The sequence below is a fragment of the Carcharodon carcharias genome, chromosome 14 (assembly GCF_017639515.1).
Source record: "Carcharodon carcharias isolate sCarCar2 chromosome 14, sCarCar2.pri, whole genome shotgun sequence".
NCBI classification, from domain to species: Eukaryota; Metazoa; Chordata; class Chondrichthyes; order Lamniformes; family Lamnidae; genus Carcharodon; species Carcharodon carcharias.
Window position 1 is genome coordinate 42,710,401 of NC_054480.1, and position 72,089 is coordinate 42,782,489.

Here is a 72,089-nt window from a genome sequence, read left to right on the forward strand (position 1 = left end):
GGTTTGAGCAAAAATGCGAATGCCGCCTGGGAGAATGACCTGTCCACCAACAATTGCTGTTGATTGCATCGTTAATGGGCTTAATTGCCCAATTAATTGTTGGCGGGCGCGCTGCTGACTGCTGACTTCAGGACGCTTGTCCAACATCATCTCGCGCTATTTCATGTCAGTTCGGGTCAGGCGTGCACCCACCTGCAGGACGTAAAATCCTGGCCATAATTCTTTTAGGGATGATTATGACGCCGACAGAAGTAAAAACTGGAGTACTTAGTGAATTTCCTGATGTGTTTTGAATTGTTTCTGCTGATAAAGGGATCATTAATAAACGTATTTATAGCTGTGCAGAGAGCTATCTTGCAAATGATGGGAGTACTTAGACGCTGATGAATTGGGTTTCTCCCTCTCTGGCTGTACAGCTGCCAGAAGCATGAGGGAGCAGGATTTCCAGCTCCTGAAGTGAGCTGGCACTGGCTCCATTTAATTCCCCAGGCTCAGCCTCATTTAAAATGTCTAGGTGAGCTCCTGGTGCTGTATTATCTGTGGCACAGTGTTCAGCAAGGGGGAAGGGAGAGGGGGTGGAATAGATGTTGCTGAAACAGTTGGGTGCCTGCAACAACTTCTAATAACTGAACTTTCAACAACCAACTTAAGATGTGTTGGAGTGGATGACTCATTGGCTGCACTCATGGTATGGGCATTTAAATTTGCCAAAGTGGTATACTTTGCCTACTATTGCTGGATATCTGTTTAGGTATTGGCCTTCTTAATGGCTCATGTTGCTAGGATGGTGATGATAGAAGCTTGACGCTGCTCTGTCATTTGAATGTGTCTGTTTGCTGCCTCTGATGCAAATGACATTACACTGAAAAATGTGCAATGTCTCTCCCAGTCCATTTCCTTCACCCACCTATCCCAGTAATTGTGAATGAACATGCATATTTGGAAAACCCAAATAATTCAATGGGCAGGATTTTACGCGTCGGCGAGCGGGGGTGGGGCCCACTCGCCGACACATAAAATGACGTGGGGTGACATGGTTGGAGGGGGAGCTCCCGATGTCACCACAGCCCATTTAAATTGTCAGGAAGTTGGGGGCGCATAGAAATCAGCTGCACGCCCACCGACCTGTCAATGGTCCATTGAGGTCAATTAAGTAATTAAAGGACCTACCCGTCCAACGTTAAGGTTGGCGGGCAGGCCAGGAGCCTCAGCGGGAATTAGAAGAAGCATCCCACGGGCGGGATGAGGTTTCTTGTAGGTGTTAAAAAATTTTAATAAAGTTTTTGTGAAAATTATGGACATGTCCCAACGCATGTGACTTTGTCACATGAGGGGACATGTTAGGGAAATTTTATTTTTCTATTTTTAGGTTTTTTACATTTAAAGCTGATCTCCCTGAGGCTGCACTTAGCCTCAGGGAGGTGAGTGCGCTCTTTTGTGTGCGTGCGCGAAAGAGCGCACTCTCGATTTTGGTGTTCCCCCCCACCCACACAGGAAGCGCATAGCACTTCTGTTATGCAGACGTGATGCTGGGCGGGCCTTAATTGGTCCGCTCACATAAAACGACGCCTCGACCCCAATCGGGGGCGCCAACTGGAAGTGCGCCTGTGCGCACCCGCCATTCAACTTCACCCCCAAATGGGGGAAAATTCAGCCCAATATATTTTGCTCTACTTTTCAAAAAGTTAAATAAACAGCGCATTTGAACGTTGAATATGAATGTATGCAATTGAAAAACTCATTTAGAGGCTCACTGTCTTCATGCAAATCTCTTTCACAATGGCAAAAACTGCCTCCATTGCCTCATCACATCTTTTGTTGAAGATATCATTGTTGCACTAAAATCATGCATATGAGTGCTAAGCACATTTTCATGGCTTCAATGCTGCTGCACATGAGTGGTGATGAAATACTTAGTGAAGTATTATGCATGGTTCATTACAAAAGCTCATAAATAATTACAAAAATGTCTAGATTTTCCATGAATCATCTGTAGTTAATTCAATTGGTAAATGTGACAATGTTCAATATCCTCTTGAATTTCAAAAGTTCCTTCTAGTTCCTCTGTGATACTAATTAACCAACCAAACAACTAAAAAATAATACAAAACAGATTTGTTCATTCTGATTATTTTATTGAAAACCATTTGCACCATTACTATTAGATTTCTTGCATGCACAATGGAGATAGTTATAAGCTCCAAAAGTATGTGGGAGAGGAGGATAAGGATTCAAAATAATAAAAGAGAAACTGGGAATCTGAATCCAACTAGTCCACTTTTGGTTTAGCAGGGTCACGTCACCATTATATCCAATTCCCTCACCCCCTGTGGGGGAGCGGGGGGGGAAGAGGGAGGGGATGGCTGAGTTTTGGAGGTAATCAATCCACTCTCAGGACCTGGATTGCTCACTAAAATCTTTTAAGCAGGTTGCATGAGCCCATTTTAACTCATTATATTTTTTAACACCTGCAGATGCGGATTCTCAGGTCTAGTGAAGACGGCAGTTGAAAGGAGATGAAAAAGTAAGTGCATTTATTAAGCTGTCAGTGGACCTGCAGGAACAATGAACTCCCACTTAAACACACCACAATGCGATCCCAAAAATTGGTCAATATCAGCCCCCCTCCCACACCACATTCCAAAGGAGTGTTCAACCTCTCTAACCCTCCCATGATGTCAAGCTTCCCTCCTGTGATGTCCCATTCACCCCGTGCTGCATCATTCCCCCTGCGACATCTCATTTGTCCCCAGTGATCTCCCATCCACCTTCCATGATGTCCCATTAACCCCTGCAAGGTGTCCTATTCATCCCTGTGACTTGACATTTACCCCTCCGAGACGCCATATTCACCCCTGCAATGCTCCATTCACCCTCTACAAAGTCTCATTCAAACTGCCATAATATGCCATTTAACCCCCTCTTCGCCCCCACATGTTCCCCTCGGTGTCCATTATCTCCTCACGTCACCACTATATCCAATTCCCTCACCCCCTGTGATGTCCAATTCCTGTCATCTCACCGCACCCAGAACTGTACACAATAGTCCATCTGAGGTTGAACTAGTGCTCTATACAAGCACATCATAACCTCCCTGCTCTTGTACTCTATGCCCTTATTAATGAAGCCTAGAATACTGTGTGCTTTAGAAACAGCTTTTTCTATCTGTCCTGCCACCTTTAATGACTTAGGTATAGGTACACCCAGGTCTCTCTGCTCCTGCAAACCCTTTGAAATGGTGTCCTTTATTTTATACTGTCTCTCCATGATAAAATGGGGTTTTAGGGCAGGGAGGGATTCAAGAACCTGGGGGTTGGTGGGGGGGTGTGGGGGGGGCAGGTGGCATGCAAAGAAGGGGTGGTGACACCTCTGGGGGTATATTCCTTCTTTCCTGCCCTTTCTCCTCCAGACCTTTAAAAACAGCATGTTCACTCCTGTCCACCTGCCACACCAGCCATATTTTGGCATGGGCAGCATATTATTCGGCCCACTCAGCTTACTAACAAGCCTAATTAACCCTTAATTATTTATTTGCATATGGCAGGTGAGTTGCTGATTTCAGTGCCCACCTACATAGCATGTTATGGCGGGGGGTAAGCTTGGGGGTGGGTGGGAAGGTGGTGGACTAGCCACCCGACTTATTTTATGTGCCTGCCACTGAAAACATGCCCAGAGGGGACACACCATATCCAGCCCAAGTCTCCCTGTCCTTCTGAGAGTCTGCCTATGGCTGCGCCTCTTTTGTATCTCGATGTCCGGCCTCAACATGTTACAGGTAAAGATTTTGAAGAATCTAAAACATTTGTTGCACTGATTATAGACAGACTCCCCCAGGAGAATTTTGCTGCAACCCTTCTCATAGTGCTCAAGTCCGACCTGAGTTGAAATCAATTTGTTTTACTTACTTTCAAAAAGAAAGAAATATTTATATAAAATCATTAGCTGTAATTTTGTATACTTGGGGATGTGACTTACTCAAAATTAAATAAATATATATGTGAAAACTGGTACTTGATTTTCTATGCATTTTGTCCTGGGCCTCTCTCCCCATGAAAACCACATCACGTGGACCCATCTCCGGCCAGAGTTCAGTATTTTCGTCATCCTCCATTCTAAGACATTCTGTTTTATATTGAATTAAAAGAGACAGTTTAAAACATAACAACCTTATAAAGCTTTGCATTCATAACAATTGTCAAACAACTTCTCTGGCACTGTAAGTTAGCTTTTGCAATTGTGCAGTCTATTTCCTTCTGATTCTAATTATTAGTCAAGATATTTTTTATAAATATGTATTTTTTTAAAACTTTTTTGTGATTCTTATCTCTCTCTCAATCCTATCTTTCATTCCCACCGCCCCCCCCCACTCTGAATTTGATTTTTGTACTTGATTTGACATTAGACAATACTCTAACTGGCATGTTTTGGTTCAGGTTTTATGTCTTATTAATGATTTTTCAAACTGAGGGAGATATACAGTTACTTACCCTTTGCAAACACGTCCCAGATCTCCTGTACAGGGTGTTGTAGAAAACCGGCTTTCTAATTACAGTGAGCCCCAGTACAACAATCCCTTGGAAAGTTTGCAGGGAAGCACAATGAATGACTGGCTCTGTTCATTCACAGCTAAGAGCAAAATCTGTCCCAATAGTCCCATTGAATTCTGCTTTAAACTAGAATCTGTGATTGATACCTTCCCATCATTCTGAGTCTTAATCAGTTTTGTGTGCTCAGATGAAACCCGATTGAATAATGCATTGACATAAGTAAATTATGACAGTCATTATTATATATAATAAAAGACATTTGTCCTGTATTTTATTCATGATTCAGTTATATCAATAGAAGTTTAGTTGAGTTTGACCTTCTCTGGTTAAGTGATAAATTATTTGATCTGATTGACACTTGCACTCAAGGGAACATAGCAGGCACATAAGCTTTTGTAAAACACTTCTGTGCAAAGTGCAATAGACTGTTATGTTGCTTTTTGGATCCTCAAAGTGCTTGAAGTGAAGGTCACAGTAATATCTTAATGAATTCAATGAAACCAGCATTAATATAAAAAAAGCAAGGGATCTGTAGAATGTTCCTGTAAGGATTTTTTAAAAATATTTGCAAGATTTAAGAGCTTTAACCCAATAAAAAAGTGTGTTGAAAAAAGAATTTAGGGACTTAAATTCTTGTATTTTTGCCTGCACTTGATACAAATTTAAGCAGATTGTGGAACTGAACCTTTTGACATACCAAGAGATTGGCAAAGATGAGTTCATTTCTCTCTCTACTATTTGTCTTGTTAAACATTCATTCTTCAATAACTTGCATCCCAAAACTCTTGGAAATATTTGTATGCTACATGTAAATTATTTAAAATTTTAATATCGTGGCAGTTGTGAATGCAAGAGGATGACATGGAGATGGACCAGATAAAAAGAATCAAAAAAAGATTATATGGATTGTTCACGAATGTCAGCTTTGAAAGGCATCGTGTTTTAAAAAGAGTCTAGATTCAACAATAGTGGGTTACAGCATTCTCAGAATACAAACTATTATATATTTGTATAGAACCACATTGATTTTGAAAATGAATGAATATTTTAACAAATGGTGCATCCCATGAATTCTGCTCTCTCTGTAGACTCCAGGGCCAGTATATTAGGTGCCACTCAACGACAGGGTTGCATAGCCTGTACAACACAGAAACCAGCCATTCAGCCCAACCAGTATATGCCAGTGTTAAAAACAAAAACAGAATTACCTGCAAAAACTCAGCAGGTCTGGCAGCATCGGCGGAGAAGAAAAGAGTTGGCGTTTCGAGTCCTCATGACCCTTCGACAGAACTAGGTAAATCCCAGGAAGGGGTGAAATATAAGCTGGTTTAAGGTAGTGGGGGGGGGAGGGGGGGGGGGGTGTTGGGTGGGGGGAGAGAAGTGGAGGGGGTTGGTGTGGTTGTAGGCAAAAGCAGTGATAGAAGTAGATCATCAAAAGATGTCACAGACAGCAGAACAAAAGAACACATAGGTGTCGAAGTTGGTGATATTATCTAAACGAATGTGCTAATTAAGAATGGATGGTAGGGCATTCAAGGTATAGCTCTAGTGGGGGTGGGGGGAGCATAAAAGATTTAAAAATATTTAAAAATAATGGAAATAGGTGGGAAAAAGAAAAATCTATATAATTTATTGGAAAAAAAAACAAAAGGGAAGGGGAAGAAACAGAAAGGGGGTGGGGATGGAGGAGGGAGCTCAAGACCTAAAGTTGTTGAATTCAATATTCAGTCCGGAAGGCTGTAAAGTGCCTAGTCGGAAGATGAGGTGTTGTTCCTCCAGTTTGCGTTGGGCTTCACTGGAACAATGCAGCAAGCCAAGGACAGACATGTGGGCAAGAGAGCAGGGTGCAGTGTTGAAATGGCAAGCGACAGGGAGGTTTGGATCATTCTTACGGACAGACCGCAGGTGTTCTGCAAAGCGGTCGCCCAGTTTACGTTTGGTCTCTCCAGTGTAGAGGAGACCGCATTGGGAGCAACGAATGCAGTAGACTAAGTTGGGGGAAATGCAAGTGAAATGTTGCTTCACTTGAAAGGAGTGTTTGGGCCCTTGGACGGTGAGGAGAGAGGAAGTGAAGGGACAGGTGTTACATCTTTTGCGTGGGCATGGGGTGGTGCCATAGGTGGGGGTTGGGGAGTAGGGGGTGATGGAGGAGTGGACCAGGGTGTCCCGGAGGGAACGATCCCTACGGAATGCCGACAGTGGGGGTGAAGGGAAGATGTGTTTGGTAATGGCATCATGCTGGAGTTGGCGGAAATGGCGGAGGATGATCCTTTGAATGCGGAGGCTGGTGGGGTGATAAGTGAGGACAAGGGGGACCCTATCATGTTTCTGGGAGGGACGAGAAGGCGTGAGGGCGGATGCGTGGGAGATGGGCCGGACACGGTTGAGGGCCCTGTCAACGACCATGGGTGGAAAACCTCGGTTAAGGAAGAAGGAGGACATTTCAGAGGAACTGTTTTTGAAGGTAGCATCATCGGAACAGATGCAACGGAGGCGAAGGAACTGAGAGAATGGGATGGAGTCCTTATAGGAAGCGGTGCCAGTGTTTGTGCTCCACTTGAGCCTTCTCCTACCTTTCCTCATCTAAATCTACCATCCTAACCATTTATTCCCTTCTCCCTCATATGCTTGTCTAGCTTCCCCTTAAATGCATCTATACTATTGATTTCAACCATTCACTCCTTGTGGTAATGAATTCCACATTCTTACCATTCCTTGGATAAAGAAGTTTCTTCTGAATTTCCTATTGGATTTCTTGGTGACTACCTTAGAGAGGTGGCCTTTAGATATGCTCTTCCCCAAAAGAGGAAACACTGTCTCTGTATCCACCATATCAAAAACTTTCATAATTTAAAACATTTCTTTTTCTCTTACAAATTCTACAAATACCTGATTAGATTTCCTTCTTATGGTCCTAAACGTTAATTGATAAGCATCAGGGACAAGATCACAAAAATTGAGTATTGTATTTTTAACCACGACATAGTCTGCAGACTATTCTTCTGACAGACTAGTGCACACATTCATAGCTGTACCTATCAGGACACTTCCTAACATTAAGATCCAAGCATCTTTTGGCCATTTCAACTTTGCAGTTATCTTTTTAAATAAGGTGAAATACCTTTCAACTCAATCCTCTAAAATCTAGGCACGACATGAAGATTTTTGCTTAAATCAAATCCCTTAATGGAATCAGGATCATCCTCTGAATTACTATCTCCTCTTTCTTTCCTAATACTAAGTGTTTCTCTAGCCGGGGCATGCTGTCTGATTTTTTTTTCTCTCTCTTTGAAGCTCAAGCTCAAGCTTTTGCGTTTCCATTTCTTTTGCCTTTTCTTTTCCTTTCTCCCTTCTTTCTAAATCAAGTTTTTTCAGTTCTCTTTCTCTCTTCCTCCAATTCAAGTTTTTCATCTTTTTCTATCTCAAGCTGCTTCATATGCAACTGAAATTTTGCTAACTCTAGCTGTGACACATCAATTTCAGGTGTCTGCTCTTTTAATTCTGAACACTGGGTAACTACATTGATCATATCATCCATACAAAATCTTGCTTTCATTTCGACCTTTAATTTATCTGCCAATGCTCTTTGTTTGGCCTTAGTCAAGGATTCTAAATAATCCACTGTTACATCTTCTACTCCCAGAAAAGTCTTAGCAATGGTGAAAGCCATTTTTGAATTCCAACCAGTGTAATATACTTCACAGCAAATCCTGTTCCTATGCCCAGTACCTTTATGTACTCGTTTCTTTAAGGATCCACAGATCCCACTGAAATTCAAAGATTTTTAATCCCGCAAGAGCCCTCTTTGTTTATGATCCCAGCTGATGTTAATACCGGATGAGTCAGATTCCAGTGTGAAACTTGACTTGGTAGATCTTAACTTTGTGAGGAATAGTTTAGTTCCGTTCCCGGCTAACCTCATGGTGGGCTTGAGCAGACAATATGGCAAGAGGGCCATAAATCAGGTTCACGCCATTGTGAAACCAGTTTGTGATCGTCCGTTCCACCCATCAATGGTGGGTCGCGTTTCACACCGCCACACGTCAGGAACCAAACTTCAATACTTTAGCATCTCATTATAAGCCCTGCTCACCAGAATCATCTCCCCACATCAAATTTACCACCTACATGGGCGTGACTTCAGAATGGCATGCTTCACGGCTGCCTTTAAAAGGCGTGCACATGGCGAGCTGAACTTCGAGGGCAACTCAGAGGTAAGTGCACACAGCCTTGCGCAACACTCGCAAGCGTCACCCATAGGACATCAAGGAAGAGGTGCCGTGCATTCAGGGACGGTGGGGATGCAAGGGCAAGTTGCTTTTTCCCGGCTGGTTTTTTAGTGCAGTGCTGGGGCAAGTGCTCCAGTGTGGGTGAGGCTGAGGGGGTGGGGCAAGGCAGCACAGACTGAAGGAAGTACACAAGCACATGCCGGGGGTAAGAGGGGGTTGTTGGGGAGATGGGATGAGGGGAGCTGCCACGCACTTGGAAAAGCTTGTCAAAAGTGAGTATTCTTCCACGGCTGAGGCCGTTCACTGCAGCTCTATTGACGTGCATGGAGTCGGGCCTCTGAAGCTTTTCTGCCCACTCAATCAACACAAAAGCATGAATGTGCCACCAAATGGTTTGGAACTTTTCACCCATTGCTCCTCGGGGACAAGGGCTACCACGGAGGATGTGGCTGATGACACCCATGCAGTGACCTCAGAGTACCAGCGCGACGGTATAACGAGGCTCATGCTGTGACCTGGACTTGGGTGGGGCAAATGATAAGACATTTTGAAATTGAGGTTCCAGTGCCTTGACAGGTCCGGTACAGACCCCAGAGGGTGTTGTGCATCATCCTAGTTTGCTGTGCGCTACACAACCTGGCGCTACAATGGGGGAAGGAACTGGCTGAGGAGTGACATGAACACTCATAACAAGGGGCTAAAAGCAAGGAGACATTCTTGGAAGTTTATTTACAATACTGAACATATGTACAAGTGATTAACATCCGTGCCCAGGCTGTGCAACTACATCTTCTTAACCTTTCTATCCCTGCTGCTACATCTTGGTGCTCCCCCAACATCTATAGCAGAGGTAGAGGCAGCCTGCTAACTGCTACACCCTGTCTGTGATGACCTTGGCAGATGTCCTCTGGAGGGCTGAGACCTGGAGGGCCCCAGCCTGCCTTTGGTATTTTGCTGTGGGCCAGCTATAAACCCCTCGTCCTGTAGAACTGAAGCTGCAAAGTTACAGGAAGATTGGATTTGGATCGGCCAACATTCCCAGAGTCACCTCGGTGGATGGTCTCAGGGTATGGAGCTGCTAGCTGTCTTCCCTATGGGTGCCCAATGACCCTTGGCTGACTCTTTGAGGAGAAGGGGAAACTAGAGTGAGATCGAGCTACCTCACACTCCTCTTGCATTGACACTGTTGGAGGCCAACTATGGCATCAGTGAAGGAGTTCAGCCCATGCAGCAGTGCAGGACCAATGTCCCGGACTGAGGGCTCCATGGCTGCTACCATCCTGCCAGTGGTGATGTCAATGCATTGGCTTGCCAGTGTTACCACCCCGGACTGAAGGCAGACAGACCCCTGCATCATCCCTTGCAATCTGAGGAGCGCATCAGACATCCCTTCCTCATTCCTGATCCCTTCCTGTTCCCCTGATTGCCTTTGCAGCTCCAACAATTGATTGAGAACTGAGTCCAGAGGTTCGTCATCTGAATCGGACTCAGCAGAATCCTTGCCTCCAGCAATCCTCCGAGTGCCAGTGACCAAGGATGTTCCTGCCTCCTGCCTCTGCCTGCTGTGGAACAAATTGTGTGCTGTGCTCATGAGATTGTGATCCCAAGGCTGCTCTACATCTAGGTCCCAAGAAGGTGTGTATCGCTGCGCTGGTGGAGAGTGTGGGTGAGCACTACAATGGATTTTCAAAGGTGCTGCCTTCAGGGCCCTCATCCGAGGTGCTCTCGGCCTGGGGTCAAACTCAAGGTTGCCTGAGGGCCACGTGACAGATGTGCCTAGGAGAGAAAGTGGAGATTATTAGTGCTTGGCAGCTACATTAGACACAGAACAGTGGACTCAGATTCGATTTGAAAGAGGGATCATGTGATGCAGGATCCTCAAGTGGGTGTTCGTCAGTGACCGCAGGAACGGTCGACCTCCTGTCCAGCCAGCTTCAATGCCCGATTCTCGAATGGAGTGAGGACCTTGATGTCCGGCACTCTACCCCCCAGTCTGGGGCCTCTCTCATCGATCACACACCATCTTGTCCTGTACAAAACCAGATGGAGAGAGTGTGAGCAATGTGCATGCCAGGCCAAATGAGAAGGATGGCAAGAGTGCGTGTGTGTTGAGTAGAGCCATTGATGGGATGAGGAGGCAGTCTGCAGAGGGGATGAGGCTAGGTGGAAATGCCAAGATGTGTGTGAGAGAATGACTGGTGATGTCCCTTGAGCTGGCAGTGAGTGAGATGTGAGATGTGAGTGGGTGAGTTGAGATTGATGTGATAGTTGACGTATCCTGGGCAGCACAGATGAGATCATTCATCCAATTTCTGTATTGGATGGCCGACCATTTGTGTGCAGCATTTGCACTGACCACCTCTGCCATTGCCTTCCAAGCCAGAATGGTGAGACTGATGGGCCTCCTGCTGCCAGAGTAGGGGTAGAGGATTTCGCAGTGGACTTCCACGGTGTCCAGAAAGTGTCCCGGGGATGCGTCACTGAATTGGGGGGCTGCAATCTTCCTGGCTTTTGGGGACATGTCTTTGGCGGTGTGGTCCTGGGCTGTAAGGATTGAGAAGTGTGCGCAAGGCTGCATTCCAATTTTGGTTCCTGACATGAGGAAGCAGTGAGGTAACAGTGTGGCAGGCCAATCAGAGGCCACCCTCCAGCGATCCAGCATGTTTCCTATAACTGCCTAATTTATGAGGCAGGAAGGCGATGATAAGGCACAAAACCCTGTCATCGCGGCCACCAGGTAAGACATCTTTTTTCACTCGCGCTACTACACTTAGTACAAATCTGGGACGATTCTGCCCTTTGTTTTGTGTAGAAACCATGGAGGTCAGTTACTGAACATGTTCACAAGAGTCTGCCAGTGTACTTTTAACACAAAGAATGAAACTTTTATTAAACAGGAAGAAATGAACTATATTACACTAGACAAAAAGTTTGGAAAGATTTCAATACAGATATCAGAAAATGATTCAAACTCACACTATTCCTTTTATCCCAGAAAACCTTACAGACATGAAACCAGCGAAGATTTACCACCTTTTCAATACCAAGGTTTCTTGTTTAAGTTGGCTCAGTTTCAAACAGTTTTCTTCCAGCGGACTTCTGATCATTCACTAGATGTTTTTCTTCAGCTGGAATCTTCCGTGAGACACCCAAAAACCAGATTCTAAATTCACTATTACTTCAATTTTGAAGTAAACACATAGTTCCCTAAACTCAATTCCCCAGCAGGCTTGGAAGATTTCTTATTAAAGAGATTAGACCACCTTCCTGCACTTCCTGGTATACAAACACTAACTGACTGCCCTTCTGTGTTTCCCTGTCGCTCTCTGTACCTCTGGACCCCTGTCACTAGGCAATAGCACAGTTTTTTTCTACTTTTTTTACTTCACTAAACTACTAACCCCTTCGTAACCCATCTCTTCACTTCAAGAGTTGTAATACCTCATTAAAAATGCTTGTGTACAAACAGGGCCCCAGATTTTCCAGCACCCATCTCACAAAAACCTCTAAATGAAACTAAAATCAGGTTTTACCTTTCTTAACATCCAAACACAAAACATAAATGAAACTTAAAGCTATACATTGTTCCTAACACTCGCACCTTCCAAGTAATTGGTGACCGCTCTATTCTTCATAACAAAATGAAGAACTACCTCGCACTTATTTGTGTTGAACTTCATTTGCCAATCATTTGCCTATCTGTAAGTTTAAGAAATGTCCTCTTATAATCTGTTCCAGTCCTCCTCAGTATTGGCTATCTGCCCCTATTTGGTGTCATTCGCTAATTTAGCAATTGTGTTTTTTGATTCCAAAATCCAAATTGTTAATGTAAATTCTGAACAGCAATGGTCCCAGCACTGATCCTTGTGGAACACCAATCCCCATCTTCTGCTACTCTGGGGGGAGTTTTATAGTCCCCTTTGGCATATTTGTAGCTGGGGGCAGCATGTAAAATAAAATAGGTGGCTAGCCCACATCTCCTTCCTGCCCACCTCTGAGCTGTCTCCCATATTAGAGTGGGTGGGTGAGGTGTCAGCCAGCTCACCAAACCTTAGGTCTCTTGAGGCCCTTAAGTTGCCAATTGAAGATCATTTAAAGGCTTGTTTCCAATTCCACCGCCATAATATGTTGGGCAGGAGATGGCAGAAGGAAAGTGGCCACCCATTTCTTTCCCAACTTGGATAAAAGGCGAGAATAAAGTGGGGTACCTCCTTTTGGGCGGGGGGGGGGGGTTCACCTGTGCCCCTTCCAAGATTGCATCCCCCCACTTTGTGCCTCACCTCCTGGCCTCTGACCAGGAATCTGACACCTGCACGCTCCCCCTCCCCAGCCTCCCGCCCCACCTCCATGCTAGGGATCCTGATCCTTCCATGACCAAAAGCTCCAGACTTACCTTTCAGTCCAGTACTCATGGATCTTCTCTCGCGACTCCCCTGTAACACCACTGAAGTTCCAATCAGATTGGCTGTTAGCTCTCGGGGATTGGTCTTGCTGTCTCTGAGGAGTGGAAGTCCCACTCTCACCTTGTTAAGGCCACCCCCAACTTATTAACACTGTGAGGCTGCCTTTACAATGCTGGCGAGCTGCCAACTGGCTTTTCTACTGGTGGGGCGTGCAATATGTCCCCACATAAAATTCATCCCCTGAACACTTACCCTTTACCAGTCTCTGCTTTCTGTCTTGAAACCAGCTGGCAATCTATTCTGCTACTTGTCCTCTAACTCCACATTCTCGAGTGTATTCATTAGCCTACCGTGGGGAATCTTAATGCCTTTTGAAAATTCAGATAAATTAATCTACTGCATCACCATTTTCTACTCTCTATGCTATATCCTCAAAAATTTCAGTATGGCTGGTCAAGCAAGATTTTGCCTTTTGAAATTCATACTGACTATTCATTATTATATTTCTCATTTCATGATGTTTTTTTATTCTTGTCTTCTGTAAGGATTCCATTAATTATTTTTCCTACTGCTGATATTAAGCTGATTGGTCACAATTCCCTGGACATGTCCTGTTACCCTTCTTAAAAAAGGAATTACATTCGCTATCTGCCAGTCCTCTGTCACTATACCCTTTTCTAAAGAATTACTAAATATGAATAAAAATGCCTTTGCAAACTCCTTCGCCGATTCTTTTCAAATACAAGGACGCCATTCATCCCGATCTGGGGCTTTATCCTATTTGTGTCTGTTTACTCTATTCAACGTATTCCCTTTTTCACTTCAAATACACTTACCTCATTACTCATCTCATCATTCAATGTCATGTCTACCTGTTCCATATCTCCATTAAATATCGAAGCAAAATAATTATTCAATATTTTTGCAATCTCTCTATCATTACCTGTGGTATTATCTTGTCTATTCCTTCCTGGTTCTATTCCCATCACAGCCTTCCTTTTTTGATTGACATGCCTGTAAAATATTTTAATATTTTGTTTTACTTTTCTTAATAATTTACTTTCATAGTTCCTTTTTGCCTTCTTAATTGTTTTTTACTTATCTCTTATCATGCACGTCTACGCTACCTATGCGCTTAATGTATGCTTGCAGTCAAATAATCCCTTTCTTTATTCACTCATGGAGCAGAATTTTACAGCCCCGTTTTGATGGGGACAGGGCTGTAAAATGCAGCGGGCTGTTATAAATCTCATTGACGACAGCGGGAACATAAAATCCCGCTAACGTAAAATTCTTCCCATGGAGTCCCTCTTGTATTTAGTTTGTTCTTTTAGCAAAATTTATATTTCTTGCATATGTTTAAACATTGTTTTGAATGTTTCCCATTGTTTTCCTATATCGTTGTTTGCTAATATAGCTGCCTATTTCATTTTCCTAAATTCTATTCTCGGCCCTTCAACATCTGCTTTTCTCCAATCTACCAACCTGCTGTTCGTCCTACTAATGTTCTTCTCTATCATTATCCTAAAGCATATTATGGACACTGTTGCCTAGATTTTCTCTCATCTGCCTTGGTTTATTCCCCATCATTAGATCCAATACTGAATCTTCCCTTGTTGGACTTTTACGTATTGGCTTAGAAGAGTGTACTGTAAACTCCATTCCCTTATCCCCCCACCTACCTCTTCTGATCAACTCAGGGTAGTTGAAATCCCCCATGATCATTATTTTATGTTTTGTACTCAATACCCTAATTGCCTGCTTATTTTTTCTTCCACCTCCTTGCCATTATCAGGTGGTCTGTAGACTACACCTTCAGCACATTAAGTGTCACAACCTCCCCGTCAGGAAAATAGGTGCAGAGGCTTAGGGTCAGATTTTTGTGCCTCTGTCCTTGTCAGAATGAAGGCAGGAGGGATCTAAAAAGGGTGGGTAGGGCTTGATTCCCAGATTTCCACCCCCATTCCCTGTGTGCAGGGATTTCATGGCCCCGGGGCACGAATGCGGGTAATGAGTCCACACACAGCAATCACAGTGTTACTTATTCCATTGTAGGGTGGACATTTTAGACCCGCTGCTATTTTCATGGAGTTCGAGCTGATTTATCAGGAGTTGTGATTCACAGCACCTCAGAGGAGCTATGAACCAAGGAGAAAGCATTGTCTGGAGTCAGAAAACTTTTGACAAGTAAGTTTAAAAGTTGTTGCCAACTTCACGTCATAATGTAACGGTGTCTTATAAGCGAAATATCTGTATATACTCGTGTAAAAGTCAATCTCACGTAAAAGTTGATCTCATGATTTTTCACTTTAAAATAACTGGTCTCAAAAACTTGACTATTACATGACTATAAACTGTATGTTCTTAATACAGTGATTAATGATTGGGCTTTGTTTTTAAAAGATAAGTGATGATTAAATTAACCAGCATTGTGGAAGTGTTCAGGTGGATTAGTGCACTTTATCCAGTGTGGATAAAGTGCACTTCTGTGTTCAACAGTATTGAGATTAAGCTTTTCCTTTGTCATCTGGACCCAACGCTTTGATTTTTACATTGATTTAAAGTCCAAACATCTGCTGAGCCTTTGAAAAAAATCACAGATGATCATCTGTTCATGCAACTTCAAAGACTATTGTATTGAGCTCTGGAGGATTTGTTTATTCAGTTGTGAAATGGAACCTTGTTATGAATGTTTGAGTGAGTTCCAAGCCCCTAAATGGGTTTAGCTCAGCAGGAGTTACAGACGTAGCTGTGAAAAGGACTGTGTGCTTTTTTGACTATTAATAGGAATAAAGCATTTTGAAGAGGCTTTTGAATGGCTGTTTGTTTATGTTGACAGTTTCATGAGCTTTTCAAAGACTCTCCAGTATTATTATAGGGCTCATGAGTTCTGTTCCTAGAGGATATTACATGAGTGGGTATGAAGGTATGCATAAGAGCCAAAGGAGGAGGCATGGGGTATAGATTGGAAATGGGAGATTCGAGGGGATATGGAGGGTGCAAGAGGTATATGGAGGGGGTGTGGGGGTTGGGCCAGGGTGGATTGTGGATTAAGGGGCGAAGGGTGAGGGCTATGGTACCTAACACTCATTTACATAACTGGGCCAATGTCCCAGTGAATGGAAGCAGGTCTTTTAACCTGACAGCCTTGACATCCACCCACCTCAGTTCCAGTCTCAGGCTTGCTTCCAGAGATGGTCATGAAAATAGCATGCATGGGGACTACCATGTAGCAAGTGGGATTGTGAGATTGGGAAATAGCCTGACTTGTGATTCCCTCCTTGAGGATGAAATATCCAGGCTTTAAAGTCTTCATTGTGCTGAAAATGTTCAGTTATATCTCAATACTGACGCAACCTCTCTGCTAGGCTCTTTACACCATAATTTCTTTTTCAATGAGCCCCATGATGTGGCTAGATTTTCTAAACAGCACTCTAATGACAACAACTTGCATCAATGTTATTTAACATAGGAAAATAACCTATTGTGTAATATGTCAAAAATGGATACCAAGCCATTAGGAGATGTGAAGGGTATGCTAAAGCTTGGCCAAAAAGGTGGGTTTTAAGGAGGCTCTTAGGAGGAGAGGAAAGCGGGGATACAGAGGGGTTTAGGGAGGTAATTTCAGAGAACTGGGTAAAGGTTATTAAGACTATGAAAGTAATCATTCGTCCAAAGGTGATTTCTAATCAACAGAGATAACTCCTTTTTCACTTGACTCCTGGATTTTTTTTTCATATTAGCACACTTATGGTGACATAAACGTGTTCAGGGACTATATTTGAATCCTAATTAAAAATAATTAATGTCTCTATTCATAAGGTTGATTAACATTTGCGCCAGAATTATTTCATTATTCCATCAACCTCACCTGTGGAAATATTTATCACATTTCACTCTTGGTCAGGGCACATCATGTGAAGGTTAAAAAGGGCAGATCAGGTTTGTTTGCAGAATTAGAAAAGTCAATTTCTTAGAATATTATCCATTTTTGGAATGTTGAGTGGTAGTTTGCTATTTTCCCTTTTACTGTTAAGTAAAATTGTGTTCTAGCACCACTTTCAAAACTGATTGGTTTTACTGGGTAAATTATAAAAATTACTATCTTGAAAAGTAGGCATGATTGTAAAGAAGGCATATGGAATGCTCTCCTTCATTGGCAGAGGTATATAATATAAAAGTAAGGATATAATGTTGGAATTGTATAAAACACTGGAGAGGCCACAACTGGTGTATTGTGTGCAGTTCTGGTCACCACATTACAGGAAGGACGTAATAGCTCTGGAGAAAGTGCAGAGGAGGTTTAAAAGAATGTTGCCAGGGTTAGAAAAGTGTTGCTACGAGGAGAGATTGGATAGGTTGGGGCTATTTTCCTTAGAACAAAGAAGGCTGAGAAGTGACTTGATTGAGATGTACAAAATTATGAGAGGAATAAATAGAGTGGACAGGATAAAACTGTTTCCCCTGGTGGAGAATTCTAGAACCAGGGGACATAGATTCAAGATAAATGGCAGAAGGTGTGGGGGGGACATAAGGAAGAACTTTTTTATGCAGAGGGTGGTGGGTGTCTGGAATTCGCTGCCCAAGTTGGTGGTAGAGGCAGAAACTCTAAACTCTTTTAAAAAGTACCTGGATATGCACCTTAAGTGCTGTAAGCTGCAGGGCTATGGGCCAGGTAAAGGAAGGTGGATTAGAAAGGGCACCTGGGTGTCCTCAGGCTGGCATGGACAAGATGAGCAAAATGGCCTCCTTCTGTGCTGTAACTTCTCTATAGTTCTAAAGAAAATTTATTCTTTTGGCTTAAATGCCTTTTATTTTGGGGCAGTACTGACCCAGTGACAAAATCTATGCTAGGTTTTGTGTAACTTCTAAATTTAAATTTATCTGTACTTTTGATATCACATAAATTGGAACAGTTTAACAGTTCATAAATGAGTACAGAATATAAATTATAATACTGGGGACCATTTAAGAGGTTGCATGATGTGAATAATAGTGACACTGAACATCAGTTTGATTTAAAGAGAAATTGCAAAATCAAACCAGAAAAATATTTATATTTTTGAAAAATAGAAATCTTTTATCAACATTGGGCGGAATTGTCCATGCCTGCCAGCATCGGGCATGCTTGGTGGTGTGAGTGGACAATATGGCGAGAAGGTCAAAAATTGGTTTCATGACGTTCTGCCATCCAATGTTGGGAACCTCATTGTAAAACATCAACATATTATAAGGCCAGCCCGCTGGAATCACCTCCCCCCACCCCACCCCCGCCCACTGGATCATCTGCCAACATCGGCATGATTGCACACCGACGTGTTTCACAACAGCATATATAAGGCATGCAACTGGTGGGCTGCATTTTGAGGGGAAGTCGGATGTGAATGCACAGCAACATTGCGCAGCACTCACCTGGATCGCCTATTGGACTTCAAAGTTGAGGCGCGTTGGAGGCGTGCGGGCAAGAGCTGCCCTGCAGTTGAAGGTAGAGCACAAGGACATGCGGGGTAGGGGGAGGGAAGTGGCCACGCTTTAGGGAAATTTTATATAAAGTGACCATTCCTCTGCAGTTGAGACAGTTCAGGAGCAGCCAAATTGATATCCATGGAGTCAAGCCTCTAGCTTATCTGCCCACTAAAGCAACGCAGAGACATGCTGTTATGTATTGAATGCCTTGTTTAGCTTGCTGTACTTTGCAAGCCAGTGCATTATGGGATTGCAGAATCCATGTTGTTTTGTTAGTTCAGTTACTGCAGCCAGTCACCGAAGCACTTTGTTTAACCACCTCTGCGCCTATGTAAGTATTTATCAATCTCTAAAAGCTTGTCGTACTACGGATATGTAAACATAATACATCCAGAAGGAAAAAACAGTTCGGACCAGTACTCTTATTTCCCAATTTTTACTGGTGCTCCAGTTAATGTATACAAGACCAGTTCGGACCAGAACTCTTATTTCCCAGTTGATACTGTTTTTCCTTCTGGGCATGCAAGTGCCACCAAGCGCTCCAGAGCCTTCCACCACTTGGGCACAAACTGCAAACTAATGTGCATTTTAGTAGACTGAAGAACAGTTAGATGACTGGGCACATTGTACAATCTCCTCACTAAAGCTGGCTGTGGAGCAGTCACGGCTGGAGGCGCTCACAGCCCCTTGCAATGTCACCATCCCGGTTTGGAACAGTCTCCCACATGATTCAAGCTAACAGTGTAGCCTTACAGTGCGGGTTAGGAGAATTCCTGTGCCTGAGCTTAGAGCACAGCCTGCAGTCCAATGGGCAAAGCTGTCACCAATCGATCAGGTGGAATGGGACAGAGGTGGGTGGGCTTTCAGACAGCCATGCAGTACACTAAACTCTGGCCATCCAAGCGGGATGAGCTAAGAGGCCTTCAGACTTAACCAAGAGACGTTTTAAGTATATCCAAGATAACCCACGTGTCTGTCGCTTTCATCCTACAGGAAAAGTACATCAGGATCATGCAGCCTGGTGAACTAGCTGTATGCCTCATGGTGTACAGAGAGTGGAGACGATGGAGAAGAGAGTGATGGAAGTGCCTGGCTGTGCAGAGTGAGGAGCAGCACCCTCTGGAATAAGAGGCAACTGCATCTCCCGCATGAAGAGCCACAGCGAACCATCACTGGTCGGCGCCTAGCTAGACCCAGGGCCTATAGTTGCCACCTTTCATTCCTTCAGATGACTGACAACCAGTTTCGTCAAAGACTGCACTTGTCCGGGGATTTAGTCACTCACATCTGCCAGCTACTGCAGGATTTGGCACCACGTGGACATGGAGGGCATCCACTGCCTGTGGCTGTGAAAATGACTGCGGTGACCAATTTTTACATCAGTGGCTCCTTTCAGGGCTCCAAAGTGACCTCTGTGGGATCTCACAAGCCTCCACCCACAAATGCATCCATGAGGTCATGGATGCCATCCTCAGGAGGGCACACAACATTGTACAATTCACCTGATTCTGTGGGGGGGAGGTGAGACAGCCAGGATGCAAGAGCGATTGGATTTGCTCAGATCACGGGTTTCCCACAAGTGCAGGGTGCAACCTGGGCTCACATGGTGCTCAGATCTCTGCCACAACAAGGGGCCAACTATGTCAACTACAAAGGCTTCCATTCACTTAATGTGCAGCTGGTGTGTGACCACCATAAACGCATCCTGCAGATCTGTGCATGATTTCCAGGGAGTGTCCATGACTTCTACATTCTCAGTCAGCCACAGATCTCTGACGTCTTCCAGGGTCCACAGAGGCTGCAGGGATGGCTCCTTGGGGACAAGGGCTATCCACAGAGGATGTGGCTGATGACATCCATGTGGTGGCCTCAGACTGCAGCAGAGTGACAGTATAACGAGGCTCATGCTGCAACTTGCAACTTGGTGGAGCAGACCATCGAGATGCTGCAAATGAGGTTCTGGTGCCTGGACCAGTCTGGTGGAGCCCTGCAATATAGTCTGCAGGGGGTATCACACATCGTTGGCATCTGCTGCGCCCTTTACAACCTGGTGCTGCAACAGGGAGAGGAGCTGGCTGAGGAGGAGTTGTAGGAGCTGGGGGTCTCCTCCAATGAGTAGGACGCTGATTGGGATGAGGGTGAGGGGGTCCTCAAAGGTGACAATAATGTGGATGAGGCCCTCACACTGGCTCAATGAGGCAGATGCACTCAGGAGGCCCTCATAGCTGCTAAGTTTGTGGAGGATGATGATATGCAGTGAGGAGACACCATAGATTCTCACATTGCAGCTACGAAAATTTGACTCCTGTCTGGCTGACGGCAGCGTATATACCCTCTGTGACAATTCTCCTGTCATGGGGACGCAGCGGAGGCCCTAATAGTCACTTGATTACAGGAGGATGATAACGACATGCAGTGAGGACACTCTATAGATCTTTACGTAGCCTCTGAGAATGTCTGACTCCTGGCCGAGGGCAGCTCGCTTGCACTCTGTGATCAGGGTCATATCATATCATAGAGACATAGCCATGAAACTTTAAAAGTATCTGATCCTTTGTCCGTCTTCAGCACCTTCAGAAACATGGCATCACTGGTCACAGGTGCTGCAGAAATGGAGTTCAGCTCCACCTTAAAGATGCTAAAAGCATACAGTGTGAATCACGGAACTCTGTGATCCTTGCCTATGACATTCTGGCAGCAATGACAAGCACCAGTGAGGTGCAGGCATCACTAAAATGTCCAGGGAGTGTGAGGCCACATCATCACTTTGGTCTGAAGGCTGCGTGAAGCACAGGGAACAGACCCTGGATTGAGACACCTGCCTTTATCTTGTGCAGAAAGGTTTCACATCTGAGTGACGCAAACATTGCTCATCAGAACAAGGCACCATAGGCAGGGAGACATTCTTGGGAGTTTATTGACAACAGTAAACAGTATGTACAAGTGATCAACACTCATGCCCAGGCTGTGCAACTGCTTTTACTTAACTTCCTAACCCTGTTGCTACGTCTTGGTGCTCCCCAGACATCCACAGCGGAGGTAAAGGCAGCCTGCTTGGTTGGAGACCTCTGGACGGCCAAGACCTGGAGGGCTCCAGCCTGCTTTCAGGGTCCTGCTGGTTGGTAGTTAAATCCCACACAAGGCTGTATACAATATTCAGTGGGATTTGTAGAAATTGATTTCTGTGAATTTGAATGGATAATAAAAGAGATGCAAATCATATTGAAAGTAACTGCAAGTAACTAATTTAGATTTTTCATATTGATAGCTTTAATGGCAACTCAAACCAAAACAATTTGCACATATAAAAGAATGCAAAATGTATTTTAAATCACAAAATAAAGGAGTGCTGAATGAGATAAGGTGTACAGCGCAATATTTTTAGTTCTAATATACACTGTAAACATATAATTGATAAATTTACTAGCCTATTTATTTATATAATATTAGAAACCATGAATTACTGCTCCACATTTTTCAATGAGGGACTAATTTGTGAATCTATAGAACCACTGACATATTGTTGACTATAAATCTACATACATGAAAAAACCTATAACACTCCTAATTTGCATGAACAATACCTTTCGTACTTTTAATAGAACAATGTAGTGTGTAAAAAAAATAGTTTTATGATATAAAACTTACACAATTTACACAGTGAGTTTTCAAAGTGATTTAAGTTACAAAGTTATATTAAAATGAGGATTGCAGAATTGCTCTGTAGCTCTGGCTCAAAATTTGTCATGTGGAAGCTGAAGGGGTGACATTTAAAAGGTTTAGACGTATAATTAGTTGACTCATATTAATGATGAGAAACACAGGCCAAGAAATTCTCTTGAGTGTTTTAATAAGTTTGGTATGACAGTTTACTTGGCATAATGGGAGGAATCATCTCAAATGTGCACTAAGTACGGTAGCGGGCAGGTGGAACAATGTTTTACCTGCTGGCCGCAATGGCGGCCTCTCACATAGTATAGTCCCGAACCTGCCACATTAATTATGCATTCCCTGGAAACATGCCGTTTCCATGGTGGGTGGGCTCTTATTTGCTGCCATGCCATCACCTCGATGCTTCATCGCGCTGGACACCATATTTAAAGTGTAGCCGCGTGCATGCCTCTTGGTGCTTCCAGCCCAGGACTGCTGCACAGCAGACATGGCCCCGAAAGGCAAGAAGACTGCAGCCCCCATCGAGCACCTCATACTGACAATGCAGAACCTCTTTCCTCATCCTGACTATGTTGTTGGTACCTACATGGACCATGACAATTGGATGCTCCCCCTCTCACTGTAAGTTCCTCTCCAGCCCTGAACAAATGCCCTGAACCCTGGGACTGGGTAGGTAACACAGCTGTCTGGATTGTCGTTCTTTGCTACAGAGAACATTGTCAATCCCCTTCATTATACTGTCCCCTAATACCACATTCCTCTTAATTCCCCTCAGTTGAATTGCTTCTTGCACTACAAAACCACAGTCAGTCATTTTATCCACCCTGCAGCCCCACTCTCATCCAAACTTGCTGAAAGAACCTTGGACCCGTTGGACAATTGCAGAGGCTGACACTTCTACCCTCTGGGTCCCCTTACCTGCCTCGGCTGCAGTCACAATTCCTGCCCCGACCAGAAGACCCTATCCTAAGGGGTGTGACCTAGTACTAAGCTTCCAGGTAACTTTCACCCTCCCTGAGGCATCGCAGTGTCCACTGTTCAGCCTCCAGCTCAATGACTCTGAGCTGAAGCTCCTCAAGCTAGACACTTACTGCAAATGTGTTAGCCCTGGATCACACTGCTTTCCAGGAGCTCCCACATGCTGCAGCCATGAAACATCACCTGCCCTGCCATCCTTATATGTTTTAATTAATTATTTTATTCAATTATTTATTTTCTTTCATGTATTTTATTAATCCTACCACAAATTCCTATTCCATTTTAAACCTTAGGAAGAGAATGGACCTTAACCACTCACCAGATACTCAACAAACAGCTAGCTTCTTCTCCTGTAGTTGAGCCAGAACCAACTCCTATAGGGTAGAAATTTAGAAAAAGTTAATGAGTACCTCCCTCCCCTATCAGCTCCTTCAACTCACCAAACCTTCAACACTCCACTGAGATTACGCTCAGCGCTAGGTCGCACTGAGAATGTCTTAATTTATATGTTGTGAAAAAAAGGGGTTAGCTGAGCCCAGGTACAGAAAAAGCAGTTCAAGCTAGTTTCCTTAATTAACTATCTACAACACTGGTAGTTAAATGTTAATTACAAACAACATTATACTTTTAGAAAGAGATTAAAGATTCCCTCAACTCACCAAACTCTCAGCACTCTGTTGAGGCCATACTCAGTGCTCAATGTCCAGACAACTCTTGCCTGTTCATATGGAAGGGAGCGCCCAGATTAGTCAAGGCTCCGGAACCTCACTTTGAGCTAATTACTTGCTCTATTGTGGCCTTGGTCCTGAAAAGGCTCCAGTTGTATCTCTTGCATGCCTCTGTAGTGGGATTGTGCACTGTTGTTAACAGCCAGGTCTTAAATGGATACCCTACATCACCCACAATCCATCCACTGAAGTTGTGACAGGGTGAGAAGTGCTGAGGCATCTGAGACTGCTAAAGAATAAAGACATTAAGGCAGCTCTTTGGAAACCTCACAGACACCTGCAGGATTCCCTTGCTGTGGTCTAAGACCAGGTGCACATTGAAGGAGTGGATCTCCTTCCAATTCACAAATGCACATGGCTATTCCAATGTAACCACATGGGTGCAGCCTATTATACCCTGAGAAAATCCCACCAGAGAGGCAAAGGCACCACCCCTCTTGGCCTCTCTGGGCAACATCCTTCTTGGAATTGATGTGCTATGAGGCCCACCCAAACAAAGCATATGTCTCCTAGCTGGAGCAGTTGTGGCCTACGGATTGTGAAATCCTGCACATGTCAAAGGCTGAGCCCTAGAATGAACCAACCAAAAAGAATTGCAAGCTAAGGTCACCTTTACAGCCACAGTAATGAACACCTGCTCCTACTGATGTTAGGTCTTCCTCCAAGACAGTGCATTGTTTTGCAACCACCTGACATGAGAGCCATAGCCTTCAGATGCACCATTGCTCAGAGTTTCAGGAAGATGCCACTAGGTACATAGACACTGTGCAGAGGGTAGAGCCTCCTTCTCTGTGCTGCCCTGCAGCAACCCAGCTATTGTGTGCAGAAGCCTGTGGCTGTGTGGCATGTTGCAACTGTTGCTCTTCTTGCTGTTGCTGCACTGCTGTTGAGGCTGCTGAGCTGAAGGGCACTGCAGCTGCTTCTCAGTGGCCCACTCTCCTTTAGAATATGTGGACTCCATGTGCCTGTATAAAATCATAGGCACAAAGGCCAAGAGCCCTAGCTAGGTATCCTAATATCCTCAATGAAATGGCATCAAGTTGCTTTTCCCAAACCACAATCTGTGCCTTAAGGAGCTGCTCCTGTCAGCAATAAGCTTTGACCATGACTACCATAATTCTTGCCACATTGCCCCTTTATACTCGTGATTTCATGTCAGCTTCAGCCCTCAATAAATTCCCATTGGGAGAGAGGCATTGAAAATGTAAAATGTCTCTTGAATGCCGTTTTGCTTGCCTTAATGGGCAGCCACATGGGTTTCTAACTTTACTCCCAACCCACCACTGAAAAGGCTGAAGGATGGGGGAAGACTTCAGGATAGTTGACCAAACAGCAACCTCTGCTATTTTCCCATCCCCAATCCCACCTCCACCGGGCTGGGAAATTTCCACCCGAGGTGTAAGTTAATTGAGTGACTAATCAAATCAGGAACTGGGTAAGTTTGTAGACCTTTGAATGTTCAGAAAGATTGTTTGAAACATTAGCTTTGACTGAAGTAATTAGAGCATTTTATCTACACTGTGAAACTTAGAAAGGATTCTGCATTCTGTCTTTCAGCAGTTTGAGGCAGAGAAATTTTACTTCCCATCTTTCTGTCACCGAGCCTGTACCATCACTATGACCTTTCCCATATATTCTTCTGTTAGATTGTCAGTCAAGCATATACATCAAGGGCTAGAATTTAAGGCCTGCCCACCGAGCCTGTTTTCATCAGGGGGACACATAAAAATGACTGGTGGCTAGCCAATGCCTTCCTACTCACCCCTGACTTGGTCCCCATATTATGGTAAGTGGGCGGGTGCCAAAATCGGCAGCCCACCAACCATCTTGAAAACAAATCATAAGGGCAATTGAGCTTGTTAACAAGCCAATTGACCCAAATATTATGCTGCTACGCCGTAATGCTGTTGGCATGGGCAGGCAGGCAATGATGGGGAGTCCGCTATTTCACCATCTGAGGTGAAAAAGTGGGAAGGGGTGGGGTGCATCCTTTGAGGAACACCTGGGCGCATCAGGGGCACCCCTGCCAGGTACCATCCCCTTCTTTGTGCCTCCCAGCCTGGCCTCCAAAACCTTTCTCTCTCCCCACCCAGCCCCCCAAGTTTGTCCAATTCCATCTCCCCTAAAAGCCTGGGACTTAGCTTGATCTGGGATCCATTGCTCTTCTTCCCAGGGCCTGCTTGCAGTCCCAGCAGCACACTACTGAGTTCTGGCAATGCTGGGACTGCTAGAGCTGTCAGCCTATCAGATTGGCAGGCAGGTCTCGCAGGCGGGACTTTGTCCCACTGAGGGATGTAGGTTGCACTCACTTCTCGTAAAGGCTGCTGGCTGCCGGTTATCGCTGCAGGGTGGCCTTTTTTTTTTAGCCTATTAATTCACGACCAACTTTAGTAAGCGAGCAATACACTTGCCCCCTGCCCTGTAAAATTCAGCCCCAAATAACTGAAGCTGTAGCTTCTTCTGTGCTGAGAAGGAATACAATTGCAGCAACACATCTCCAGCAGAGTAAGACTAACCTGTCTCATAATAGTCTAAGGTTAGGGAAGGATAAAATACAGGAGCAGGGATAGCATTCATCAGGAATAACATTATAGTTATTTGAGTTCTACAGAAAGATAATAAAAAGAAAGATAATAAAAGAAGATGATGAAGTTAATTTTTCAGTGTATAGCGAGTGGTGTGGGCAAATATATTGGATAAGGTAAAATTAGATTAAGCACTAAATATGTAGGCACGGCACCAGGCAGGTGTGATATATCTGAGCAGGCCAGGTAGCATTGGGAAAAGAGAAACAGAGTTAACATAACGGATGAAAGATCACTGATCTGAAATGTTAACTCTGTTTCTCTCTGCATAAATGCTGCCTGAATTTCTGAGCCTTTCCAGCATTTTCTGTTTTTATTTCAGATTTCCAGCATCGACGTATTTTGATTTAGGCTGGAATTTTCCGTGCCCGCTGGTGTCAGACGCGTAAGCTGACCATATGGCGGGAAGGCCAAAAGTCGGTTTCACAACGTCGTGAAGCCAGTTTGTGATCATCCGCTCCACTTGCTGATGGCAAGCTGCGTTCCCTGTTATCGGATGTCAGGAACCTCATTGTAATACCATCAGCGTATCATTGTAAGGCCAGCCCACCGGAATCATCCCCCCACCAAGCTGGATCATACACCCATGTCGGCAGGAAAACACGCCAACGTGATTCACGACGGCATCTATAAGGCGTGCACCTGGTGAGCTGCACTTCACTCGGGGCTTCATGCTTTGTTTGCCGACCTTGCTTCGGTCAGCAGTCGCAGTCATCAGCACCAGGCTTCACAGGAGCACCACATCACTTTTAGAGGGCCTCACAGGTAGGTCTCTACCTACCAGATCAGTCATATGTGGGTGGCTTTTCAACAGCTGCAGTGCTAGGGCTCGGTTTGCAAAGGGGGAGAAGTGGCCTCAGGCAAGGGAAGAGGCTGCGGGACAAGGGCTGTACTGGGGAAGGAGGGTAACCCAGGGTGTGTGTGGGGGCACATTTGATCTGTATAAGCGGCCTCAAGATGGTGAGGGCTGAGGAGGCAGTCTCCAGAGGAGATGAGGCCAGATGGACATGTGACAGTATGTCTGTGAGAATGGGTGGTGATGTCCCTTGAGCTGGCAGTGAGTGAGATGCCAGTGAATGTGTGATGGGCTTGAGTGTGTGAGTTTAGAGTGATGAGGTGGTTGCCATACCCTAGCAGCATGGATAAGATTATTCATCCCCTATCTGCATTGAATGGCCAACCTTTTCTGTGTAACATTGGCACTGGTCACCACTGCCATCGCCTACCAAGTCGGAGTGGAGGTAGAGGACATCACAGCAGGCCTCCACAGCGTCTTAAAGGTGCTTGAGGGCTGCAGTCTTCTTGCTTTTCGGGACCATGTCTCCTTTGCTGCAGTCCTGGGGTGAAAGCAGAGTGCAGCTGTACTTTAACTGCGGTGCCTGGCGTGATGAAGTGACGAGGTGACAGTGTGGCAGGCGAATCGGAGCCTGTCCGCCACAGAAATATGTGTTTCCTGGGAATGCATAAATAATGAGGTGGGTTTAGGATGACAAGGTGTGAAAACCTGCCATCGTAGCCAGCGGGTAAAACGACATTTTACCCACCCGCTACTGCACTTAGTGCAAATCTGGGACGATTCTGCCCTTACTTGTTGGGATGCATCCTAGGTTTGTGAAGGAAGCCAGGGTGGAGATAAAAGAAACTCTGACCACAACCTTGCAATCCTCATTCAGTTTGGATGTGGTGCCAGAGAACCGGAGGATTGCAAATGTTCAAAAAATGGAAAGGAAAAAAATCGTATCTGCAGGCCAATCATTCTAACATCAGTGGTGAGAAAACTACAAGAGACCACAGACAAAAACAAACTTAATTTTTACTTGGAAAGCATAGTTTAATAAAAGATAGACAGCACTGATATGTTAAAAACAAATCATGTCTGACTAACCTGAGTGATTTCTTTGATGAAGCAATAGAACAGGTGTGCATATGAACTTTCAAAAGGCATTTGATAAAGTGTCACATAACAGATTTATTTGGAAAATAAAAGGACATGGTATTAAATAGTAACTTGTGTATGCAATTGGCTGAGGGATAGGAGTCATGGAATAGCGGTGAATGGATGTCTTTCTAACTGAAGGGAAGTTTGCAAGGAGCCCATGGGAGTGGTATAAAGACCATTACTTTTTTTGTCATATAATCCAACCTGGAATTGGGTACAGGAAGTATAATTTTGAAGTTTGCTGATGGTATCAAATTTGGTAACATGGTAAATAGTGAACAGGGTAGCAGCAGACTTCAGGAAGACCTAAGAAGACTGGTGAAATGGGCAAAAACACATGTCAATACAATTTGATCTGTGGGTAAGTAATGTACTTTTTTTATTCATTCACAGGATGTGGGCTTTGCTGGCTGGGCTAGCATTTTTTGCCCACCCCTAGTTGCTCTTGAAAAGGTGGTGGTGAGCGGCCTTCTTGAACTGCTGCTGTCAATGTGGTGTAGGTACACCTACAGTGCTGGTAGGAAGGGAGTTCCAGGATTTTGACCCAGCAACAGTGAAGGAATGGCGATATATTTCCAAGTCTGGATGGTGAGTGACTTGCAGGGGAACTTCCAGGTGGTGGTGTTCCCATCTATCTGCTGCCCTTGTCCTTCTAGATGGTAGTGGTTGTGGGTTTGAAAGATGCTGTCGAAGGAGCCTTGGTGAATTTCTTGGTGAACTTGAGGGAAACAACCTGGAAAGGCAAGATAATGAACTATTTTGAGCAGGTGCAAGAACAAAGGGTTCAAAGAAGGGGGAATATTCACAAATCCTTGAAGATGGCGGAGGAACTGATAAGGCATTTAAGAATGCATAAGGGATACTTGGCTTTGTAAATAGGGACATTGAATGCAAAAACAAGAAAATCATGCTGGTTAGGCCACAGCTGGGGATTATGTACAATTGTAGGCACCATATTTTAGGAATGATGTCAAGTCCTTGGAGAAAGTACAGAGGAAGTATACTGGGTGATACCGGGTATGAGGGAATTCAGTTGTATGGCACTATTGGAAAAGCAGGGATCATTTCCCTTAGAGCAGAGAAGGCTTAAGGGAGATCTAATAGAGGAATTGAAAATTATGAGGTATTTTGAATGAGCAAGTAGGGAGAAAGTCTTTCCTCTAGCAAGTGGATCAGTAGCCAGAGGTCACAGGTTTAAAACAATTCTATTGACACACAGTGATAACAATCCAATGGACTTTAAATGATATCCTGTGAATCTGAATTTGCAGCAACCCCACCTTGACCCTAATCGTTTTGCTATTGGAAGAAAGAGATGCAGAAATGGAATACAAGGGACAGGATTTTCCAGTCCCACCCGCCACAGGAATCGTTCGGTCCTGTGAAAAGCCAATGGACTTTTGTCTGGCCTGCAGAATCTCCCGTGACGGGTCCTGCCATGATGGGGCTGGAAAATCATGTCCAAGGTTTCAACAGCTTCAGCGTTTGAATCAACCAATTATTGGGGACATGACTTTTTTCCTCTAGACTATTATAACACAATCCTGGCTGTTCTCCCACATTCTGCCTTATGTAAACTTGAGGTGATCCAAAACTCTGCTGCCCATGTCTGAAGTAAGACCAAGTTTTATTTACCCATCACCCCTGTACTTATTGATCTACATTGACTCCCAGTCAAGCAATGTATTGATTATAATTATTGATTATTTTCATATCCCTCCATGCCCTTGTCCTTCCCTACCCATGTAATCCAACTCCAGTCCCACAACCCTCTGAGGTACCTGCCTCTTCTAATTATGGCCCTTCAGCATCTCTGATTTTAATTGCTCCACCATTGGTGGGCTGCCTTCAGTTGCCTGGAATAAAGTGTGGAATACCCGCCCTATTCCTCTCCACTCTCTACCTCTCTTTCCTCCATCAAGACGATCCTTAAAACTTCTGAGCAGGTTTTTGATCATCAGACCGAACATCTCCTTTTGTGGCTTGGTGTCATATTTTGCTTTATAATGCTCAAGTGAGGCACCTTGGGATATTTTAATATGTTAAAGGCACTATATAAATATAAGTTGTTATTATATTAACTCACACTGCTGAAATTGAGAATGTTCGCATAACTTTGGATTAGTATGAGCTGGTGGGAGTTGTTTAGAGTGAGGAATACAAAGATACATCAGTTTTTTATAATGGTGCTGTCTCAATGATCAGCCTTGATCTCATTAGAACAGGCTTGAGGGACTAAATACACCAACTTTTGTTTCTGTGTTCCTACCTGTGTAAATTCTTAATTATACTGTAAAAAATTATACTATATTTTTGATAAATTAACAAAAGTTAATGGATTCATATTTTGTTCCCTTTATTTTTTTTCTCTAGTTTGTGCACTGAATCAAAGAAGCATGTTAGGTGTGGAAGATTCCAGACTCAATAATGAGTTAGCATATCTTAGCTGAATTGGCTCTAGGAAGGGACCTCAGCAATCCTGCATTTGGGAGGGAAAAATGAGCAGAATTCAAGTTCCTAATCTTCATTCAATGACTCCTAGAAAAGTGTGAGTTTGGACATCAGGTGAGAAAAGAATCAAGTTTGCCTGTGAGCACTTCACTCACTGCAAAGGCTCTCCATTAATAACAACTATTTGGAAGGAGCTCAGAGATGTTGGGGAAGGGGGAGGCAATGGGATAGTGGTATTGTCACTGGACTAGTAATCTAGAAACCCAGGGTAATGCTCGGGGGACTTGGGTTTGAATCCCACCACAGCAGATGGTGGAATTTGAGTTAAAAAAAAATCAGGAATTAAAAGTCTAATGATGACCATGGAATGATTGTTGTAAAAACCCATCTGGTTCACTAATGTCCTTTAGGGAAAGAAATCTACTGTCCTTACCTGGTCTGGCCTACATGTGACTCCAGACCCACAGCAAAGTGGTTGACTCTGATATGCCCTCTGAACAAAGGCAATTCAAGATGGGCAATAAATGCTGGCCTGGCCAGCAATACCCACATCCCATGAATGAATTTAAAAAAGTACTTGAATTGTATATTCTCTATTGATTTACTGAAATAATCACTGATACAGGTGATACAACTTGCATCTATATATAGCCTTTCACGTATTAACACTTCCCAGGGTGTCCCTATCTAATTGATCCAAGTTCAATTCTTTAAGTTATTTAATAGAGTGTCAGTCTGTTAAACTGAGCTTCTGTGACTTTGTTTTTCCTACGGAGTCATAGTGGTCAACAATTAGGATTTGCTATAATTTTTTTTTTCTGCTGCTTGCCACTGGTAGCTTGAGGATTGCAGGCAAAGCTTCATTATTATTACCTATCCTTAGATACCTGAGAAGGTCTTCTCCTTGAATGGCAGTGGTCTTCCTGCCGAAGGTGCTGTCACATGGTGTTAGGTAGAGAATTCTCGGATTTTGATTCAATAACAATGGAAAATCAATGATGTACAACCATATACAGTATTGTTATTACAATTATTACAGTACATTCCATAGATGGTGCCTATTACAACCACAGTTCACCATTGATGGAGGGGGTGGATGTTGTAGTGGCAAGTTTGACAATCAATTAAACTGTTCTTTTTTGGGTGCCTCCTAGAATGCTGTGGCAGCCAAATCCATTTACGTGAGGTTTTCATTATGCTGCTGCTATCTTCATTATACATATACATTATACACCATAATAGTGCATAATGCTATACACTAAGGGTGGGATTTTCCACACCTGCGCGCCACCACGATCTTCCGATCCCACCGCAAGTCAATGGACTTCTGGCTGGGGCGCCGCCCACAGCGGGTCCCCCTCATGATGGGGAGAGAAAATCCCGACCTAAGTCTTTTTTTAGACTCATAAATCTAATGATGACCATGGAACCATTGTCGATTGTTGCAAAAACCCATCTGGTTTACGAATGTCTTTTAGTGAAGGAAATCTGTCATCCTTACCGGGTCTGGTATACACATGATCCTAGACCCACAGCAATGTGGTTGACTCCTAAATGCCCTCGCTACAAAGTTACTAAAAAGGAATTAAACCGGACAGACCACCAGGCATCAAGCTAGGCACAGGAAATGACAGCGGCAATCTCAGTCCTGTCGACCCTGCAAAGTCCTCCTTACTGACAGCTGGGGGCTAGTGCCAAAATTGGGAGAGCTGTCTCACAGACGAGACAAGCAACAGCCTGACATAGTCATCCTCACAGAATCATACCTTACAGATAATGCCCCGGACACTACCATCACCATCCCAGGATATGTCCTAGGCCCAGCAGATGTGGCGGCACAGTGATAGACAGTCGGGATGGAGTTGCCCTGGGAGTCCTCAACATCGACTCTGGACCCAATGAAGCCTCAAGGCATCAGGTCAAACATGGGCAAGGAAACCTCCTGTTGATTACCACGTACCACCACCTCCCCCACACCCCCCGTCAACCCATCCCCCCAAACCCCCCACCCAACCCACCCTCAGCTGATGAATCAGTACTCCTCCATGTTGAAAACCGCTTGGAGGAAGCACTGAGGATGGCAAGAGCACAGAATGTACTCTGGGTGATGCACCTCAATGTCCATTGCCAAGAGTGGCCGGTAGCACCTCTACTGACTGAGTTGGCTGAGTCCTAAATGACATAGCTGCTAGACTGGGTCTGCAGCAGGTGATGAGGGAACCAACAAGAGGAAAAAACATACTTTACCTCATCCTCACCAACCTGCCTGCTGCAGATGGATCTGTCCATGACTGTATTGGTAGGAATGGCCACTGCACAGCCATTGTGGAGATGAAGTCCTGCCTCCATATTGAGGATATCCTCCATCATATTGTATGGCACTCCCACCGTGCTAAATGGGATAGATTTCAAATAGATCTAGCAACTCAAGACTGGGCATCCATGAGGCGCTGTGGCCACCAGCAGCAGCAGAATTGTACTTGAATACAATCTGTAACCTCATGGCCCAGCATATCTCCCACTATACCATTACCACCAAGCCAAGGGATCAACCCTGGTTCAATGAAGAGTGCAGGAGAGCAAGCCAGGAGCAGCACCAAGTAAACCTAAAAATGAGATGTCAACCTGGTGAAGCTATGACACAGGACTACTTGCATGCAAGACAGCATAAGCAGCAAGTGATAGACAGGGCTAAGTGATCCCACACCCAATGGATCAGATCTAAGCTCTGCAGTCCTGCCACATCCAGTTGTGAATGATGGTGGATAATTAAATAACTCACTGGATTAGGAGGCTCCACAAATATCCCCATCCTCAATGATGGAGGAGCCCAACACATCAGTGCAAAAGATAAGGCTGAAGCATTTGCTACAATCTTCAGCCAGAAGTGCTGAGTGGATGATCCATCTCAGCCTCTTCTGAAGCTCCCCAGCATCACAGGTGCCAGTCTTCAGCCAATTCAATTCATTCCATGTGACATCAAGAAGTGACTGAAGTGCTGGACACTGCAAAGGCTGTGGGCCATAACAATATTAGAGCAATAGTACTGAAGACTTGTGCTCCAGAACTTGCCACGCCTCTAGCCAAGCTGTTCCTGTACATCTACCTGGCTTTGTGGAAAATTTCCCAGTTATGTCCTGTGCACAAAAAGCAAGACAAATCCAACCCAGCCAATTACCACCCCATCAGTCTACTCTTGGTCATCAGTAAAGTAATGGGAAGAGTTCATCAATAGTGCTATCAAGTGGCACTTGCTTAGCAATAACCTGCTCACTAACACTCAGTTTGTGTTCCGCCAGGGCCACGCAGCTCCTGACCTCATTACAGCCTTGGTTCAAACATGGACAAAAGAGCTGAACTCGCGAGGTGAGGTGAAAGTGACTGCCCTTGAAATCAAGGCAGCATTTGACTGAGTGTGGCATCAAGGAGCCCTAGCAAAACTGGAGTCAATGGGAATCAGAGGGAAAACTCTCCGCTGGCTGGAGTCATACCTAGCACAAAGGAAGATGGTTGTGGTTGTTAGAGGTCAATCAGCTTAGCTCCAGGACATCACTGCAGGAGTTCCTCAGGGTAGTGTCCTTGGCCCAACAATCTTCAGCTGCTTCATCAATGGCTTTTCTTTCATCATAAGGTCAGAAATGGGAATGTTCGCTGATGATTGCACAATGTTCAGCACCATTCGCGGTTCCTCAGATACTGAAGCAGTCCCTGTCCAAACGCAGCAAGACCTAGACAATATCCAAGCTTGGGCTGACAAATGGCAAGTAACATTTATGCCTCACAAGTGTCAGGCAATGACCATTTCCAACAAGAGAGAATCCAACCATCGCACATTGATGGTCGATGGCATTGCCGTTACTGAACCCCCAACATCTTGGGGGTTACCATTGACTGGAAACTGAACTGGACTAGCCATATAAATATTGTGGCTACAAGAGCAGGTCAGAGGCTAGGAATCATGCGACAATTAACTCACCTCCTGACTCTCCAAAGCCTCCACCATCTACAAGGCACAAGTCAGGAGTGTGATGGAATACTGCCCACTTGCCTGAATGAGTGCAGCTCCCACAACCCTCAAGAAGCTTGACACTATCCAGGCCAAAGCAGCCCACTTGACTGGCACCCCATCCACAAACATTCATTCCCTCCACCACTGATACACAGTAGCAGCAGTGTGTACCATCTACAAGATGCACTGCAGGAATTCACCAAGGCTCCTTCGACAGCACCTTCCAAACCCACGAACACTACCATCTAGAAGGACAAGAGCAGCAGACAGATGGGTACACACCACCTGGACATTCCCTTCCAAGTCACTCACCATCCTGATTTGGAAATTTTTCACCATTCCTGCACTGTCACTGGGTAAAAGTCCTGGGACTCCGTCCCCAACAGCACTGTGGGTGTACCTACACCACATGGACTGCAGCGGTTCAAAAAGACAGCTCATCACCAGTTTCTCAAGAACAACTAGCGATGGACAATAAATTCTGGCCCAGGCAGTGAAGCCCACATCGTGTGAATGAATTTTTAAAAATTATAGCAATACACCTTTTGATTCTCCAAAGCCTGTCCATTATCTACAAGGCTCAAGTCAGGAGTGTAATAAAAACTCTCCACTTGCCTGTATGACTGCAGCTCCATCAGTACACAAGAAGCTCACCACCATCCAGGACAAAGCAGCCAGCTTGATCAGCACCCTAACCGCCACCTTAAACATTCACAGTGGCAGCACCTACAAGGTGCACTGCAGCAACTCACCAAAGCTCCTTCAACAGCACCTTCCAAACCTGTGATCTCTTCCACCTAGAAGGACAAGGGCAGCAGATGCATGGGAACACCACCACCTGTACTTTCCCTTCCAAACCACACATCATCCTGACTTAGAACTATATCATGGTTCCTTCACTGTCAGTGGGTCAAAATCCTGGAGCTCCCTTCCTAATAGTACCATGGGTGTTCCTACAACATGTGGACTGCCACAGTTCAAGAAGGCAGCTCACCACCTTCTCAAGGGCAATTAGGGATGGGCAGTCAATGCTGGCCTAGCCAGCGAAGCGCACATCCCATGAACGAATAAATCTCGATGGCAGGAACTTATTGACAGTGGTGCCATTGAAGTCAAGAGCAAGTTGTTGGTGTTGTTTTCAAAAGTTATTAACTGTCAGTTATGTAGAAACAATGGCCTGTGCCAATAGTCAGCTAGACCATTGTCATTGTCCAAGGTTCTGCTGTTGATTTGGCAAGGGTTGCTTCAATATCAAAGAAATTGTGAATGAATCTGGCGCGTCAGGCTCAGTGGTACACTCTTACTCCTGATGGTTGGGCTCACGGTAGCCATTGCACAGCACATAATCCAAGGTACCAATTGGACTTACTGACCTCAGTTTTTCTAGAGCTCCTTGAAAGCTGTCTTGCTGTCACTGGTGGCTACCCTTCCCTATCTCTAGAGACCACCATTGTCACAAAGTTGACATAGAACCCTTTATCATAAACACTGCTCAGCCTTTGGTTACTTTCTGCTGAAAATTGCTCTACACGTGTGCATACATCACCATTATGACAAGAGCATGGCACTGACAGGGTATGATATGCATACTTGTGTGGGGGTTTCTATCTTTTATAAAACATCTCACTTAGAAGTCTTATAAGCCACGAATCACAAGAAAACAAACTGACCCACTTAAAAGGCTGTTAGGCTTAATGGTATTAGTTTATTTGTACCCATGATTGCAGATTTAAGATGGGCACAAATTTGAAATGGTTACAAGAAAATTAAATTGGTTACAGAAAATGATTACAGATTTAACAGGTTGAAAAAAGAGAAATTATTTAAAAGTTGCTTTGTTACTTTACTCCCAACAATTCAACTCTTCATTGATAACTAGCATCAGATCTCAAATCTGTTACTTTACTTTCACCAAATAATCACTTTGCCAATACCTAGCTCAAATATGTTATTAACCTTGGTCATTCAAACACCAGAAGTGGTTGGCTCAAGTGGTTGTATACTCTTCTCTCAATGATTATTTGGGGTCTCCCTTGAGATATATATTTCTATACATCTTATCTCTTTCTGCCAGCTAGTAGGGTCTTCTTCCTTGCACTGCAGTGCAGGTTTCCGATGTATTCAATCTTTTACACCTTTTATCAAAGGATTGGATTTGTTTCCTATACTGGCAAACCATACTATCCTATGAAGTTTCTTTTCAAACACAATACCCAATTATATTTTACTGCCTTGGTTTAAACTGTGACTTGCATCCACCCAGAAGGTTGTCCACTTTTCTTTTGTTTTCTCCAGTAACGTCAAGCTTAAAAAAATGCAACTTTTTTTTTTGCCTTATATTTGTATCACTGTTGCAATAGATATGCATCTCCAGACATATTCACATTTTTATCAAGAAAACATTGGGAACTTTTCTTTTTATCTTCAGAGAAGAATTTTGGAAATCAATTTTTATACATACACTACCCGAAAAAAAATTGATTGGTAGAAATTGATTTTAAGCAATATGCTTTTCCTTTGTAATTACAAACGGTGGAATTGTCCGTTGCCGTTTGCAGCTGGTGTCATAGCGGGTGGGAAGGGAAAATATCAGGAGATCACAAAAATCAATTTAAAGTCATCGTAAAACACTTTGTGATTATCCACTCCACCCGACAATAGCGAGCCGTGTTTCCTGCTGTCGCATGTCAGGAACCTGGTTTCAACACCTTAACATCTCCTATTATAAGCCCTGCTCGCCAGAATCATCCCCCCTCACACTGGATCATCCAGGCACAGGCCGACGTGTTTCACAACTGTACATAAGCAACGTGCACCTTGCGGGCTGCACGTCGCTTGGGGCTTTGAGGTTTGTTTGCCTACCTTGCTTCGGGCAGAACTCATGGTCATCAGTGCCAGGCTTTGCAGGCAGCACCACATCACTTTTAGGGGGGCTTATGGACAGGTCTCTAACTACCAAACCAGCCATAAGGTGGTGGATGGCTTTTCAATGGCTGCAGGGCTACAATTTGTTTCGGGAAGAGGGACAAGTGCCCTCAGGAAAGGGAAGAGGATTCAGGGTGAGGGCTGTACTGGGGAAGAGGGGGTATCCCAGGGTGTGTGTGAGGGCAAATGTTGATTCGTGCAAGTAGCCTCAAGATGGTGAGGGCTAAGAATGCAGTTTCCAGAGGGGATGAGGCCAGATGGAGATGTGAGGGTGTGTGTGAGAAAGTGAGTGGTGACGTTCTTTGAGCTGGCAGTGAGTGAGATGCCAGTGAATGTGTGCTGGGCATGTGAATGTGTGAGTTTAGAGTGATGAGATGGTTGCCTTACCCTGGCGGCACAGATGAGATCATCCATCCTCTTTCTGCACTGGATCACCGCTGCCACTGCCTCCCAAGCCGGAGTGTTGAGATTGCTGGACCTCCTGTGGCCAGAGCAGGGGTGGAGGACATTATGGCGGGCCTCCAAAAGGCATTCCAGTGATGGGTCACTGAACTCTCCTTGGCTTTCAGGGCCATGTCTTCACTGAAGCAGTCCTGGGCTGCAAGTGGTAAGAACTGTGTGTGCAGCTGCAATTTAGATATGGCACCTGGAGTGAGGAAACGGTGTGGTAACAGCATGGCTGGCGATTCAGAGGCTGCCCGCCAGCGAGCCAGTGTATTTTTTGTGGCTGCATAATTAATGAGGCAGGAAGCAGATGATAAGGTGCAAAAACCTGCCATTGTGGCCAGCCAGTAAAATGTAGATTTCATGCCTGCTACTGCACTTAGTGCAATTCTGGGACGATTCTGCCCAAAAGCCGACATGTCTAAACTTAGCAATCTTAGTCGCTCACTTTATTTCTTTTTGCTTTAGAACTATTAGTTATTGTAGCCTGAAAGCAGGCATTAATGTTCCCAATGCAATAATGGAAAATCGGAATTATGTATAATGGTTGATAGAATATAGCTGCAGGCTTTTGATTTTTATTATCAGATAAACATTCTTCAGCAGTGCTGTGCACAAGGTTAAATGAGTCTACTAACTGCTTAACAGAAACCTTGGGCTGGATTTACTGCATCCCACTGCAACCGGAACTCTGGTGGCTGGGACCATTTCATCATGGGAGAGGTCCCCGCATCAATATCCTGTTGGCAGCAAAGCTTCTCCGATCAAGTCAGAGGGCAGAAGGGGCCAACACGGGCTTCACAGCAGGCAGTGAGATGTCAATTAGGCTCATTCATGAACCAATTGGCACCCTTTATCCCTGAGTTTGCCGCAATTCAGTGGTGGCTCAGGCATGAAGGGAGCCGCACGGCTTTCCCGCGCCTCTCTAAGGCCACCCGGCAAACCCTGTTGGCTTGCCAACGGCTTCTCCCTTGTGGAGCGTGGGTTTGGAGGGGTTACCTCATTCTCAGGCACATTGTGCCAAATTGAAGGAATAGCATCAGGAAGTGGTTGGGGGGGGGGGGGGCGGAGTGGCGGAGGGGAGGGGGTGTTGTGAGTGGCTGAAAGCCACGCCATTTTCCTTTCCTCCAAATTCCGTGGCCATGACCCAATAATCCCCATCCCACTCTTACTCACCTTTGGCTTGGGGTCCCTGACGATCCTAAACCTCTGGTGGTGCTCCTGGTGGCATTGTCAAGTAATAGAGAGCAGGCAGCCTCTGATTGGTCCACAGTTCTCAGTGGGTGGGACTTCCATCACCAGGGTCCTGAATCTTGGCCACTTAAGTGCCTGAAAGTACCGTTGGGCCTCCAATTCTCTGATTGCTGGATGAGACCCCTGTCTGGTCGACAAAATCCAGTTCATTTTTTGTATACTGGAAACTAGCAGAAAACCCATCAATCCTACAGATAGTATCTATATAGATTTGATAAGTAAAGATGTGATAGATAACACCATCATGTTGCTCTTGTTGAATTTAATCAAGATGCACATTTTTCCCGGTATGAAATTAAATAAGTTAGAAGAATCAATGGAGAAATAAAATAAAGAATGTAGTTGTAAGTAATTATTAATAGAGATGCTTTCCTTTAGCATTTCCTTCTCATGTTCGTAAGCACTACTGACAGATTATATATGGCTTATCTGACATGATCAGTCCTGAGCAACTGTGACATTTCTGGAAATTAGAGAAATTGAATACATTTCTCTTTGTGATCTCACAATGTTCTTTAACAAAGGTCAAGTGAAGGTGATTAACTCTTAGAGCTATGGGTATAGATTAAAGATAGATGATAGATTAAAGATAGATGGTGCCCAAGATGGCCTTGAGTGTAACATTAACTTCTTTAACTACCTAAACAGAGCATCCATTTGCTTAAAATGTGACCAATGCACCATAGTCTGGATATCTCAGATGTCTGCTCTAATTCATTCAGTAAGGCAAATCTTTGAGTGCCTACTGGGTAACACTGTCTGCCTGTTATTTCCATGGCTCACCATATATGTGTGTGCATTTTACAGATCATTCAGAGTCTGATTTCCTGTGGCAGCATGCACTTTTACATGTGTGTTGTAATCTGGAGCTTTGGATAGTGATGGTCGAGGCTCCAACATTCTTTCCATTACTGACCATGGCTGACCAGAAATCTCTCCTGTTCTTGCCGCCAGCCATTGGCATGAGTGGATAGGATGTGCAAGTTGGTTTTCAATCTGTTTGGCCACATTATGAACTCACCCTCTTTGGCTATCAAATCCTAGGTGGGACCCGAACCCAGAGCTTCTGGCTCAGAAGCAGGGACGCTACCCACTGTGCCACAAGACTCCTCATCATACCTGTACAGATATCCATTATACCTGCTGAATATTATAATGAAGCCCATGATGCCATCTGTGTACTGATTAAACCTGATAGAGAGTGAGAAATGTATGGATTGATAGTGGTCAGAGAAGCAGCATCAAGATCTGATGTACTGAAAAAAATCATGGTTATAAATTGAGCAAGTTTTGTATGGGAAAACAGAGAGTTATGAGTTGCAGAAGAAAGGCTACCAAAAATTTTCTTGAAAAAAGTCTAGCTTTGCATCGACAGCAGAAAGTAAAACAATATATTGGCAAAACAATCTTACAGGTGCATGCAACTGCCTATTTATCTATCCCAAACAGCTTTAATTCTGTGTATCCTCCAGCAGTTCTATTGCCTCTTCCTCAACCAGGTCTCATAGGTCTAGTCAAGGGGGCCCAGGTCTTTTGGCTTGACTTTTTCAAGCATTATAAGCCATTTTTTTAGAAGGAACAACACAAACATTGGAAGATATTTCGGCCAAATTGCTCAACATCATGTTGCTATCACCATGTTGAGAAACAAAAAGGGGAATCCTTATGCTGAAAGAAACCAAAGATATAAGGCTTGACTTAGAAGGGTGAGACTGTAGGGAGGATCCAATTGCAAGTGGCATGTGGAATAACCAGGGAAAAGCAAATGCATGCAGCTCTCATCAAGGTGCAACTCTCATACACTGACAGTAAGGATTGAAGAACTCACAGACCTGGTAGCTCAAGACATCTTGTAATGGCAAGAAGGAGTTTTATTTTGATCGTCCTTGTCAGTAAAGTAAAATAAAGACCTGCATATAATATATATAGAGTCTTTCATGACCAACAAACATCTTAAATTAAAACAGAATTACCTGGAAAAACTCAGCAGGTCTGGCAGCATCGGCGGAGAAGAAAAGAGTTGACGTTTCGAGTCCTCATGGCCCTTCGACAGAACTTGAGTTCGAGTCCAAGAAAGAGTTGAAATATATTTCAACTCTTTCTTGGACTCGAACTCAAGTTCTGTCGAAGGGCCATGAGGACTCGAAACGTCAACTCTTTTCTTCTCCGCCGATGCTGCCAGACCTGCTGAGTTTTTCCAGGTAATTCTGTTTTTGTTTTGGATTTCCAGCATCCGCAGTTTTTTTGTTTTTAAACATCTTAAATTGCTTTACAACCAATGAAGTACTTTTGAAGTGTAGTCACTGTTGTTATGAAGGTAACACAGCAGCCAATTTTCACACAGCAAACTCCCACAAATAGCAACTTGATAACAACCAGGTAATCTGTGTTTTTGTGATATTGATTGAGGGATAAATATTGACCAGGGCACTGGGGATAATTCCCTTGCTCTTCTTCAAAACATAGCCATGAAACCTTTTACACTAATGCAAACAGGGCATGTGCCACTTTGTATCTTAACTCACCTGTTTTTTTTTTACTGTTACAAAGGTGCCATGAGTCAGGGCTGAAAAGGGTAGCAACTGGAGCCATCCTTCCAGCTTGCCTTCTACTTTAGATAATCCAGTCACAGCAAATTGTATTAAAATGAAGGAATCCTGACTGCTGCCTCGGAAGTGAACATTTACCTGCTCAATCACTGATCTGTTGTAAATCCATGAAGTAGACCCCCATACACAAAGACAATGGCACTGTCAGTTGGGGTATGATGGCTACGTCGACACCATCAATAATGTCCTACATTTATGAAAATCTTGAATAAAACTTATAAATCTGCAAATTTCAGTGCCTACTTATTCTGTTTCCACTTTTCAACAGAAGTTGTGAAGAGTTTTGGCCTGGTAAACAACTCTGGTTGTATTTGAGCACATTTGGTTTATTGATACTTGCTGTAGAAGTTTGCAACAATGCATAAAGTGTGGTGACTGACTGCCAATGGTAGTGCTTGTTCCTGGTGGAGGCTGTGTGCAGATCAGATTGTAGCAGGCAGCACAACTCCATTGCTGCTGGCTTAGCAGATCCTTCAAGCAGAGTTGTCCTCTGACATTCCCAGGTAGGTTTTGCTTGGGTTTGCACACACATCTGTACTGATAGGGCAGCTTCAGGCAGTCCACTTTTAATGAGACTTAACTTGCCTTAGATTTTTTTACTCGCATCCTGTCTTTCCTCATCCAAGTAAACACTTAAAGAGGAACTTGTCTTCAGAAAAAGCCTGAAAACAAAATTGCAGAGAAATAATTCCAATAATCCAAAATCCAGTAGTTCAAGCCTTAACAATTCACGTCCTCAATGGCCAGAATGGGCCTAGCCTTCATTGTTCATGTTATTTAATCCAGATGTGGGCACAGCACGTTTCCTCTCCCTTTCCCATCCACAAGAAAAATTGGATAATAATGGACAATTTAATTTCAATCGCATTTATATGGATATTAATACTAAAATAAAGTTTTATTTTTCACAGAACACACAAGAGCACTGGATGGAAGATTAAATGCTAGGTTATTTGACCAGGGGTTTGTTTATGTTGATCGCCAACTGCTTTCTCGGCTTCGCAAACTATGCAACTATGGTTTACTTTCTAGTTTCATCATCACACTAAAGAAATACAAAAACTATTTGAAAGTAGATAACAACATACTTTATCTGTAATGGTAGTATGAGTCAGTATTTTTAATTTGAAATATTTGAAATTTGACAGCATTGCTATTTCACAAGTGTTAATCTACAAATCACATCCAGTAGTCTCTGTTATATTAAATTCCAGTCTGTTGCTTTGATCTTGGTGCAAAGCATACTGTTGAAGTGTGGCCTTGTCACCTATCTTTAATAGACAACTTTCTAAGTGGAAACATTAGGTTTACTTACAAAACAGCCAGCAGCAACTACACATGTGTTTTCAACTTCATCTCTATCTCTACACTGACTGTGGAGGTAGCCTGCACTGCTAACATATTGGTTTACACAGATCATGTGATCATACATCATAGAACCATTCTTAAAGGCACAGTCCAAGATTTAACAAAACCATAATTACTACATTCCTCCCCCTTTAACTTTGTTGTATGTATTATATTTACAAGTATATTTATCTCATGACATTATAATATTTACACAGATCATGAAATTTACAAGTTCAGTCTTTCAGGTGGTTTCCTGATTCGTGTGGAACATCCTAGCTCCACGACTTCCGATTCTTTTTCAGGATCCACATTCTCTGGAACTGCATGAACATCAGGTACCTCAGTGGGCACTTGCAGTTCAGTGTATTCTACTCTGATAGAGACATCAGGCATGTCAGTCCTTGGTTGAGCATCTTCAACAGGAAACACTGGTTCAGTAATGGTTACAGCTAGATCCATAAATTGTGGTGGTATCTCTTTTTTTCTTTAATGCCCCACATGCTTATGGGTGATCCAGCCTTCCACTTCCACATGGTATGATAATGGTCCAGTCACTGAACTTATTTTATCCAGTAACCACTTCAGTCCTCCACCAAAATTCTTTACATATACTGCTTCTCCAACAGTAAATTGTCGCTCGCGACTATGCAAGTCATGCACAGCTTTTTAGTTTCCTTGACTCTTTTCCACCTTACCCTCCAAATTTGGAAATATTAGGCTCAATCTTTTCCTAAGACAGCATCTCAACAATTCTGCATGTCGTCGCGTGGGGGGTCATCCTGCAGTGAAAAAGTGTGCAAGCTTGGCCTCCCAACGAATCACCCATTGACTTCTTCATATTTATCTATAGCATCTAGAATTCTTTCCAGATAAGGCCTTGGAAGTAATGTGTACCTCTTTGATTTTATCTTCAGCATCATCACCCAGCAAACCATTGTGAGGGACTGGAATAATGTCAAAGTAGGCACGGTTTGATAATTTGTTTATTGCCTCCTTTGAGTGTTTATAGATGCTACCAGCCACGATTTTATTGTCTTTTCAGAACCTCCTTTTTTGTCTTCTTCCTTCTAGCACAGAGTTTAGTCTCACACTTCATTTTGAGTTCACTGTCAGCTAGACTTCACTCAGGCAAAATCTCAGTTTGTCTTAGTTCAGTACCTGAGTCTCCCAAAGCTTCATTATCTGCCCAACTCTTGGAAAGCTCTCTAATTATAGGTTCAAAGCCTCTTTGACTTCATTTAGCTGATTCATCAGCACTTCGGTTTCATTTTTGTATTTATTGGCTGCCTCCTGGAAACTTGAACATTGATGTGTCTTCACCGCCAACTGGTTCTTCAGTTTGTTCGGGGAGGTGCTGAATTCTTTCTGTTTCTCTTTGTGCTGTCCCAGAGGCACAAACTTTGACCTGAGGGAATCTTGTCATTTGTGAAGGTTTTTCAACAGGTTTTCATTTTTCTTGAAAAGGTTACTCACATCGGCTTGAACTCTGTCATTCGGCGGGGTCTCCTTTAGTTTCTTCTGCTGTTCTTCCATGTTTTTGTTCGAGATAGAGTGCATTTCTTCAGGTTGTTGAGTCCTTACACACTTCTTTTTCATCCTGTTGCAGTCCTTGAAGTCTCCAGGCTCCTTCTGCCATACTTTGCCTTGTTCCTTTTTCAATACATTAACTCTTCCAGCTTCCTTTTGAAATTTCACTAGCCAATCAAGGTTGATTTCCCTTAACCAGTTTCACCCTAGAAGGCTTGGTCCTCTGCCTCTCAATACCATCACTGGTAGATGTGCTGATTGGTTTCTATAATGGACAGTTACACTGCTGGTATCTTTAATTTGGATTTCTTCGCCTGTGTACGTTTTCAACTTGACAGATGTTGGTTCAAAATTTAATTGATGCTTACTATTATTTAAATATTTGAAAGTCTGTTCTCCAATTACAGTGGTGGAAGCTCCCATGTCTACTTCCATTTTTACTGGTTTGCCATTCACTTGTAACAAATATTGGCTCTGTCTTCCCAACCTTCATGCTAAACAATAAATAGATGTCAAAATTTGTTGTTCAGGCTCTTCTACACTGTAGGTTTCATTGGGCTTCTCCTGTTCTTTGCAAACCTGTTTAAATCTCTCTTTGCACTGTCTCATTATATGTCCACTTCTGTGACAAAAGTAACAGTCTACTTTTTTAAACTGTCAATCACTAAAAGACTGATTGTTTCCACATCAATTAAAGTTGCTCTTCGATTTAGCTGCTAAATTATTTCTTTGTATCTTTCATTTAGTGAGGGCTGTTTCCTGCTTTGCAGCAGAGTCTCACTTTTTTGTGCCACTTTCGGTTGACTGTTCCCGCCTGATTTAGAGTACGGCGCCATTTTGCACCCCTTGTATTGCTCATGAATCCCTTACAGCACTTTCCATTGCCGGCGCTCTTTTAGCACCTTCTTAAAACCCAGATTCACTTCAGCCAGCAATCTTCTCCGAATGGTCTCTTCTTTCACACCTTAAACTAAACAATCTCTGAGCATGTATTTCAGAGTCTCACCGAACTTGCAATGTTCCGTTAGTTGCTTCAAATTTGCCATGTAGCTAGCAATTGTCTCAACCGGGGGCTCTATTTCGTGAATTGAACAGGAAATGAGGGCATCATGACCGAGGGCTTGCGTTGAAAATGTCCCTTCACAAGGTCCACCAGTTCTCTGAAATTCTTCGAACCTGGGGCACTGGGTGCCATCAAACTTTGAATCAAACTGTATGTTTTGCTCCCAAACGTACTCAAGAGGATCGCTTGCCTTTTCTCTTTCCCCTTGGTTTTGTTCGCTTGAAAGAAGAACGCGAGGCATTCAAATACTAAGACCAATTATCTGTGGCTGGCTCAAAGGGATCTATTCTATCAAATTGTGGCATTTTGGGTGAGTATATCTTCTGTTATTTTAAATGGAAGTTGATAGTCACAATTGCTGGACGAGGTACAGTATTGATTCCGATTAACCTTGATTTACCCTGATTTATCCTTGTCGCCAGTTTGTTGTAGTATGGCCTTGTCACCTATTTGTAATAGAATTGATCTGCAGACAACTTTCTAAGTGGAAACATTAGGTGTATTCACAATACAGCCAGCAGCAACTACATGTGTGCTTTCAACTCCATCTCTCGCTCTGCACTGACTGTGGAGGTAGCCCATGCTGCTAACACATTGGTTTACACAGATCATGTGATCTTACATCACAGGACTATTCTTAAAGGTACAGTCCAACATTTAAGAAAACCATAATTTAGACATACACAACTAAATTGGTGAAATTATTCAAATTGTTATGGCTATACAGCTAAAATGCTTCATGATTTCCCATAAGATGAGTGAAGACTGAGTAGTGTAAATTGTGCTTTTACACCTTTTAACACAATCTAACTAGTATTCAAAATGAAGTATCAAGTTTTGCAATTGAAATTGATTGCAAGTTTACACAATTAAATTTTCTTCATTATCATTAGGTTTTGTTTATTGTTATTTACCATAACTATTGTACCTGCTGTTTTGTCATCGGCTTCTAGGGAAGGGGCATCACATGAGATTTGACCAACCTAGGATTGCATTATTTTTAGATGTTGGAAAGAGTGTGCTTAGCATTCTGTTCATCACTCTGTTTTACTACTTTCTCCTATTTTCTTTTTGTTTCTATCTTTTCCTGCAAATTTCTCGCCCTTCTTAGATAACACAAAATAGGAAATGTGGTTAAACTGCAGAGAACTATGAAGTGTCTTCCAGAGAATAGAGATAGGTTCTCAGAGATTGAACAGATAGATGTCGGGCCAGATTTAATGGGGAGAAATATGAAATGATTTTTGGGAATAAGAATAAAGAGAGGAAATATACAGTAAATAGTAAACTTTAAAAGGAGTAGAAAATCAAACGCTTGAAGTCTCGGATACTTCAAAATTATGAGAAAGCATATGGTATCCTTCACTTTATAAACCATGACATAAAGCGCAAAAGTCAATGCTAAACATATGCAAGGTAATCGATAGCCTCCAATAACAATGTTGGACGCCTCAATTTAGGGGTATGCCATGGCCAAGGAGAGGTGCAGAAGAGATTTATTAATATGGACTTGATGGGACAATTGGACTCATTCTGTAATAAAAGCAAAATACTGCTGATGCTGGAAATCTGAAACAAAACAGAAAATGCTGGAAAAACTCAGCAGGTCTAACAACATCTGCCCATATGACTCCTCTTCAGAGCTTCCAGCATTTTCTGTTTTTGTTGGACGCCTTCTGTGCTATAATGGCTCTATAAAAATGACTCGATGATACTAAACACACATTCATATAGCGCCTTTAACATTACAAGGCAATTCACAGAAATGTTAACAAACAAAATTTAACATCGAGCCAGGTAAGGAAATATTAAGACAGTTGATCAAAGAGATAGGTTTTAATGAGCATATTAGTGGAAGAAAACAAGTTTGAGAGTAGTATTAAAAAAAAGAGAGATAGAGAGGCAGGAGGGAAAGCTTAACATCTAAGCAGCTAAAGGCTCAGCCACCAATGGGCATGTGGGGATGCATTAGAGACAAGAATGGGAGGAGTGATTTCAGAGGATCTAGAGGAAGTTACAGATAGAGAAGTGTGAGGCCATGAAGGGATTTGAACACTAGAATGGGAATTTTAAAACTGGCGTTGACAAACTGGAAGTTAACATTGCAGAATTACCTGGAAAAACTCAGCAGGTCTGGCAGCATCGGCGGAGAAGAAAAGAGTTGACGTTTCGAGTCCTCATGACCCTTCGACAGAACTTGCGTTCGAGTCCAAGAAAGAGTTGAAATATAAGCTGGTTTAAGGTGTGTGTGTGGGGGTCGGAGAGATAGAGAGACAAAGAGGTGGGGGGGGGGGGGGGGGGGGGGGGCGGGGTTGGGGGGGTGTGGTTGTAGGGACAAACAAGCAGTGATAGAAGCAGATCATCAAAAGATGTCAACGACAATAGTACAATAGAACACATAGGTGTTAAAATTAAAGTTGGTGATATTATCTAAACGAATGTGCTAATTAAGAATGGATGGTAGGGCACTCAAGGTATAGCTCTAGTGGGTTTTTTTTTATATAATGGAAATAGGTGAAATAGGTGGGAAAAGGAAAATTTTTATACTTTATTGGAATAAAATAAAAAAAAAAGGGGAAGGGGGAAACAGAAAGGGGGTGGGGATGGGGGAGGGAGCTTACGACCTAAAGTTGTTGAATTCAATATTCAGTCCAGAAGGCAGTAAAGTCCCTGCTCTTCAAGAAATGCCTACCTCCTTGAAGAAGTTCTGTTCCTCTCTGCGACAAGATTTCCGTATCTCTCTGTTGTCTTGCTCACCTTCCTTGCTTTCCATTTCCCTCCTAGTGTTTGACAAGGTGTTTACTAAAACCCGCTTTCACAGCCATATCTCCTTTCTCAGTGACTGTCTCCGTCTCCGACTTACCCCACGTGGATTTCAACTGAAATTCCACCCCTCATGTTTCGAACCCACCCAGGATTACAGGTATCTCCGGGACATAAAACGTTTCTCGGACTGCTGTTCCCGTCACATTCTGAAATCCACACAGTGCCATGCGCTGCCATATGAACACACTCGACCTCTCCCTCCAGCAGCACTGCCGTACCCTTTTCCAAAGCTGCGCGTGCCCCCAGTTTCATTTTATCCTTCGGCTCATCCGACGCCTCAGCAAGAAACTTTTTCTCTTTCTCTCAAGTGCTAAGGAACGCAAGCTACAACAACTCATCGACACCAACACCCATCTAGGACCCCCCACCCCTGCCTGTTCCTCCGTCCCCACCCTTTCTTCCAATCCCAACCCCAGCCGTGTATTCACTATACCCCCTGACCTTCCCCTCTCCGATGCTGAACGTTCAGTGCTCAGCAAAGGACTTGGTTTCATACCCTTACGCCCTCACCTCAATGAATTTCGGGCTCGGCATGATACTGAACTCTTCTTCCGCCGTCTTCGTATCCGGGCTCAGTTCTTTGGGCAGGAGTCCTCTCCCAGTTCAACGGATCCTTTTACCCATCTCCAATATTCTCCCTCCACTTGGACCCCTCCCTCTGGATTCTTACCTTCTCTCGATCTTTTCATTGAGAACTGTCGGCGCGACATTAGTCGTCTCAATTTCTCTGCTCCTCTCACCCATTCTAACCTGTCTCTCTCTAAACTTACTGCACTCCATTCTCTCAGGTCCAACCCTGACATTGCCATCAAACCCGCTGACAAGGGTGGTGCTGTTGTTGTCTGGCGCACTGACCTCTACCTCGCAGAGGCTGAGCGTCAACTCGCAGACACTTCCTCCTACCTCTTCCTGGACCATGACCCCACCACTGAACATCAAGCCATTGTTTCCAGGACTGTCAGTGACCTCATCTCCTCTGGGGATCTCCCTCCCACAGCTTCCAACCTGATAGTCGCCCAACCTCGGACGGCCCGCTTCTATCTGCTACCCAAAATCCACAAACAGAACTGCCCCGGTAGACCGATCGTCTCAGCTTGCTCCTGCCCCACAGAACTCATTTCTCGTTATCTTGACTCCCTTCTCTCTCCCCTTGTCCAGTCCCTTCCCACCTACATCCGTGATTCCTCTGACACCTTACGTCACATCAAGAATTTCCAGTTCCCTGGCCCCAACCGCTTACTCTTCACCATGGACGTCCAATCCCTCTACACCTCCATCCCCCACCAGGATGGTCTGAGGGCCCTTAGCTTCTTCCTCGAACAGAGGCCCGAACAATCCCCTTCCATCACTACTCTCCTCCGTCTGGCTGAACTTGTTCTCACACTGAACAATTTCTCCTTCAACTCCTCTCACTTCCTCCAAATAAAAGGTGTGGCTATGGGTACCCGCATGGGCCCCAGCTATGCCTGTCTCTTTATGGGGTATGTGGAACATTCCTTGTTGCAGTCTTACTCCGGCCCCCTTCCACAACTCTTTCTCCGGTACATCGATGATTACTTCGGTGCCGCTTCATGCTCTCGTCAGGACTTGGAAAAATTTATTAATTTTGCTTCCAATCTCCACCCCTCCATCATTTTCACGTGGTCCATCTCTGACACTTCCCTTCCCTTCCTTGGCCTCTCTTTCTCAACCTCTGGTGATAGACTGTCCACCAATATCCATTACAAACCCACCGACTCCCACAGCTATCTCGACTACAGCTCCTCACACCCTGCTTGCTGTAAGGACTCCATCCCATTCTCTCAGTTCTTTCGCCTCCGTCGCATCTGTTCCGATGATGCTACATTCAAAAACAGTTCCTCTGACATGTCCTCCTTCTTCCTTAACCGAGGTTTTCCACCCACGGTCGTTGACAGGGCCCTCAACCGTGTCCGGCCCATCTCCCGTGCATCCGCCCTCACGCCTTCTCCTCCCTCCCAGAAACATGATAGGGTCCCCCTTGTCCTCACTTATCACCCCACCAGCCTCCGCATTCAAAGGATCATCCTCCGCCATTTCCGCCAACTCCAGCATGATGCCACCACCAAACACATCTTCCCTTCACCCCCCCTATCGGCATTCCGTAGGGATCGCTCCCTCCGGGACACCCTGGTCCACTCCTCCATCACCCCCTACTCCTCAACCCCCTCCTATGGCACCACCCCATGCCCATGCAAAAAATGCAATACCTGCCCCTTCACTTCCTCTCTCCTCACCGTCCAAGGACCCAAACACTCCTTTCAAGTGAAGCAGCATTTCACTTGCATTTCCCCCAACTTAGTCTACTGCATCCGTTGCTCCCAATGTGGTCTCCTCTACATTGGAGAGACCAAACGTAAACTGGGCGACCGCTTTGCAGAACACCTGCGGTCTGTCCGCAAGAATGACCCAAACCTCCCTGTCGCTTGCCATTTCAACACTCCACCCTGCTCTCTTGCCCACAAGTCTGTCCTTGGCTTGCTGCATTGTTCCAGTGAAGCCCAACGCAAACTGGAGGAACAACACCTCATCTTCCGACTAGGGACTTTACAGCCTTCTGGACTGAATATTGAATTCAACAACTTTAGGTCGTAAGCTCCCTCCCCCATCCCCACCCCCTTTCTGTTTCCCCCTTCCCCTTTTTTTTTTATTTTATTCCAATAAATTATAAAGATTTTCCTTTTCCCACCTATTTCACCTATTTCCATTACATAAGAAAAAACCCACTAGAGCTATACCTTGAGTGCCCTACCATCCATTCTTAATTAGCACATTCGTTTAGATAATATCACCAACTTTAATTTTAACACCTATGTGTTCTATTGTACTATTGTCGTTGACATCTTTTGATGATCTGCTTCTATCACTGCTTGTTTGTCCCTACAACCACACCCCCCCAATCCCCCCCACCCCCCCCACCTCTTTGTCTCTCTATCTCTCCGCCCCCCACACACATACCTTAAACCAGCTTATATTTCAACTCTTTCTTGGACTCGAACGCAAGTTCTGTTGAAGGGTCATGAGGACTCGAAACGTCAACTCTTTTCTTCTCCGCCGATGATGCCAGACCTGCTGAGTTTTTCCAGGTAATTCTGTTTTTGTTTTGGAAGTTAACATTGTTCAGTGAGCACCACATGATGGGTGAAAAGGATAATGTGGATTAGGACACAGGCAGCAGTTGGATGAGCTCAAGCTTACTTAGGGTAGACTAGTTGAGAGCGTATTAGAATATGAGGCTTTAGATATGAGGAGAGACTGGAGATCTTTTCATTAGAACATTCAAGGAGAAATCTATTCAAGGTCTTCAAAACAAAGAGATTTTGATAAACTTAATCAAAGAGAGAGGTTGGTGAATTTTTTTTTCCAAAGGGTCATCATGATACCAGAAGGTATAAATTCATCTCAGGTAGTGGCGCAAAACAGGTTATTTAATGGAATTAAATATCAGGTGCTGTATATAGTAAGTGACCAATCTGAAAACCTCTGCTTTGCAACACCACCGGCCACAAATTTCTGCCTCAAAATGTCCTACCAGAAGACTCAGAACCCATCATAATTTTTAAAAGGTTATATATTTAGGAGAAAATTGTTAATAGAGTATCAATCAATCTTCTGTGGTACTGTGCTTAATGATTCCATATCAGGTGCTACCTTTAGATGACATGAAATTAATGGGCAGAAATTAATTGCATTAATTTGTAATTCAGTCCCCCATATAAATGCCAAATTATATTTAAATAATATATGTACATTTATATTATTAATTGTAGTTAAGTAACAGCACCCATGGCAATTTGGGTGTCTGGGACATGATATCCCCCCAGTTCAAATCACAAGGGGTTAGGTTGTTACACTCCTTGGTTCATACTGCCGTATGGTTAGATATTGGGCAATATGAGCACTCACCTTTAGGTAAGCCACTCAGCCTGCTCACCAGCATGCATCTGGAAAATTTAAGACAGACCCCAAACCTGTATCAGAAACTCATTATTTATTGATACCCTCATTTTTTTTCAATATTTTTTGAATATATTAACTGTCATGCCATTTACTATTCTATAATATATGACATGAATAGACAAAGAATCCTTGAGTTCAGAACTGGAGGGGTTAATGTCTAATAAAATGATCTACCACTGGTGCACCATGGCTGCAGTGTGTATTATCTTCAGGATGACCAGCAGCAACTCACCCTTTGAATCTGAGAACTTCATCATCAAGAAAACTTAGGACAGCAGGTGCACGCCCATGATCAAAAGATTGATTGGAGTACATTTTGAGAACAATGAAGCATTCTGGTATCCATATTATAAAAATGATATCGAGGCAATGGAAAAGGCACAAAAGAATTTACTAGAATTGTACCAAAACCGAAAGATTTTACCCATTAGGAAAGTTTGAAAAGGCTGGGGCAGAGACAAGAGAGGGATGACCTAAGAAAGGTCAGCTAGAGTATGTAAGGTAGACATGGATGTTTCTACTTGTAGAGGAGAATAAAGCTAGGGGCCATAAAGACAAGATAGTCACTAATAAATTCAATAGGGAATTCAAGAGAAACATTTTATCCAGAGAATGGTTAAATCGTGGAACTCACTAATAAATGAAGTAGGTGAGAAGAATGGTATAGGTGTATTCAAGGAGAATCTAGGTAAACACATAAGGGAGTAATGAATAGCGAATATGTTGATGAGGTTAGATGTACAGGAGTGGGAAGAGGTTGGGTAGATCATAAACACCAACACAGACCTGCTGGGACAAATGGCACTTTCTGTACTCTAAGGCACTTTGTAATATTTGCAAGTTCCCCTCCAAGTCGTACATGATCCCAACTTGGATATGTATTGTTGTTCCTTCATCATCACTAGGTCAAAATCCTAGAACTACTAGCAGCACTATGGAAGAACCTTCACCATGTGGACTGCAGCATTTGAAGACAACTCGCCAGCACTTTCTCAAAGGCAACTAGGAATGGACATAACTTGGAGGGTTTTTTTCAAAGAATCATTATTTATGGAGCAGATTTGACCTAACCTTTTAACTACTGCATGGCAATGCATCCTAATTATGTGGAAATGGCAGTTTTGCCAAGACAATCTAAATGCTCTGACAAATACATAAATAAATGTTTTCTGAGAGTATGGGAGATAAGGCCTTAAATTGTAATGACTAACCGTATGACATTTTATGGTTTGAAATGATTACTTGTCAATTTAGTTTTAAACTTAAATCTAATTGGGTGTTTTAAATGTGATTTCTTTTTATTTGGTTTAGATAAATTATACATCTCTGTACTTACATTTAGTCAGATTTTAGTTTGATAAAACTGAACAATTTTTAAGATTTTACAATGCTAAATCTCGTCTAGACAGAAAGTTTAATTTATCTTGTGACCAGCTTGTAGCAAAATTTGACAATCCATTAACTCAGTCCAATCACTTAGTATCTTGTAATGTAAATACAATCTGATACACAGAGAAGCTGGTCATTAAGCAGTTTGATTTCCTTCAATGTTTAAGTTGGGATTTCCGGTCCTGACACTACGGGTGGGATGGGAAAATTTGGAGTGCCATTAAAAGTCAAGGGCTCTCCAAATCTTCCCATCCCACCTGCGATGATGCCCACCGGTGTCAGGGCTGAAATTTCCCACCTGTTTTGATTATTTTAAACAGCCGTTATTATCAGCTTCCCAAGTTAAGGGAAGGCCTATTCTTGAAGCAGAGAAAAATACCTTGTACAATAAAAGTGTCTGTGCTAGATGCTGGAGAACATTTCAAGGTATGGATAGTTGCCATAGCTTAGCTATTTGTGGCTTTAAAAAATATTGTCATAATTAAAATACAACTAAGAGATTTGTGATCTCTCAACTTATTTCATAATGACTCTGGAGCCCTGATTTGGTACCTCAGTGAAAGGAGCCAAACCTTGGCCACCTCCATTTGAGCTCCCTCCCAGGAAGCATACCTCTTGGCATAGTTAGATCTGTACATATCTTCACGGGCTCAGTGTTGTCTGTTGTTCTTGCTAGTGTATCCCAAACCTCATATTCTGGAGTTCACTCACATAGTTCAATATTTATTCATGGAACAATAGACACAAAATTGTGATTGCATTGTGTGATTACCCTGTGCCCGATTGAAGGGATACAGGCAGCATGCAAACTTAATTTCCATGATTGCGCCAACCAGTGCTAAATGTGCTGCTGAGTGTCTGCACGCCTCAGCAGGGATCCAAATTCATCCACAACTAGCAACAATTCAAACTACCGGTGCCATTAAAAGCGAGGCTGCACTCTTAAAGGAGAACTGCATTCTTGCTGCAGCATGGCTGGAAGTGGCTGGACAACATTGAAAGAACTTCAGGAAGGGGCTGATATGGCACAACAGGCAAGAGATCTTTGTGCCCAGGTTTTTCAATGTTGCATGGGAGGCCTTAGTGCAGGGGGTGGACTGAAGGAGAGAGTTTCTCTTCCCTCAGAGGATCCAAGAGTAAAGGATTAATGTTAAATAAGTAAAATAGACAGCTTACATCATCAGCGATGTAAGGTCACATAATAACAGAGGGCAGAATTTTTCCGTCAGCGTGTGGGGGGAGCAGGCCCTGCATGCCGATGTGTAATACGATGCACGGTGATGTCAGGTGCGCGTCCTGACTTTACCACACGCCATCACAATATTTCGGTGTGAGCGCAAGACCATGTTCTTTGCGCGACCGCCATTAATTAACAGGCCATTTAAGGCCCCTGAGGCACCAATTGTCCTTGATTTTAAGGTGCCCGTGTGAACTTTGGCTCGTTGCACGGGCGCAACGGGCAAGAAGATATTAGAAATTGCATGAAGCTAATCAACAGGCGGGAGAAGAGAGCTCAGTGGGTTCGTGAATCCAGACATTTTAAAGTTATTGCTCAGGAGTTAGTGAAACTTGCCTGTGTGAGGCAGAAAAGTTGCAAATGCAAAGCAGCTGCTAGGACTGGACTCATAACCTTCAGGTCAGCACTTTGTAGTGAGGATTTGTTTTGGGGCCTGTAGGTTTCAGGAAGCCTCCCTGAATCTGGGAATGGGAGGTGATCTCTCCACTAGAGGCACCTCCTCTGAGGAGGAAGGGAGGGCTAGAAGGGGGAGGAGGCCAGGACTGCACATTCAGCCTTCAGGGGAGCCACCTTTGGGAGGACAGGTGCAGGCACAAGGGGCACAGGGCCAAGATGTAATCCAAGGGGGAAGGGGCCACAGAAGATGGCACTATCCTGCTGCCAGGGTATATAGAAGGCCCAGCAGCTACCTCAATATGTCTGAGTGCAGTGCCGAAGGAGGCTCCATCTATCAAGGGAGACAGTCAACAGTATCTGTTAGATGATTGGTCCAGAGATCTTAGCTAACTGTGTGGGTGGACACCCCATGCCAGTGGCTCTAAAGGTCACAGCTGCCCTCAACCTCTATGCCTCTGGCTCTTTCCAAGGGTCAGTGGGTGATCTCTGCGGTATCTCTCAATCAGTTGTCCACACTTGTGTCAAGCAGGTCACAAATGCTCTGTTCAGGCATGCATTGACCTTCACCCACTACCATTGGGACGAGACCAGCCAGACACAGCGAGCCAGAGGCTTTGCAGCCATTGTTGGCTTCCCCCCGCGTCCAGGGTGCAATAGGCTGCACACATGTGACCATCAAGGTGCCAGCAGGTGAGCCTGGTGCCTTTGGCAACAGGAATGGCTTCCACTCCATGAACCTGCAGATAGTGTGTGACCACAAGATGCTGATTCTACAAGTCTGTGCAAGGTACCCAGGCAGCTCCCACGACACCTACATCCTCAGACGCTCCCAGGTGCTGGGGCTCTTCAGTGCTCCAGCCCGGCTTGATGGATGGCTGCTGGGTGACAAGGGCTATCCTCTCAGAAGGTGGCTCATGACGCCTGTCCACCATCCAAGATCAGAAGCTGAGCAGCGGTATAATCAAAGTCACGCCTCCACAAGGTCTATGGTGGAGACAGCCATCTTCTCAAAATGCGTTTCAGATGCCTGGACCATTCCAGCGCACTCCAGTACCGCCCAGATCATGTGCCGCTGATAGTGGTTGCATCTGAGCTCTCCACAATCTTGTGCTGCAAAGGGGGAACACAGTGGGCGCAGAAGATGTAGACGGAGTGGCTGTGGCTGAACACGATGAGTCCAGCAGTAAGTCCAAGGATGAGAACGCACAGGGAAATGATGAGGGGGCACACGTTGACCCGGGCATACTCCAGGGAGGCAGGGACACCCAGGACACTCTAATCCAAGGAACCTTTAGCTAGCACAGCACATATGGATCTCGAACACAAGCCTGGGCTGTAGCCTCCATGCTGAAGGCCTTAGTGCAAAGTCAGGATAGGAGCATTGACGATGGGCCCAGTCAATAAATGTCCATGACACAGAAATCACTCATCAAATCTCAGGAATCCATGCACCTGCCCAAGAAAAGAGGCACCCCAGCCATTTTAGAGGACATAAATTTAATGCTGTAACAAAAGTCTCTTGACATAATAGAAGTAAAATGGTGTTGCACTTCACACACAATCAGAAGAAACTCATAGTGGGGCCAACAAAAAGCCACCAGTGATGAACCTGGGGTGTGCCTAAGGTGCCTTCATTTTACATTTGCCGGTGCTACGTCTTTGTGGTGCCCCTTTGCTGGCACTGGCATCTGAGACAGCCTGCTCTCTCTGATGTCCTGTTGGCCTCAATGAACTTGGCGAACGTCCTCTGGTCCGTTGAGCTCGTGCTGGCCCCACCTGGAAGGGAGATGCCAGCTCCGCAGCTGGCATCTCCCCAGTTGTCACAGCCCCATTGGGTGCCACGGCCACTGGCAGAGGGGCGGAGGAGCTGCCGCCCTCATCTGGAGCACCCTGAGAAGTGCGAGCAGAGACGACAGGCAGCTGCTCCGCCAATGTGAGGTCTGTTTGACCTTCCCTGCTCACTGGAGATGGATGGGCACTGAGGCTAGATACCTGGTTCCCAAACCATCGCTTACACGGGCACTGACCACATGAGGTCAATGCCCCTTAAGGATTGCAGGTTTGAGCACAACCCCAGGAACCCCTCATCCTGTCCCTGGAGCTGCCTGTCCATTTGAATCACCACTCTCTCCATGGAGGAAGCTTGGCGCTCAATGCATCGGCTACAATCCGCGTAGACTCCTCCACCACTGACACCAAGCTAAGCACAGCCTCATGTATCTCCACCAGATGGTCCCACACACCAGGCTGCATCTCATCAGTTGGCTGTATCAACGACTCCAGAGGCTCATCATTAGCGACGGACAGAGCATGTGCCTGGTCCCCTGCAGTCCTCCGACTGCGGGCGCCATTGGCACTCTCTGTCTCTGCCAGCTCCTCCAGCGACTGTGAAATGTCCTCACGGCTGTGACCCGGGACACTAGCCAAAGATATGATGCCCACCGAGGTGCCAGTATCTGCGCTGGTGCCTGCCTGGCAGAGATCTTGTGATGTTTCTGGTGGTGCAACTTCATGCCCCTCAGGTGTTGGTGGGGGTGGGGGTGGGGGTGGGGGGCGGTGGGGGGGGGGGGGGGGGGGGGGGGGGCTCTGCTGCTCCGAGTCCCAGCCCTGCGCCGCTGATGCTGAAAAGAAGAGTAAGGTAATTCGATCAGTTAGCCTTTGGGTAATGTCAATATACATGCCTGTTCCTTGGATCATTCCACACGCAGTGGGCAAGCCATGTTGGTTACATCACTCACTCAACAATCAGCACTGCCATGGATGTTGGGGGACTATTGGTGACATGAGTGCTGGCACACATACCTGTCCCTGGAACCCCAGCCTCTCCAGCTCCAGTGGACCTCGGTGTGTGGCACCTCTCCAGGTCAAGGTCCTCCTGCTCAAAATGGCTAAGCAGCAAAATCTGTCTGCCCACCGCCAGTCCTCAGCTGCTCAGCGTTGTTATGAGAATTCTTCTCCTGGAAATGAAAAAATAGCATTGATAAGTGATACTTGTACCATCAATCTCCTAGTGGCCGGCCCACTCCAAGCCCAGTTGCCCATTGCAGGGGTGCAGTGCATCCTTCCTCCGCTGCTGGCCAACACTCACACAAATATGCCAGGTGTGTCCTTCCCCTCCAACCCCTGAAACCACCACCAACGCCCCCCCACCCCCCCAACCCACTCCCCACACGCCCCCACCCCCTCTCCCCACCTCTTGGCCACATGCTGCCTTCATCACAGTTGGAAGCACACAATTGTATCTGCCATTGCAAGAAGGAGCAATGATGTGGAGCTCAGAGGGCAGCAGATCCATCTGTGCCACGCCACCTTGAAGACACCCTCCCACCATGTCATCACCCTGACTTCCACATGTCCTGGAGTTCCAGCACTATGCCTGGGTGCAAATCCTCCAGGTTGCCCCCACCACAGTCATGTGGGTGTCAGTCCACCACATGCTGGGGTGCAGAACCCATCTCATCACAACCCTCTCAGGCTGACGAATGCATAGTAAATATCTGCTGGGATGGCAAGCTAAGGACACATGCCATCAATGACTCATTTCACTCAGGCCACTCAGACGTGGGTGGGACGCCAGTGGGGGAGAAGATTACATGGTGAGTGAACTGAACGATGCAACATGCTACTTACCCTTCCCATGCACATCAGGTCATTGAAGCATTTGCAATAGAGGGTCCATGAGCGCCGCACCTCCTCCCATATATGCTTGGTCAAGTGAGGGAGCCTCCTCCTCCCGTCCTGGGGGACGAGCACCTCCCGCCGTGCTGCCACCTCCTCAAGGAGGGCAGCAAGACACTCATCTGAAAATCTGGGCGCAAAGTGACCCCACCCTCTCGACCTTCCTGCATGGCCAGCCTCAATGTGCCTTGGCCCCGACCTCTGGCCATGTACAGCAACCTTGGAGCGACTGCAACTTGACCTTCAAATAAACTGCCAGGTCACCGTTGGACCCAGTGGCAATTGCCGATCCGCCTCCGCCCGCCCACCCCCACCGTCCCCGGGAGTCGCCAAACACGCTGGGTGGGCCTTAATTGGCCCGCCCGTGTAAAATGGAGGCATGGTCCCGATCGCCAGCTGTGATCAGGTCCATGACCACCCACGCCCGCCCACTCCCGCACGCCCCACCTGACATGGAGAAAGTATACTGAGAGGCAATGGCATAGTGGTATTATTGCTGGGCTAGTAACCCAGAGTCCCAGGGTAATGCTCTGGGGACCTGGGTTTGAATCCTGCCACAGCAGATGGTGGAATTTGAATTTAATATAAATCTAGAATTAAAAGTCTGATGATGACAATGAAACCATTGTCGATTGTTGTAAAAACCCATCTGGTTCACTAATGTCCTTTAGGGAAGGGAAGGAAAATTGCTGTCCTTACCTGGTCTGGCCTACATGTGACTTAAATGCCCTCTGAACAAGGGCAATTAGGGATGAGCAATAAATACAGGCCTAGCCAGTGATGCTCACATCCCACGAATGAATAAAAAGAAAGCTCTGTGTGAGGCTTCTTGCTAAGCCTTATCCAGTATATCATAAGAAGAATGTTTAACAGAAGATAAAGTTTACTAAAAGCTTTGTCTTCAGAAGTCTCTAATGATCCTGACCAAGGACAATCTAAGCTAAGACCCACAACGCTCGTAACAGATTCCAGACAGCAGCTCAGAAGGCAATTGGAGCAGATGGCTGTGGTGGTCAATACCCCATCTGGTGTTGAAGACTGATGTGATGCTACAATTTTAATGACTAGTCAAGGGCAGTCTTGACTGGATCCATTCAGGTGATGCACAGAGCAGGGTCAATGGATATCTTGAACATTGAAGTTGTTGCATGAGATTGCTAACTAAAGTTTAGCCGGATGGAGTTGAAGAAAGCCTCGCTGAATGGACTAAAAATATATTTGGAGATTGGATGCAGAAAGTTGAGATAAAAGGGACAATTTTAGGTTGTAAGAATCAGCATTAGGGAATTACTGCTTACTTTTGATTGACTTTAAAATAAGAACGATATTGACCCAGTTATTGATGCAGGACACTTTCACTTGATCCAGCTGTTTGCAGTTTGTTCCAGCATTTTTCTGACCCCAGTACTGAAAATCACAAACCTTGGGAAATCTAGCAGATGAGTTGAGTTGAGAAGGACTGAGTCCACGCAGTAAATACCTTTACAGCACTGCCGTGGGCCAGGAGAAGAAGGAGCTTTTCCTCAATGCCCAACAACTAACCCAGTAAAATAGTTTCCCCACATGATCTGCCTGTTTGCCACATCACCCAACAACCAGCAGACCATGCCCCCCACCATCGGATCTCACTCCTTCAGCTATTTATGCTCCCCCATGTGCCCCTGACAACACCCCACCCCACCCCCTCTTCCGGCCCCTCACCGACGACCATCTGCTTCCCAATACAATCAGGGCACTACCTCCTTGCGACTGGGAACCCTAGTAGTCCTACATGCTGTTTGTCCTTGGCTGCTACCTTGTGTTGCAGACTTTATTGCCCAACAGGCCTTTAGCCTGTCAATCAGGCTGCCTGTATGCCAGTAGGTAGGAACTGACAGAAAAAAAATTTAAAGGAACTCTGCAGTTAAAAACAGCAGGTGATTAGAGAAACCTGTTCATAACCTCAAAAAAGGCATACCCCACCTCCCCTGCACTCCCCCCACACGGCCCCACCGCCCCAGCTTATAACATGCCTCAAGGCCATTGTTACACAGGTGTTTATTTAGTATTTGTCCCAAAGTAATTCTATAAATAACCATTAAACTAATTAAATTTAACATTCTTTTCCTCCGAGAAACTCACTGGGGCGTTCCCAGATTTTGGTTTATATGAGAGATTACTTTCTCGGAGACTGGTTTCAGCTGCATTTTTGAGATAAGGAGGAAGTTCCCTGGTGTAATTCTATTAACTGGCTGTATTGGAGCAGCCCTTTTAGTTCACTTGTAGAGGGCTTGGGAAATAACATAATGTGGGTTGGAATAGTGATGAGTTTCACTTAATTGGAAATATTAAACTGAAATCCCATATATACAATTTGAGTTCAGTACACAACTGTGTTTTGTCTTGCAGAAACTCATTGCTAGTTTTTTTGCCAAGCTCAGTGCCCAATTATGTTCTGTAACTCCAGGAACTGTTTTCAGCTTATTGAATGCACATGATGGGCTGTGTATAAGGGAGTTGGTGGCGGGCGGGGGATGGTGGGAGCTGCACCAGCTGTGTTACATCAGTGAATGTACACTGGAAAATATGCGGAAGAAAAAAAGACTTGCATTTATAAAGCATTTCTACTACCACCAGATGTCTCAAAATGCTTTACAACCAATGAAGTACAAAAATCAAATAATCAATAATCAGAAGGTTGAAGCCCCATCTGTAGCATGAGGTTTAGCTCACCTTATCTATTTGGACAATCTGCATTTAGTATTACTCTGTTGTTATTAACAGCATACTAATTTCATAATTATTACTAAACAGCTTTACTGAAACAACCCTGAAAAACAAATTTTATATTTGTGGAATGTCAGATTTCTCCATTAGGATAGATTCCACACATATTTTTAAAAATTATACTTTTTTAAACATTTGTGTATAATATTTTAGCATCTAACCACTATCTGCATTGGAGAGAGTGCAAAGATCTAAAAGATGTTACCAGAAATGCATGGGTATACAGTAAATCATGGCGAATAAGGTCACCACATTTTTATGGCCCCCAAAGTCATGCTTTTGCATATATTTGGTGTATAACCCCTTTTCAACCACAACATGTTATACTCACACTAGTAGTCAGCCTCGATTTTTCACACAACAAATGGATGATTTACTTACCGGTACTTTATAGCTGTGCGCAAGTGATTAAGCAGGTGGTAGGGGCTCTGTTGTTAAGATTCACATGAATATAAGACACGCCCACATAGAGCAGATCCCACATGTTGAACAACAAAGATGGTGACCACCCGCACTTTTATACTCAGCATATGTCGACCCCAGTTTTTGGAGGGATTTTTTGAGGTTTCAAATGTTGATTTATATGCCAACATCTATGGTACATATTTGGAAAGGATTGATAGCCTGGGTCTCTTTTCTCTTGAAAAAAGAAGGCTGAGGGGTGAAAGGTTTTGATAGAGTGCATACAGAGCAAATGCTTCCCATTGTGCAGAAGAACATTACTAGAAGTCAAAAGTGCAGCCACTTGTAACTTAAGTAAAAATAAAGAGCGGTGAATCCAAAAATGTGTAAATGTTAAGTTCCCCCCATATGTAAGTGATATATGAGGAGGCAGACGTACAGATTTAACTTTGAGTTTTACTCCAATGTTTGCCCTTTATGTATCATGGAGTTTTCTTCACTTTCCTGTTGGGGAGGTGATGGTGTAGTGGTATTGTCGCTGAACTAATAACCCAGAAACCCAGGGTAATGGTCTGTGGACCTGGGTTTGAATCCTGCCACAACAGATAGTGGAATTTGAATTCAATAAAAATCTGGAATTAAAAGACTAATGATGACCATTGAACTAATGGCCTTTAGGGAATGAAATCTGTCGTCCTTACCTGGTCTGACCTACATGTGACTCCAGACCACAGCAATGTGGTTGGCTTTTATACGCCCTCTGAAATGGCCTAGCAAGCCATTCAGTTGTAACAAACCGCTACAAAGTCACAAAAAAGGAATGAAACTGGAGGGACCACCTAGCATCGACCTAGGCACCGGAAATAACAATGGTAATCTCAGCCCTGTCGACACTACAAAGTCCTCCTTACTAACATCTGGGGTCTAGTGCCAAAATTTGGAGAGCTGTCTCATAGCTGAGTCAAGCAACAGCCTGACATAGTCATCCTCACGGAATCATACCTTACAGATAATGTCCCAGACACCACCATCACCTTCCCTGGGTATGTCCTGTCCCACCAGCAGGACAGACCCAGCAGAGGTGGTAGTGCAGCGGTATACAGGAGGGAGTTGCTGTAGGAGTCCTCAACATTAACTCTGGACCCCATGAAGTCTCATGGCATCAGGTCAAACATGGGCAAGGAAACCTCCTACTGATTACCATGTACCGCCCTGCCTCAGCTGATGAAGCAGTGCTCCTTCTTGATGAATGCCACTTGGAGGAAGCACTGAGGGTAACAAGGGCATGGAGTGTACTCTGGGTGGAGGACTTCAATGTCCATCACCAAGAGTGGCTCGGTAGCACTACTATTGGCCGAGTTCTAAATGACAGAGCTGCTAGACTGGGTCTGCGACAGGTGGTGAGGGAACCAACAAGAGGGAAAAACATGCTTGACATCCTCACCAACCTGCCTGCCGCAGATGCATCTGTCCATGACAGTATTGGTAGGATTGACCACCGTACATTGTGGAGACAAAGCCCTGCCTTTACATTGAGGATACCCTCCATGCTAAATGGGATAGATTTCGAACAGATCTAGCAACTCAAGACTGGGCATCCATGAGGTGCTGTGGGCCTTCAGCAGCAGCAGAATTGTACTCAAACACAATCTGTAACTTCATGGTCTGGCATACCCCTCACTTTACCATTACCACCAAGCCAAGGGATCAACCCTGGTTCAATGAAGAGTGCAGGAGGGCATGCCAGGAGCAACACCAGGCATACCTAAAAATTGAGGTGTCAACCTGGTGAAGATATAACACAGGACTACTTGCATGCCAAACAGCAGAAGCAGCAAGTGATAGACAGGGCTAAGGGACCCCATAACCAATGGATCAGATCTAAGCCATGCAGTCCTGCCACATCTAGTTGTGAATGGTGGTGGACAATTAAACAGCTCACTGGAGGAGGAGGCTCCACAAATATCCCCATCCTCAATGATGGAGGAGCCCAGCACATAAGTGCAAAAGATAACGTTACTATCTTCAGCCAGGAGTGCAAGGTGGATGCTTCATCTCAGCCTCCTCCGGAGGTCCCCAGAATCATAGATGTCAATCTTCAGCCAATTCGATTCACTCCACGTGATATTAAGAAATGGCTGAAGGCACTAGATACTGCAAAGGCTATAGGCCCTGACAATATCTTGGCAATAGTACTGAAGACTTCTGCTCCAGAACTTGCTGTGTCCCTAACCACGCTGTTCCAATACAGCTACAGCACTGGCATCTACCTGGCTATGTGGAGAATTGCCCAGCAGGACAAATCTAACCCGGCCAATTATCGCCCCAATTACTCTCCATCATCAGTGAAGTAATGGAAGAGGTCATCAACAGTGCTATCAAGCTGCACTTGCTTAGCAATAACCTGCTCGCAGACAATCAGTTTGGGATCTGCCAGGACCACTCAACTCCGAACCTCTTACAGCCTTGGTTCAAACATGGACAAAAGAGCTGAACTCCAGAGGTGAGGTGAGAGTGACTGTCCTTGATATCAAGGCCACACTTGACAGAGTGTGGCATCAAGGAGCCCCAGCAAAACTGGAATCAATGGGAATCAGGGGAGAAACTCTTCACTGGCTGGAGTCATACCTAGCACAAAGGAGGATGGTTGTGGTTGTTAGATGTCAGTCATCATAGCTCCAGGACATCATTGCAGGAGTTTCTCAGGGTAGTGTCCTAGGCCCAACTATCTTCAGCTGCTTCATCAATGACCTTCCTTCCATCCTAAGGTCAGAAGTGGGAATGTTCGCTGACGATTGCATGATGTTCAGCACCATTCACGACTCCTCAGATACTGAAGCAGTCCATGTCCAAATGCAGCAAGACCTGGACAATATCCAGGCTTGGGCTAACAAGTGGCAAGTAATATTCGTGCCACACAAGTGTCAGGCAATGACCATCTCCAACAAGAGAGAAACCAGCCATCACCCTTGATGTTCAATGGCGTTACCATCACAGAATCCCGCACTATCAACATCCTGGGGGTTACCATTGACCAGAAAATGAACAGGACTAGCCACATAAATACTGTGGCTACAAGAGCAGGTCAGAGGCTAGGAATCGTGTCGTGAGTAACCCACCTCCTGACTCCCCAAATTCTGTCCACCATCCACGAGGCACAAGTCAGGTGTGTTGGAATACTCCCCACTTGCCTAGATGAGTGCAGCTCCTACAACACTCCAGAAGCTTGACACCATCCTGGACAAAGCAGCCCACTTGATTGGCACCACACCCACAAATATTCAATCTCTCCACCACCAACGGAGAGTGGTAGCAGTGTGTACCATCTACAAGATGCACTGCAGGAATTCACCAAGGTTCCTCCATTACCATCTAGAAGGACAAAGGCAGCAGATAAATGGGAACACCACCACCTGGAAGTTCCTCTACAAGTCACTCGTCGTCCTGACTTAGAAATATATCGCCGTTCTTTCACTGTTGCTGGGTCAAAATCCTGGAACTTCCTTCCTAACAACACTGTGGGTGTACCTACATCACATGGACTGCAGCAGTTCAAGAAGGCAGCTCACCACCACCTTCTTAAGGGCAACTAGGGATGGGCAATAAATGCTGGCCTAGCCAGTGAAGCCCACATCCCATGAATGAATAAAAACAAAAAAACATTATGTATTAGTTTACATACAGGTGTGCTTATTTGAAGTATCAATGAGTGGCCCAATATAAGACAGAAAGGATTCCTGACACATGACATATATAACACTGAGGTTTTACTGGGAAAAGACTACACTGGGTTTGTATGTCATATACATTTAAACTAGCAATCATTGCAAGCTAATTAGATATATTGTCAATATCTTTGACTTCTAACAAAATATGAACATTGTACTGAAATGGAGACTCCCACATAATGATAAGTTTTCTGAGTTAAATGTGTCATGTCATTAGCCATGTTGCTTGACAGAAGACAATGGCTTTCAATGACTTGTAAATGCAAAAAACTGTGGCAACTTTACAACTCACATTAGATCATATAATTATAGGCAATTTATTGTCTTTCCTGTATCCCAGCATCTAGCTGAATAACCATCTCTTCCGATGCCTACACCCACAGCAATATCCCAACAGTATATTAAGACCCAGTTATTTGTTGTTGTAAATTAAACAGCCTACGCTATTGTCAAAAAGCAGGATGTGTCATATTTTAAAATGTTCTGCTGTAGAAGGGTGACAAACCTTAGTGTTTGAATCAAACAGCTTAACTCCTTCTTGCAGTGCTGAATGAAAATGTTTTCTTTTATTCAGTCTTGGATATAAGCATATCTGGCAAAGCCAGCATTTACTGCCCATCCCTATTTTCCATTAAGCCACCTTCTGGAACTGCTGCATTTTGTGTGAAGGTGCTCCCACAATGCTGTTTTGTAGGGACCCAGGCACGATGAATGGGCAACAAAACATGTCCAAGTCAGGATGATGTGTGACTTAGAGGAGATCAGTTCTCTACTGCTCTCTGTGGTTACTTTGTCTTGCAAGAGAGAAGAACGAGTGCCGGTGAGCATGTTGCAACGTGTTTCGATGATTTGCCCTGTCATTACTGAATAGCTGGAGGTATATGAAAGCTGCAAGAGTATGTTTAAGGTTGATAGCATTGGTAAGTGTGTGAGAGTGAGGCCGAGCATCTGACTGTTAGGCACGTATCTTGATTACTGTTGGGTGAGTGATGAGGGTGTGATGCATTGAGCAGAGTGAGAGGTTGGTGGTGTGGCAAATAGGAGATACATTCACTGACCTTGACTAATCATGTGAGATCATTAAACTTTTCTCGACAATGCAACCAGGTCACCAGGCCCAGAATCTGGGAATTCACCTCCCTGGTCATCTGCTCGCATTCCCTTCTCAGGGTTTACCTTGAGGGCCTCCTGGCTCCCTGTGGAAACATGGCCCCTTGCTTCCTTTTGACATCCTGGACTTCAACACAGCATCAGAAAATTTGTGAGCTCTCTCTATGGCTTGTATGCTCCATTAACAGTATCCTTCCTTCCGCCAACACCTTTCTGAGACTGTACCAAAAGCTGCAGTAGCCTGACTGCACCTCTCCTTTAAGAGGGGTAGGCTGGCTTTAAGAAGTGCAGGCTAGCTGGACATCATGCTGGCTCCTCATTCACCTGTGATTCTCCCTAAGCAAGCAGCCAATCAGAAACATGCGTTGCCCAGGCTGCACACTACATTCATATTAATAAGCAGGCAGCACAAAGTTTGCATGGATTGTGCATGGGTAATAATGGATTGCAATTCCTGTGTCCACTAATGGGCCTAACTAAATGTCTTAGCAACCTCCTGCATACATAAAAAACCCTTCATACTAAAAACTCACCCAAGGTTGCTGTAAAAATTACAGGCATTGACAAGTCCCAGCCCTGCCCTTGGACATTATCAAGCCACAGCTTCCCCAGAGCCCAATTTCTTAGAGAGTTGGAGAGTGAGAAAGGGGAGAAACATATAGAAATAGAGATATTTTTGAGTATGTGCAATGCCTTGGGAAATCCAATAGATTTTTTTTTTAATGCTTGTTTGTCAAAGTTACACAGCAGTAAGTATGAAACCTGACTAGTGCAAGTCTACTTGCTAGAGATTGTATCACACCATTGCTGAGTTGGGTGACTAAACAGCCAAGTACTGTATATAGGTTCTGTCAATGTGATGCTGAGATCTCTAGCCTTGGGGAAGCAAAATAAAAATACATTCTCAACAAATTCATATGAAGGAAGAATTAAAAGAAAAAAACTGCGTAGAGCCAAAGTATAAGATAAATTGGATCTATTCACATTAATTTCCAGCCATGAAAGTCCTGGGGACCATTAAGTTGGTGAGAAATTGATCATAAATATCCTAAAATACTGATTGGATTACAAAAGACATTTACTACAATGAAATTAAATGCAAACAACTCCAGCATTTGAATATTAAATTGCTAATTGTAAATTTTAAGGATGATTATATCTCTAAATGATTGTAATCGAAACCAGCTGTCATTATGGGTTTAAGCAAATATAAATGTGACACATATTATGCGTGAAAAATGCATGGAATAAAAACTACAACATCATCCATTCCCTTTTGGATTTTGATTCATTAAAATACAAAATGATAGCAATGTTTCAGTTCAGATTCTTGCACAATGCCAACACACAAATATTTAGTGTATTGGTTAAAACTAAAAGGATTTAGGAATCAAAAGACAATTTTGCTGAACTAATCTATTCCATCACCTAAATCCAATATTATTTGTATAAGTAACAAAAAACTGAAATAGTGAGGTCACTGACTAAGTAACAATTACTTCCTAACAGCTGGATAACAGTTTGAGTTACTTGCATCAACTTTGTACAATAACACAATACCATACAAGCTTGATGCTAAAATTGGGTGAGCAAACGACGCCCTGTGGGATAATGGCTACCCCGATCACATAATCTCATTCTGTATATCATGCAAAATCATGAATGGATCCAAGGCCATCATTTTTGGCCCCGAAAAGTACCCAGTCTACCTCAGATTACCCTGGAAGGGCAAGGTGTCTCAAAAAATTTGAGCAACAGGTGAAGCTAGCAGTTTCACGCTGCTACAAAGCAGCAGCAACATGAGTGGTATTCATCACTAACAGGATGCTGCTGTCAAGCTAAGAGGATGATCTGACTATCACACAAATGAGTAATGTGGTATATGAATTTCAGTGCTTGTGTGATGCTTGGTATGTAGGCCATACACCCTAAAGACTGTCTGATTGTATCAAACAATATGTCCCAGCCCGCTGTTTGTAATGGACAAGATACAGAGCGTATTCAACCAGCCCTTGCTTGCAAAACTCAAAACACAGTGTCCAACATTAGATGTAATTCTGCAATTGGACAACATTTGCTAAATAATCCTGAGTTCTGCTAAGAATAATGCTGCTAGCAAATTTAAGATTGTCAGTTGGGCTCGGAATGGAAGCTACATATATTAATACACAGGGCCCTGTTCTTTGCAGACATGTTCACACATTGCACCATTTCAGCTAAACAAAATAAATGACATCCATTCACTGGATTGTTCCCAGGGCAATGTCTTGACCAATTAGAGTCAAGCTGCATGGTTTAAATTTCAAACAATGCTTGGCAGTTAATGGTCAGTCACCATCAACTGGTGCAATCTCCATGGCAGCGCCACTATCAACCAATCAGCACTCTCTTCTCATACAATACAAATATGCTGTTTTCCCTGACATTGGCATTTTCTAGTGAACTGTCCTGATGAGTGTAAGATGAAAAGCTTCGACTAAATATGTCTGTGTTTTTCAGTAATAACAGAATTGTGTGGCTGTTTTGTTGTTTCCCATGGTTAATTCTGTTCTAGCATATCACTTACCAACACATAATCCGCCTCAAACTGGCAGAACAGGGCTATCCAAGTTACACCACGAACACCAATGCCTTTGGAACCGGTCGGGTATTCTGTGTGTTATCTCCATAAGTGTGAACAGCTTTTTGCTGTGTGATGCGCCATCTGTATGTTTGGCACACAGATAGAGAATAGAGAAATTGAATCCAGTTCTGGCAAACAGCTCTCAAGAACCATAGTTAAAGGACTCAAAGTAACTGCTGTTGTCAAGTACTCAGCCATTTGAGTTGATGGATTGTTCATAAGGGAGGGAGAACATGTTTATAATTTTGGTAGAATAACAAAAGGACCTAAACTTCATGAATACAATGACCAAGTGGCTGCACACTATTTAACCAGAGCAATTTTCCTGCCTATTTATACTGTTTAAAATTATATTTGTTAGCAAATATAATTAAATGTCTCTAGACTAAACCCTTGTTTAAAAATACATTGATTTTGAGGTTATGAAATAAGCCAGTAGATGAAGTTGGAAAGCAGAACTATTTGTAATAAAACACAAATCAACATTAGAGAGAGAATCTTAAATTTCGCTTGTATTTTTCTGTAGGAAAGGAGAAATTATCCTGACTCCTCTGGGTCATATTCAGCCCATTTAGACTTTTTGATGCTGTGTATTTTTGTTTAAGTTTAAGCTTTTGATTTTACTCTGGAGAACAGTTAATACAAAATTCACTATAATAGTGTTTCTCATTTATTTCATTCAAATAGGTGTCTCAGAATTGGTGAAAGTAAGTTGAACTATATCTATGTCAATTAGAACCAGCTTTATTCTTGGCTATCCTTATTAAAATTTTATTTATTTAATTATTTAATTCAAATAATTCTTATTCTTATGATATTAATGTAGAAATCTTATATATTAATTGATGAATGTTGTACTTTGTGATTTATCATGTCAGTCTTATATCTTCTGATTTAATTCGTTACAATTATCCAATGGGGATAATGTGGCTATAATTCCCACTGGTCACATCATTCAAATAAACCCAATACTTGGCAATCGGTTATCCTCTAAATAATTAAGGCATAGAAGTAGATACCTACTGTATTCTCAGAAAGAAGATTTGCAATTGTTGGAGATGTATTTCCACTATGTATTGTACTAAATGCTGATATATGGACCATGAACTTATTCAATATGGCGTTCCTTCTGCTTATCTGAGATTATGCAAACTCCTGTTTTTTTATTATGTAAAATGCACATTTGTAATGAATCACAGTTTACACTAAGCAAACAGTATCCTATAAAGATAGAGGTTATTGCCACAGTCTCTGTCCACAAGGTACTTACAGACACAGGTCTATGACAAGTTCTTAATGAGAAGATAATGCGCTTTGCCAGGCCCCATCCAATGAAATTTGGATAAATATTTCACAACATTGTGAAAATGAGACATTTGGATTTTGATATTACAATATCAATCAGCACTTTCTTGGTGTCATGATTGTGTTAGAATGTGATGTTCTGGCAGGCCATCTGTCTTTTTGTCACAAATGCCAAGACTTTGAGCATATAATACTTTCAGGTTTAGAGCGAGGATGTATTTTCATAGTTCCTCCAATATTTTTTAGTATATACTCAATTTTCATGTCTATTTACATGGTTTTAAACCACCTATGTGTCCTAATTGGAATTTTAGTAGAAGCTAGAAAAAAATGACAGCAATCCATGATCTCATTATTAAGTTGCATAACACACAGCTACACAGGATTGTTCTGTCCTTTAGATTTTTGATATTAAATTAACACATACTTCTGATCCAATGCGCACTGCCTTTTTTATCTCTACTTACTAGTT

The 72,089-nt window shown here is 44.0% G+C and overlaps 1 long non-coding RNA gene across 1 annotated transcript; it reads right to left on the reverse strand.

The window, feature by feature from the left end:
* Positions 1 to 21,544: 21,544 nt before the first annotated feature.
* LOC121287340 lies at positions 21,545 to 39,626 on the reverse strand. Its single transcript, XR_005945175.1, has 3 exons — positions 39,553 to 39,626; positions 23,615 to 23,669; positions 21,545 to 21,827 (listed from the first exon to the last, which is right to left on the reverse strand). It is a non-coding gene; the product is annotated as an uncharacterized LOC121287340 (long non-coding RNA).
* Positions 39,627 to 72,089: the final 32,463 nt, after the last annotated feature.